Raw genomic sequence first — 72,089 nt, 5'->3', positions numbered from 1 at the left:
TTGCTTGAACCCAGGAGACAGAGGTTGCAGTGAGCCGAGATCGCGCCACTGCACTCCAGCCTGAGCGACAGAGCGAGACTCTGTCTCAAAATAAAAAATAAAAATAAAAAAAATCAGAGAAATGAAAAGTATATAGGGAAGTACAAATTTACCTGAAAGTTTAGAAAAAATAAAAAACCTGGATTTCCTAAAGTGCCTATGAGAATTTGGAGAGGCAGAAACCCCATACATCACTAAAGAGACCATTCTGGAGAGCAATTAGCAATATTTAGTGGATTTGCCTAGATGCACAGCCTATGATCTCACAAATCCTCTTCTATGTGTAGGCCCCACACAAACTCCCACACTCTCACCCTACCTGGCCTATGAATCAAACTGATCTTCAGGTAATCTTACCATATTTCTCAAGTCCATCACTGTCCTTCTCAACTTCTTTCTTCTCATATCTTCTCTTTCTTCCTCACATTCAGCTGATGAGCTCACTTCTTATTGAATTGAGAATACGGAAGCAAACAGAAAAATATTTCCCCACGTTCCCATTGCCAAATCTACCGATCTATCAGTAAGTGTGCCTATATTCTCTGCCTTCCTCCCTTCCTGATACTAACTCTTTCCATCTGTCTCATCTCCTCACGAATCATGTTCCTAGACCGTCACCACTGTCTCCTGATCATCAATTTCTCCCACTCTGTTGGGTCATTCACACCAGTATGCTGGAGCAGTCCCCACATAGGAGGAGGTGGAGAATGAGGGAGAGGGGCAGGAAGGGAAAGCAGAGAAGGGAGAGGAGGAAAAGGGAAGAAAAAAGGAAAGAAAACATTCCTCTTTTATACATTCCCCTTTATGTTTTGCTTCATACTTATGCTTCCCTTTACAGTAAAATATCTCCAAAGAATTGTCTGTAATTCTCAGTCTTCCCCTTTTTGAGCCCATCAACACCGCTGGACATAATAGATAGCTTCCTCTGTCTTGAGGCCCTTTCTTCACTGCCCCAGGGATGCTTCTCTCTTGCTTGAGTCTTCTGTCTCATGGCGTCTACTTCTCACTTTCCTTTGCTGTCTCCTCATCCCCTTTCTGAACTCCATGTGTTGCCTTGCTCCAGGCCTCAGTCCCTTACTTGTTCTCTTCTCAATCTACACTCACTCCCTGCATAAGCTTGGCTTTAAGTATCATGTATACCAGGACAACTTTCTAGTTTTATTTCCAGCACAGACCTTAATCCCAAATTCCAGAACTGCCCTCTTGACTGCTCCACTTGGATGTCTGATAAGCATTTCAAACATGTTAAAACCAAACCATTGGTTTTTCCCTGAAACCTGTTCTACCTGTTGTCTTCCTCTTAATAAATGGTACAACTTTATCTTCCCAGCTGCTCAAGTCAGAACTATTGGGGTCGCCCCTGATGCTTCTCTTCCTCCTGTTCCCCATACCAAATCCATTAACAAATCTCATTAGCTCTACTTTCAAAATATGCTGCAGTATTCCTACCCTTGTCCCACCTCCACCACCACCACTCAGCACCACCATCTCTGCTCAGGACAACTGCAGTGGTCTCCTAACTGGATTCTCCCTCTCATCCTTACTCTCCTGTCATCTATTCTCCACTCAGCTGCCAGAAGGATCTTTTCAAAAAGTCAGGTCTTGTCATTCTTTTCCTCAAAATCCTTCCTACTTCACTCAGAATGGACGTGTCAGTCTTTACATGGCCTGGGGATGCTATCTGATTTGGCTCCACCCTATTCCTGTGGTCTCATCTCTTCCGTGCTCCCTTCCAGCCTCCCCTCACTCACTGTGCTTTAGCCTCACCCACTGCTAGTTCTGGAACAAGTCTTGCACTTGCCGTTCCCTCTGCCTGGAATGCTCCTTTTCCAGATATTAGCATGGCCCGCTCTCTAACTTCATTCACGTCTCTATTCAAATGTTACCACATTCTCAGAGAGACTTTTCCTGACCACTGTATTTGAAACAGCATCCTCCATTGCTTAGATGAAGTATGCTTAGATGAAACAGCATCCTCTTATCTTGATTTATTTTCTTCCTTGCACTTATTATAACCTAGCATTGTATGTTTATTGTCTATTTATTTTCTTTCCATACTAAAATAAGGGAAGGGATTTTGTCTGTTCCCAATCATGCTGTACTCCCAGTAGCTACTTGTATTTAGCACAGACTGGCACCAGATAAATATATTTTGAATAAAAGAATGAACAGGCACACAAATTGAGAGCTAAGCAAAGATTTTCATCCCAGCATTTTACATGAAAAAAAACTTGAAACAAGCTTCATGCCCTTCAATGAGAGAATGAAGAAATAAAATGCAGTCCAAGCAAAAAGAATGAAATGCTGTTCAGCTGTTCCAAGGAACAAACTAGAGTCATATATCCAGCTATCAAAATGGGTAGGTCTTAAAAACATAAAGTTGAGAGGAAAAAGTTATAAGGAAGATGAAATAAAGAGTATAATACTGAAGAATACTAGGATTGAGAAATGGGGAATAAAAGGAAGACATTTTTAAATAAAATAGATAATACAATACAAGAAAATAAAATAAGGGCTCTTCCATAACCAACAATGATAGAGTGTTATGAATTAAGTTGAACTGTATGTTTAAGGTTTAAAAACAATGTATGTGGGAAAAAATAAGAGTTGCCTTGGGAAGTACTTACTTAACTGGAAAATATGGGATGGGATTCCTAAGAGCTGTAGGTGAGAGCAGTGGGGTCTGATCCCATCAGGGAAGGCTTTGTGGAAGCAAGGAGACTTGAGATGTTCCTTGAAGGATGAAAATGGTTTAAACAACGTAAGCAAAGAGCAGTAGCAAGACATTCTAGTGGGCCCCAAAAGTCTGGAAGTAGGAAAGCTGGATATAGACCTATCAGCCTCAGGAGATGGCTCACAATGTAGGGGAAGGGGTAGAAGACAAAAAGATAAAATTGAACACACTCACTAAGATCAGATGGTAGAATGCCTTGGCTAACACTAAGGAATTTGGACTTGATTCTAACATTGGTGATACTACTTTTGTGTAACACTTGCCCAGTGTCACACAACTATTAAAGTGGAAGCCAACATTTGACTTCCAGCAGTCTGATTCCAGAATTCTCACTTTTAACTGCCATGCTTAACTTCTTTCAGTGAGCAACAGGAATCCAGTCAAGGGTTTTGAGAATTGCAAGGTAATGGACAAGGGATTTTAGCATGTGGGTTCACCAGAAGTGTGCAGAATGGCTTGCATGAGGCAAAGACTGGAGGCAAGCAGTCTGTGAGGAGGAAGGTATGACAATGTCCATGTGAGCTGATAAGACACTGACTAGCATGCTGCCAGGGAGATGGGACAGGGAGGGGCCTATGAGGTAGAACCAATAGGGTTGACTAATCAGACAGCTCACAGATTTGTTTTGTGGCCCTCCTGTGTGCTAGGCATTGGTCTGGGCTCTGAGGACAGTGTAGTGAAAGAGAAGAACACAGATAATTAACTACTAGTAAGCATGCACACTACTGCCAGGTAAAAGGAATGCAAAGGTCCAACCTAAAGCAGAAGGAGGGTGGTCTTTGTATTTAATTAGAGCTCTTCTTATTAAAATAACAAATGTTAAGCATGAAGTAGTCTTAATGTTTCATACCCTTGAAAAAAATAATTCTGAAAAAAAATCACTGGTTTAGAATTTCTTTCTATAACCAAAAAGGTAGAATATTTGCCTTTTAAAAATGGATTCACTTTTCAAGTTAATTATCTTTATCTGAAAATGCAAAGAAGATGGCTTAATGGTCATCGAATTGACAGATGTAACTGGAACTCTAATCTGGTTCTGTGATGTACAATTATACAGAAATGTAAGATCTGAGTTTGTGGATATGAATGTGTTATCTTCAAGCAGGTTTTAGAAGCCAGAATGAGCAGAAATTTTAACTGGAAGGTCAAAAGTACAAATCAACAAAATTCATCCCCAGGCAGAGGTTGCACAAGACGTAGCAATTTTTTATGGATATTTATATATTCACATGAATCATACTTTACTTGCCTTATTTAGTAAGTTATTTGACCCTCTTAGGCATTCTTTTATTCATGAAATGTAATTGCACTGCCATCAAAATGACTATAATATCTGGTACCTATGCAGACATTTATCTTCAGTTTTTGTTTTTAACTTTTGTTTTAAGTTTAGGGGTGTTTTAAGTGTACACGGTGTATATGTACTGCATTTTCTTTATCCAGTCTATCATTGATGGGCATTTGGGTTGGTTCCAAGTGTTTGCTATTGTAAATAGTGCTGCAATAAACATATGTACAAAACCTGTAACATGTGCAGGTATGTTACATAGGTAAACTTGTGTCATGGGGGTTTGTTGTACAGATTATTTCATCACCCAGGTATAAAGCTTAGTACCCAATAGTTATTTTTCCTGATCCTCTCCCTTCTCCCACCCTCCACCCTTCAGTATGCCCCAGTGTGTGTTGTTCCCTTCTATGTGTCCGTGTGTTTTCATCATTTAGTTCCCATTTATAAGTAAGAACATGTGGTATTTGGTTGTCTGTTCCTGTGTTAGTTTGCTAAGGATCATGGCCTCCAGCTCCATCCATGTTCCTGCAAAGAACATGATCTTGTTCTTTTTTACTGCTGCATAGTTTTCCATGGTGTATATGTACCACATTTTCTTTATCCAGTCTATCATTCATGGGCATTTAGGTTGATTTCATGTCTTTGCTATTGTGAAGAATGCTGCAATGAACATATGCATACAGGTGTCTTTTTAAATTTTATTTTACTTTAAGTCTGGGATACATGTGCTGAACGTGCAGGTTTGTTACATAGGTATACATGTGCCCATCATCTAGGTTTTAGCCCTGCGTGCATTAGATATTTGTCCTAATGCTCTCCCTCCCTTTGCCCCCCACCCCAACAGGCCCCAGTGTGTGATGTTCCCCTCCCTGTGTCCATGTCTTCTCATTGTTCAACTCCCACTTATGAATGAGAACATGCAGTGTTTGCTTTTCTGTTCCTGTGTTAGTTTGCGGAGGACGATGGTTTCCAGCTTCATCCATGTCCCTGCAAAGGTCATGAACTCATTCTTTTTTATGGTTGCATAGTATTCCACGGTGTATATGTACTGCATTTTCTTTATCCAGTCTATCATTGATGGGCATTTGGGTTGGTTCCAAGTCTTTGCTATTGTAAATAGTGCTGCAATAAACATATGTACAAAAACCCTAGAAGAAAACCTAGGCAATACCATTCAGGACACAGACTTCATAGGCATAGACTTCATGACTAAAACACCAAAAGCAATCGCAACAAAAGGCAAAATTGATAAATGAGATCTAATTAAACTAAAGAGCTTCTGCTCAGCAAAAGAAACTATCATCAGAGTGAACAGGCAACCTACAGAATGGGAGAAAATTTTTGCAATCTATCCATCTGACAAAGGTCAAGTATCCAGAATCTACAAGGAACTTAAACAAATTTACAAGAAAAAAACAAACAACCCCATCAAAAAGTGGGCAAAGGATATGAACAGACACTTCTCAAAAGAAGACATTTATGTGGCCAACAAACATATGAAAAAAAGCTCATCATCACTGGTCATTATAGAAATGCAAATCAAAACCACAGTAAGATGCCATCTCATGCCAGTTAAAATGGCATGTGTCTTTATAATAGAATGATTTATATTTCTTTGAGTATATACCCAGTAATGGGATTATTGAGTTGAATGGTATTTCTGTCTTTAGGTCTTTGAGGAATCACCACACTGTCTTCCACAATGGTTGAACTAATTTACACCCCCACCAACAGTGTATAAGCATTCCTTTTTCTCCACAATGTTGCCAAAATCTGTTATATTTGACTTTTTGTTAATAGCCATTTTGGCTGGTGTGAGATGGTATCTCATTGTGGTTTTGATTTGCATTTCTCTAGTGATCAGTGATGTTTTGACCTTTTTGTCATCTGATTGTTGGCCACGTGTATGTCTTCTTTTGAAAAGTGTCTGATCATGTCCTTTGCCCGCTTTTTAATGGGGTTGTTTTTTTCTTGTAAATTTGTTTAAGTTCCTTATAGATGGTGGATATTAGGCCCTTTGTCATATACATAGTTTGCAAAAATTTTCTTCCGTCCCATAGGTTATCTATTTACTTTGTTGATAGTTACTTTTGCTGTGCAGAAGCTCTTTAGTTTAATTAGATCTCATTTGTCAATTTTTGCTTTTGTTGCAATTGCTTTTGGTGTCTTTGTCATGAAATTTTTGCTCGTGCCTATGCCCTGAATGGTATTGCCTAGGTTGTCTTCCAGGGTTTTTATAATTTTGGGTTTTACATTTAAGTCTTTAATCCATCTTAAGTTAATTTTTGTATAGGGTGTAAGGAGGGGGTCCAGTTTCAATCTTCTGCATGGCTAGCTGGTTATTCCAGCACCATTTATTGAATAGGTAATCCTTTCCCCATTGCTTGTTTTTGTCAGGTTTGTCGAAGATCAGATAGTTGTAGGTTTATGGTCTTATTTCTGGGTTCTCTTTTCTGTTCCATTAGTTTAGATGTCTGTTTTTGTACAAGTACTATGCTGTTTTGGTTACTATAACCTGGTAGTATAGTTTGAAGTTGGGTAGTATGATGCCTCCAGCTTTGTTCTTTTTGCTTAGGATTGCCTTGGCTATTTGGGCTTTTTTTGCTTACATATGAATTTTAAATAGCTTTTTCTAGTTCTGTGAAGAATCTCAATGGTAGTTTAAAGGAATAGTATTGAATTTATAAATTGCTTTGGGCAGTATGGCCATCTTAACAATATTGTTTCTATCCATGAGCATGGAATGTTTCTCCATTTGTTTGTATCATCTCTTTTTCTTTGTGCAGTGGTTTGCAGTTCTCTTTGTAGAGATCTTTCACTCCTCTAGTTAGCTGTATTGCTAGATATTTTATTCTTTTGTGGCAGTTTTAAATGGGTGTTAGTTCCTGATTTGGCTCTTGACTTGACCATTGTTGGTGAATAAGAATGCTAGTGATTTTGGCGATTTTAGCACGTTGGTTTTGTATCCTGAGATTTTGCTGAAGGTGTTTATCAGCTTAAGAAGCTTTTGGGTGGAGACTATGAGGTTTTCTAGATATAGGAACATGCTGTCTGCTGAGATAATTTGACTCCCTCTCCTCCTATTTGGATGCCCTTTATTTCTTTCTCTTGCCTGACTGCCCTGGCCAATACTTCCAATACTATATTGCATGGGAGTGTTGAGAGAGGGCATTCTTGCCTTGCACTGGTTTTCAAAGGGAATGCCTCTAGCTTTTGCCCACTCAGTATGATGTTGACTGTGGGTTTTTCATATATGACTTTTATTATTTTGAGGTATGCTCCTTCAATACTTAGTTTATTGAGAGCTTTTAACATGAATGAATGTTGAATGTTGAATTTTGTTGAAAGCCTTTTCTGCATCTATTGAGATAATTATTTGGTTTTTGTCTTTAGGTCTGTTTATGTGATGAATCACATTTATTGATTTGCATATGCTGAGTCACCTTGCATCCTGGGGATAAAGCCTACTTGATCGTGGTGGATAAGCTTTTTGATGTACTGCTGAATTTAGTTTGCCAGTATTTTGTTGAGGATTTTTGCATTGATATTCATCAAGGATATTGGCCTGAAGTTTTCTTTTTTTGTTGTATCTCTGCCAGGGTTTTATATCAGGATGATGTGGGCCTTATAGAATGAGTTAGGGAGGAGTTCCTCCTCCTCAATTTTTGGGAATAGTTTCAGTAGGAATGGTACTAGCTCTTCTTTGTACACCTGTAGAGTTCAGCTGTGAATCTGTCTAGTCTTGGGCTTTTTTTGGTTGGTAGGCTATTTACTGCCTCAATTTGAGAGCTCATTACTGGTCTGTTCAGGGACTGAATTTCTTCCTGGTTCAGTGTTGGGAGGGTATACATGTCCAGGAAGGTAACAATTTCTTCCATATTTTCTAGTTTATATGCAAAAAGGTGTTCATAATATTTTCTGATGGTTGTTTGTATTGCTGTGGGATCAGTGCTAATATCTCCCTTGTTGTTTCTGATTGTGTTTATTTGGATCTTCTCTCTCTTCTTCTTTATTAGTCTAGCTAGTAGTATATTTTATTATTTTTTTTTAAAAAAACCTAGCTCCTGGATTCATTGATCTTTTTAATGGCTTTTCATGCTTCAATCTTCTTCAGTTCAGTTCTGATTTTGGTTATTTCTTGTCTTCTGTTAGCTTTGGAATTTGTTTGCTCTGGGTCCTCTAGTTATTTTAGTTGTGATGTTAAGTTCTTAACTTGAGATCTTTCTAACTTTTTGATATGGGCATTTAGTGCCATAAATTTCCCTCTTAACACTACCTTAGCTGTGTCCCAGAGATTCTGATATGTAGTATCTTTGTTCTCATTAGTTTCAAGAAACTTCTTGATTTCTACCTTAACTTCATTATTCAAAAGTCATTCAGGAGCAGGTTATTCAATTTCCGTGTAATTGCATAGTTTTGGGTGAATTTCTTAGTCTTGATTTCTAATTTGATTCTGCTGTGGTCCAAGAAACTGTTATAATTTTAGTTCTTTTGCATTGCTGAGGAGTGTTTTACTTCCAATTATGTGATTGATTTTAGAGCATGTGGCATGTGGTAATTAGAAGAATGTATATTCTGTTGTTTTTGAGTGGAGAGCTCTGTAGATACCTATCAGGTCCATTTGATCCGGTGCTGAGTTTAGGTCCTGCATATCTATGTTAATTTTCTGTCTTGATGATCGATCATCAGTGAGGTTTTAAAATCTCCCACTATTATTGTGTGGGAATCTAAGTCTCTTTGAGGTCTTTAAGAACTTGCTTTATGAATCTGGGTGCTCCTGTGTTGGGTGTATATATATCTAGGACAGTTAGGTCTTCTTGTTGAATTGAACCCTTTACCATTATGTAATGCCCTTCTTTGTCTCTTTTGATCTTTGCTGGTTTAAAGTTTGTTTTGTCAAAAACTAGGATTGCAACTCCTACTTTTTTTCTGTTTACTATTTGCTTGGTAGATTTTTCTTCTTATTTTGAACCTATGTATTTCATTGCATGTAAGATGGATCTCTTGAAGACAGCATACCAGTGGGTCTTGGTTCTTTATCCAACTTGTCACTCTGTGTCTTTTAATTGGGGCCTTAAGCCCATTCACATTTAAGGTTAATATTGATATGTGTGGATTTGATCCTGTCATCATGATGCTAGCTGGTTATTTTGCACACTTGTTTATGGGGTTGCTTTGTAGTCTCACTGGTCTGTGTACCTCAGTGTGTTTTTGTAGTGGCTGATAACAGTCTTTCCTCTTCATATTTAGTGTTTCCTTCAGAAGCTCTTGTAAGGCAGGTCTGGTAGTAACAAATTCCAGCATTTGCTTGTCTGAAAAGATCTTATTTCTCCTTTGCTTATGAAGCTTAGTTTGGCCAGATATGAAATTCTGGCTTGGAAGTTCTTTAAAGAATGTTACTATTGATCACTGATCTCTTCTGGCTTGTGGGGTTTTAGCTGAGTGGTCTGTTGTTAGACTAATGGGCTTCACCTTGTAGGTGTCCTGGCCTTTCTCTCTAGCTTCTTTTAACATTTTTTCTTTCTTTTCAACCTTGGATATTCTGAGGATTATGAGTCTTGGAGATAATCTTCTCGTGAAGTATCTTACTGGGGTTCTCTGCATTTCCTGAATTTGCATGTTGCCCTCTCTAGCTAGGATGGGGAAATTCTCATGGATGATATTCTAACATGTTTTCCAAGTTGGTTCCATTCTTCCCATGTCTTTCAGGTACACCTCTAAGTCATAGATTCAGTCTATTAACATAATCCCATATTTCTCAGAGGTTTTGTTCATTCCTTTGCATTATTTTTTCTCTACTCTTGTCTGCCTGTCTTAGAAAGCCAGTCTTCAAGCTCTGAGATTCTTTCCTCCACTTGGTCTATTCTGCTATTAATACTTGCATTATGAAATTCTTATAGTGTGTTTTTCAGCTCTATCAGGTCAGTTACATTCTTCTCTATACTAGCTATTTTGTTTGTCAGCTTCTGCAATGTTTCATCATGATTTTTAGCTTCCTTGCATTGGGTTTCAATGTACTCCTGTAGCTCAATGAACTTATAACTCTTTATATTCTGGATTCTACTTCTGTCATTTCAGCCATCTCAGCCTCAGCCCAGTTCCAAACCCTTGCTGAAGAGGTGATGAGGTCATTTGGAGGAAAGAAGGCACTCTGGCTCTTTCAGTTTTCAGCATTCTTGTGCTGATTCTTTCTCATCTGTGAGGGCTTATCTACCCTTAATCTTTGAGGTTGCTGACCTGTGGATGGGTTTTTTTTTTCTTTTATCCTATTTGATGACCTTGAGGGTTTGATTGTTGTGTATGGTGTATTCAGCCAACTGGCTTCATTTCTGGGAGATTTTAGGGGGCCAATGCTCAGTCCCCAACTCCTGGACTGTGAGCTCTAACTCTGAGGGACTTGTATTGGGTCCTAACTTTTTCCTCTGGCTCCTCAAGGTTTGGAGTCCACTGTGCTTGGGGGTGGGCTGACGTGCAGCAGCTTTAACAGAGTGCCAGTGGATGTGGGGGTGCCTGTCTCCCTGGGTGAATTTACCACAGTGGAGGAGGCAAGGCAGCTGGGGACTGTGTGTGCTGTTGCACTGGAGGTGGTGCTGGCTTGGGTCAAGGTGCTGGCTGGCACAGGTCTGGGTGCCTTCTCTGCCCTGCAAACAGGAGTAATAGCTCAGGGAGTGGGAGAATCCCCTGTTCTCTGCACAGTGTTAGCACAAGGGCAGGGTACTGGCAGTGGTGGTGTTTCCTGGCTTGGTGCCCACCAAGGCTCTGTCTACAATGGTGGTCAGTGGAGGGTTGGGGACGCTGCACACCTGTGTGCTGGTTGGGCAAGTAAAGCAAAACCTGGCCATGCAGACGTGCATGAACGAAGTGATCTGGGGAGTAGCCATGGGCTCAGGGAAGTTCCAGTATGGGGAGGGAACATGTGGACTGGTGCACGGCTGTAGGAGCTGCCTTTCTGGAGCTCTCCAGCAAACTCTCTGTGGTCTGCCAGCATAGAAGCTATGTTGTGGGCCCCCAGGCATCCAAGACTTCCCTGTAAGCATATGTGGTCAGGCTGGGCCCTGGGAGTGGCCAACAGACCAAGGAGTGCTCAGGTCAGACCAGTCCCATCTGATGTGCAAGACCATTCTGCAGAGATCAGGTCAAATAGTTCCCCTAGGGCTAAAGTCTCTTATGGGAGCAATTTGAGCCTAGCGGTATGGCTGTTCCTGGCTATGCTCCACTACAGACACTCCTGCACCAAACCACCTGTGCTCCACATCAGCTGGCTAGCTGCTCCACCACTTTGCTTGTCTCCTGGGGGCTCTACCCCAGAGAGATGTGGGCCAGCAATTGCTCAGTGCAATCAGCCCAGGTTGGAGGATCTGTGCCATGGACCTAAGCTAGGGGTTCCCTGTCTGGTGATGAGCAGTGGGGTTGTGTGGGACATGGGGGAGATGGACCAGCCTCCTTTCCTTGGGTCGACTGCAACTTGTTGGACGTGTGGATGATGCACTGATGCACTGAGGGTCTTTGATTCTTTGTTAGTCCAAGGGTAGCAAGGACAGTTCCACCACAGAGGCAGTGTCAGAGAAGCTTTCAGTTGTCCCTGGAAGCTCTGTCTGGGGAATTGCTGAGTTGCTGCTGGCTTGATAGCTCTGGTGGCGGGTGGCTAGATGCCCAGGACAAGGCCTGGAGGACCTACCTATTGAGGAGATACGGGAACAGGCACCCACATAACAGTCTGGCCACTTTTCTGTAGGGCTACTGTATGTAGTATGCTGGGAGTCCTCCCCAGTTCCTAGTCCTCTTGGAATTTCCAGTACCTGGAGGCATCACCAGTGAAGGCTATGAAACAGCAAAGATGGCAGCCTGTCCTTCCCTCTGGGAGCTCCAACCTAAGGACGTACAGACCTTTTGCCAGTCTGAACACACCTGTAGGATATGGCTGAAGACCCAGTTGGGAGGTCTCACCCAGTGAGGAGAAATGGGGTTGGGGATCTGCTTAAAAAAAGAAGTCTGGCCACATTTTCACAGAGCAGCTGTGCTGTGCTCGGGGTCTGCTTCAGGCCTCAGTCACCTTAGACATTCCAAAGCCCAAAGACTGGAATGGCCAAATTGCCCAAACAGCAAAGAAGGCAGCCCACCCCTCCCTCTGGGAGCTTTGTGCCAGGGAGGTTTGAAACCTCTGTCAGCTGGAGAACACTGGCTGGGGTGCCAGGAGGCCCCAGTCTTGAGGTCTTGTCAAGTGAGGAGGAACAGGATGGAGGACCCACTTAAAGAAGCAGTCTGGTCACGTTTTTGTAGAGCAGCTGTGCTGTGCTGGGGTACCACTTCCTCTCCTGGTTGGCTTGGACTCTCCAAAGCCCGAAGGCTGGAATGGCTAAGTCACCCAAACAGCAAAGATGGCGGCTTGCCCCTCTGCCTCTGGGAGCTCCACCCCAGGAGGTTTTCAAAACTCTGTTGGCTGGAGAACACTGGAGAGGGTGGCTGGAGATCACAAGTTGGGAAGTCTTATGTAGTGAGGAGGAACAGGATCAGGGAACCACTTTAAAAAGCAGTCTGGCCATGTTTTCATAGAGCAGCTGTTCTGTGCTGGGGGATCCCTTCTGCCTCTGGACAGCTTGGACTCTCTGAAGGCTGGAATGGCTGAGTCACCCAAAGAGCAAAGATGGCAGCCCACCCCTCCTCCAGGAAGCCCCTTCTTAGGGAGGTGCAGTGCCACTACTGGTGGCTGGCTGGAACTCCAAGCCAGTGGGACTTATCATGAGAGGAGTAGTGGAAGTGGAGCCTGCAGACTGTTGCTGCTCGGCCCACTCTTTCCTAGGAGTACAGAGGTATAACCTCCTGCTTTGCCAGAGTTGCAGCTGCTCTTGCCAGGAAGCCCAGAGAGTGCAAGTATCTAAAGCTCCCAGGTCTCCATGCATGCCCCTGACTAGAGCAGCTGCATTGCTGAGACTCCACATAGCTCTATGTGTCAGACTAAAGGCTCTGGTGGAGTGGGTTCACAATGGGATCTCCTGACCTGAGGGTTGCAAAGATCAGTGGGAGAAGCATGGGTTCCTGAGGTTGCATATTCAGTCACTGCTTCCCTGGGGAGGCGGGGTTCCCTTGGCTCCATGTTGCTCCTGGCGTGGGGCATCATCTTGTCTTGCTTTTCTCCATGGCCCTGTATGGCATGAGAAATGGTTGGCCCTGTAAGGCATGGCCCTGTATGGCATGGGATGGTTCCCTATGCACCCAAGAAGTTCCTGGAACTCACTGAAAGGGCCAGGCTCAAAGAATCCCTTAGTCACAAATGAGGGACCCAGACAGAATAAATGTCTCCACAGATATTAGTGTGGGAGGATAATGGCTGAGACCAGATGCCTGCTTCCACCAGTATCTTGACCCAATGAAGCCTACCTTCCCCCAATGCCCCTTAGACACAGGAGGATACCCATCTGGATTGAGGAAATTAAGTTTCCACTGCCTGGCAAAATAAGGTCTCAATTAAAAATTTAAGTGAATTATAGAGAATATGGAGAAATAAACTTCGATTTGTAAATGGAAATATAATTCTAATACAGATCTATCTATATCTAAATGCTAGATACAGAGATCTATATCTCTGTATGCTGTATGCTCTGATCTATATGCTATACATAATTAATTTCTCTTTGTCCAGATGAATAGTAAGTGCCATCGGAGTAGGTATATCAGTAAAGGAATGTTTTGGCTAGAATAAAAGAAAACATAGGCTGGGTGTGGTGGCTCACACCTGTAATCCCAACACTTTGGAAGGCTGAGGTGGGCTGATTAGTTGAGTCCAGGAGTTCGAGACCAGCCTGGGCAACATGAGGAAATCCCGTCTCTACAAAAAATACAAAAATTAGCTGGGTGTTGTGGTGCATGCCTGTGGTCCCAGCTACTCAGGAGGCTGAGGCAGGAGAATCACTAAGCCCAGGAGATTGAGGCTGCAGTGAGCCAAGATCACACCACTGCACTCCAACCAGGGCGACAGAGTGAGACCCCATCTAAAAAACAAAAAACAAAAACATGACCCCTAAAACTTAAAGAATTGGAGGTTTTTATTTTTCACATGACAATAAGTTTGGTAGTGGGCAGTTGCTGACTGCTCAATGATGTCAGGGACAACGTCTTTATTGTTTTCTTCACGTCTGTATTATTTTCCCTTGTGGTTGCTCCAATGCTCCATCCATCATACCTGCATTCAAGGCAGAAAGAGAAAGGTCTGGCTGAAGCTGTACTTGTCTCCCTTTATGAGGAAAGTCATGGCTTTTCCAGAAGTCCCCCAGCAGACTTTTCTTTATATCTCATTGGCAAGTACTCAGCACCGTGCACATCTCAAATGGTAATTGAGGATTTAAGGTGAAAATTGAATATAGTTAAAATTGCCCTTGAATAGTTCCTTAGGATTTTGCCATGTTGGAGAGCAGCCTGCTGGAAGCCTACACTTCTTTTAGAAGCCCACACTGTCATTTCTACCACAACGCTGGAACAGATCTTTATTTCAGCAGGTGAACTAGCTAGTATTAGGTGTTGTAGTATTTAAACAGTAGGATTTTTAAACAAAGGGATTACACTCAATGCAGCAAGATACTCTGACTCTGAGAGAAATATGGAACCCCCACCCCAAGCTCATTAAATAAACTGGCAGATAGAAATGACCTCACTATTTAAATTGTTGTCCACATGCTATAAAGCACATGGTGTAGAGGAGTGGTTAAGAGTCTGTCCACTGGAAACAGACTGAAAGCCTGCTCCATCACTGACTAGGTTGTGCTGTGACCTTAGGCAACTTATTTAACCTCTCTGTGGCTCAGTTTCCCATCTGTGAAATGAGGAAAATAATGCAACCAACCTCATAGAGGTTATTGTGAGAAATAAATGAGTTAATAAAGGTAAAGCCCATGTGTCTGACTCATGCTAAATGCTATAGAACGTTTAGGTATTATTATTATTATTGTTCTTGTTATTCCACAGTTGCATATACTCCTGTTAAATATGCACAAGATGCTACTCTAGAGAGGAAAGCATTCAATCAAGATTTGTTGAATTAATAAATAAACTATAATATTTAAAGTATTTCACCCAATATCTGATTAATATTCAACCAACAGTTGTTACTAACACTGCCACTTCAGTGCCTTTGAACCTTAATGATCATGTCTCACGCGAAGGAATGCAGAAATGCACCACAGCTAGGGAGGAAGTACTAGATATTTAAAGGAAAATGAAATTCAATCCTTAATAATGCAAAAATTCATCACAAGGTGACCTGTGTAAATATTAAGGGTTTAAATAATTTGATCCCTCCATGCCTTGGTCAGATGAAAAAGTTGGATTAAGAGAGTTTTAAAAGTGGGTTCCCTAAGGGGTTAATAGGGTCCTTAAATAAATTTGGGAAACCTAGAGGTCAAGTTAAATGAATTACTGTTGTCTCTTTTTTTTTTCTGCTGCATTTATCAGAACCTTGAGGTAAATTTGCCTTATAAATCTCTGAAAGTGTACACAGAATGAAGTACTATACAAACTTGTTTGATGACAGAATCTTTTTTTTTTCCAATTGCTGTGAACATCCTGCAGGTCTCCTGTTCTATCAAATGCTAGATGCCTCTGAGGTACCCCATTCATTCAATTCTAAAATCTTCTGTATGACTAGTGAAGGTCAGTAGGTGGAGGATGCTTTTAACGTATAGTTATATAGTTCAAAAATCCTGAATGGTGCTTTGTAAATATCCACTCTGGGGCTGGAGCTGTTGTTTTCATCTTTGCCTGCGCCTTGTAATCACCTAGGGAGATTTAAAAAATACTGATGCTCAGGGTGCATCCTCAGAGATTCTAATTTAATTGGTCTGGGTGTCACCTGGGCATTAGATTTTTCAAAAGATCCTCAAGTGATTTCTAATGTGCAGCCAGGGTTGAGAACCACTGGGCTAGGAGAAAGAATCTTTGGCTGGGACAGGTGATAACCAGGGTCAGAAATGCAAAAGACCATAGAGTTTGGGATGGGAAATAAAAGGGAAAGACAGAAAGAGGAGACATGAGGTGATGATGATGATTAAAATCTAGTGATGGTGTGGGTGTAAGCTGTGTGAGAGAAGAGATGAGACTGTCTGAGGGGATGGAGGATAGAGTGACCATGGAGAATGGAAGCTATATATAGAGGAGTACTTAGAACACCAACTGGGAAAGATCATACTCCCCTAAAGACAAACACACACAAAAATAATCTCAAAAACGAAAGCAAGCAGCCTGGTCTGAATGGATGGAAGCAGACCATATGAGCCAGAAGATCCACAGCTTCAGGATTGGAGTCACTCCAAGGAGACTTCCCTTAGGCAGAACCCCTAGTGTTAGAAGAAAGTCTTTGATTTACAGCTGAATTGACTGTCTCATGAGAGATCTTCCTTTAGATTTGCCTCAACTGAAGCCAGTGTATAACCTGTTTCCTTCCACCATAGTGAGGTTTATGGGCTGTGACAAAATTTTTCATAATTTATGTGAGTGCTTCCTGCTGGGCCTCCATTGGACCCAGTAAGAAAGGGGAGGAAGCTAGGAGGAAGTGAATGGGGACTGCATTTGCAGCACTCACTCAGCTGTAGGATAGGCTCAACAGGAAACGACCAGATATCCAAATCAGTGTCCAGAAGAGAACAGCAGCTGAAATCCCATCTAGACTGGCCTTGCTGTAAGTGAGTACATCTGATGGGGAACAACATGGCCCCAGATATTTCTAAGCCAAGAAAGGCAAATCTATGCATGCTGTCCCACGTTGCCCACTCTGGCATGCGTGGCAGACATGAAGAATTGATCATGGTGCAATTTTATGATGAGGTTAAGCACAATCTCAGTGCGTTTCTCAACATGGAGCACCAAACAGCTATCACCAAGTGATCAGAGTTAGGACTCAACTCCCCTCCCCATCCTAGGCTGTATGTATGCACAGAGTGCTGTGGGTGGCAGGACTATGGTAGGCAACAAGGTACCATTTATTTATTATTTATTTATTTATTCAATCATCCCCATATAAAAAAGATAAAACCTATGCCTAGCACTGTAGTAGACATTCGGGGATGCAACAGTAAGTAAAACAGGCATGGTCCCTACACATTAAATAAACCGCTAAACAAACATAAATAAACATATTGTAGTGAAAGCTACTGAGAGTTTAGGAAGTTAATAATTAACATGTTCCTCTTCCCCTTATCTTGACTTAGAAACAGCTGAGACAGGCATAGGAGTTAAGGGGATGGAGGTACAATATCACTTTCATTACTAATAAGAAGAATATGGCTTAGGTCTGGCCAACTGGGCTTGTTAATGTGCTACAGCTGAATTGTACTTATCACCCTTCTCTGCATAATCCCAGGCCACAGGAACTGATCTGTCCTGTCAGTCTGCTTGCAGGTGTAGAAGAGTACCGACCAGCAATTTCTTCAAGTGGGAAGGGCCAGGCCACGCATGGTCAGTTCCTTTCCCCAAACCCACCAATAAGAGACGTGGTTGCTCCTCCGCTAGGGGCAAGGCAAGAGGTGAGGAGTGTTACATCAGTGGAAGGCCCCCTATTTGGAAACACAGGGAAAGGGGAATAAGTGATCCATCCTCCTCAACAAGGGTCTTGCCAGGAAAGTAAAGGGCACAATGAGGGATTATAGGAGGGTACTTTTTTTAGGATCTAGATGTCAGGAAGGCTCCTTTGAGTGAGATATATAAAATGAGCCCTAAGCAATTTGGCTCCAGAATCCAACTTATTTGAGGGGGCTAGGTCATGCAGCGTTTGATGTTAAGAAGTTGAGTTTTTTCCTAAGAGCAATGGCACAATTTTGAAGAATTTAAGCAGGGGAGTGAAGTAATCAGCTTTGCATTTTCAAACAGCTATTAACTAGAGGAAGAATTGCCAGAATTAGAAAAAATACATATATAATATGTATTTACACACACACACACACACACACACACATATATATGGTGCCCATACTAAAAAAAAACCTGTCCATTGTTTATCTCTAATTAAAGTTTAACTGAGTGTCCAGTATTTTATTTGGCAACCCTAGAGGAGAAGAAACAGAAAAACCAACTAAGATGTTGTCACAGGTGTTGGTGATAGAGAAGACGACATGCAGTGGGTTCCAGTTCTATATGGAAGTAGACTCTTAGAAATAGATTGATGTGGTAGGAGAGAGAGCCTGGGGTCAAGGGCCATGCAGACTCTGGAGAGCCTCTGGATGGACAGAGCTGCCGGTGCATCCAATGCCACTAAATGAAAATAAAATTAGTTTTAACATCTCAGTCTGTTGCTCTCCTCTTATAAAGTCATGCACCCTATATAGCCATCCTCATGACAACAGCTGTTTATTAACTGATTTCTATATAATGCAGCATTGAAACTAATACTGAGGGAAAGGGCCTTGTGTGCTGCCAAAAGAAGTAGCAAATAAACCATAGTTCTAGCAGTGTTGTGCCTAATATGACATTGCTTGTGACTGAGAAAATTATCGAAAGCCTCTGGGATCAGAAGACAATATAAATTAGTCCACAGATGGGAGGAATGCTGTTCTGGTCTTCTGACTGTGTCCCTTAACTTTTCGGTTATGTAAAATTTTATCAATATAACCTATCTTATCACATCACTGTTGTGAATATCGTGAATTACAAATATAAAACATCTTTTATTAATATTCAGGTATTGTTGTGGACTGAATGTTTGTGTACCCCCACCCCAAATTTATATGCTAAAGCCCTAATGCCCAATGTGATATTATTTAGAGATGGGGACTTTGGGAGGTAATTAGGGTTACATAAATTCATGAGGGTGGGGCCCTCATGGTGGGATTAGTGACCTTGTAAGAAGGGGAGGAAAGATCCTTTGACTGTGCACCCTCTGTTCCCTGCACACACGGGAGAAAGGTGATATGAGGGCATAGTGAGAAGGTGGTCATCTGCAAGCCAGGAATAAACACTCCACCAGAAACCAAATTGACTAGAACCTTGATCTCGGACTTCTCGGCTCCAGAACTGTGCATAAAGAAATTTCTGTGGTTTAAGCCACTTAATCTATAGTATTTTGTTGTGGTAGCCCTAACTGAATAATATACGTACTAATTTTTTTTACAAAAATAATTAGGTATAAAGCAAGCAAGAATGTTAACACCAAAGCAAAAATCTCTTGCTTTACTTAACTGATTATTTATTTAGAGACAGATCTCTGTCTGTCACCCAGGCTGAAGTGCAATAGTGCAAGCATGGCTTACTGCACCCTGGAACTCCTGGGCCCAAGTGATCCTCCCACCTCAACCTCCTAAGTAGCTGGGGCTACAGGCACACGCTACGATGACCAGCTTTTTTTTTTTTTTTAAATTTTTTAAATTTTAGAGGCAGGGTCTTGCTATGTTTCTTAGGCTGGACTTAAACTTTTAACCTCAAGCAATCCTCCCACCTTGGCCTGTGAGTAGCTGGGATTACAGACCCAAGCTAGTGTGCCTGGCTTCTTGCTATTTTCAGTCTGCCAGTGAATTTTCTGAATCTGTAAGCTAGGCCACCTCTAGCATATGTTCTCAAGTCTCCAGTCCTGGAGCAAATTATATTGTGTATATTTCCTTGCCTTTTCCTTTTCTACCTCCCAAACATTTACATTAAGGGCAGCCTTGAGAAGCCAATGTCACAAAAGGTGTGAGTGTGTGAGGAAGAAAGGAGCTTGGTTGCTAGGAAACCGGGGAGCCAGTACAGCCAAACAGCCACTAGGTGCTTAGGGATTATGTGGTTTGTGCTGACTGCATGTATGTGAGTAGCTGCGGCCTTTCTCTTTTAGCACCAACTAGAAATCTGCCACATCCAGACTTCTAGTCTGACTTCAGATATAAAAAGATGCTGAATAATGTAATGACTAGTGAGGCTTTCCATTGCGGTGGTCCCCCCTTATTCACAAGGAATACATTCCAAGACTCCCAATGGATGCATGTAACTGAAGGTAGTATCGAATTTAATATATACTGTTTTTTTCCTATACGTATGTGTCTATGATAAAGTTTAATTTATAAATTAGACACAGTAAGAGGTTAACAACAATAACTAGTAATAAAATGGACCAATTAAAACAATATACTGTAATAAAAGTTATCTGAACATGCTTTCTCTCTCTCTCAAAATATCTTATTGCAGTGTACTCATCTATTTGCAGACCGCTATTGAACGTGGGTAACTGAAACCGTGGAAAGCAAAACCACACAGATAAGGGAGGACTATTGTACAAAAGACAGAAACCCAACTACAGAAAAGAGAATTTGTTATATATAGCAACTGGGAAGTCTGGGAGTGGATACTGCTTCGGTTAGGACTGAATTCAGTAACGTGAATGTCATTAGCTCATTCTTTATCGTACCTGTTTTCCTCTGTGCAATAGTTTCATTCTTACCTATTTTATTTTTCTGACTCTAAGTGGGATCCCTTCAGGCAGTATGGAAGGGATAGTCTGGCTACAGAGCTGTAGGCTCCTATGTTTCCAGGAACCATCTCCAAGTAAAGAAAGAGCTTTTCTTTGCTAGGATTCGTATGTTAAATCCCAGAGAAGGGATCTGATTACTCGGTTGGGTCACAGGCTCTCCTATTGCACTAATTACTATGGCCAGAGTAGCTGGGTACTCTGATTTGCAGCCCCATTAAGAACTGCATGGAATACGGGAGGCAATTCTCCAAAGGAAAATGGGATGTGTTATAGGAAGATGAGAGAATTAACTGGGCAGGTCAAAACAGCAGATATCCACCGAAGTACTTGAAAAGACATCTACACAGTTAGCTCTGACTTTTATTCATATGTAACTTTAATCAAAATTACATATGAAGGATGCCCACTGATGCAGTTTTTAATAAAGAAAAAAATGGAAACAACCCCAGTGTGTATTCATAGAGAAGCAGTAAATTACTGTAAATTCATATAGTATAATACTAAATAGGAATTTAATGACTGACACAGAATGTGGCTTTGATATAAATTAAGGGAAAAAAAAAAGTTGTAAAGCAGTGTTTAAAGTTTAAATTTTTTGTAAAAATGTTATTTCTCTGAATATTGCCCCAAATTGTTAAGAGTAGCTTTCTTGTAGGAAGTTACTATTGGATTCCCTTTTGGTGGGTTATAAACTCCTAAAATGTGATATTTTAGAATGAGCAATATTAATTTTGTAGTTAAACCAATAAAGATTAAATTTTAAAAATTCATTATAAATACTAAAAAAAAGCACAAATATTATCTCCCATTTTGTAGGTTTTCACTTTCTTGATAGTGTCCTTTAAGACACAAATATTTTACATTTCAGTGAAGTCCCATTTATCTATTTTTGCCTTTGTCACTTGTACTTTTGGTGATGTATCTAAGAAACCTCTGCCTACTGGGAGGTCATGAAAATTTCCGCCTTTGTTTTATTCTGAATTTTATAGTTTTAGCTCTTAAATTTAGGTATTCGGCCTATTTTGAGTCAATATTTATATATGGTGTGAGGTACAGGTCTGTGTAGCAAAAAATTTGGCCTCACCCAGAGAGAGGACTAGCCTTTGCCCTCAGCTTCTGAGAGTTGATCTATGTAATACTCAATGGGAGTGTTTTGTTTAGGGTGGCAGCTGGCCACACCAGATCTTAGGGTGAGGCTAGCTACACAAGAAAGACCAAATATGTGATTTAGGGTGGGGACTGGTCATGCTAGAAAGATCAACATGTGATTCAGAGTGTGAGCTTTGGGTCACATGGTGTAAGTCAACTTAGAGACTGAATTCAATCATGTTGGCAGTCTGTCAATCATGTGTACATAATGAAACCCCAATATAAACTCTGGATACTGAAGTTCAGGTGAGCTTCTCTCACTGGCAATATTCTGCATATTGCCACACATTGATGCTGGGAAAGTATACATGCTGACTCCACAGGAAACGGGAAACAGAAGCTTCAGGTTTGGCACCTTCCCAAACTCTGCCCTGTACTTCTTCCTTTTACTAATTTGAATATGCATCCTTTCCCTATAATAAACTGTAACAATCAGTATAACAACTTTCAGTGAAATCCTGTGAGTCCTTATGGAAAATTATGAAAACTGAAAGTGGCTTTGGGAACCTACCAGAATTTGCAGTTGCTGTCAGAAGTGAGGGCCATTTTGTGGATATTGTGCTCTCTAAACTTGTAGTTGGCTCCAAATTATGACAGTTGGTGTCAGAAGAGGGATTCATGGGAACAAACCTGACTCACTGGAGCATGTGGTTTGGGAAGAAAAAGGATGAAAGGGTGGATGTTAATGAACTTTTCATTTCTGGATGGCTACAGAGTCAGCCATGATATGTAACTATAGCTGTGCTATAATCAGTTACTGAAGGTAAAAGTTACCAATGGAATTTTAAAATGATGGACCCAACTCCAAGAAGTTGTCTCACTGGATGCATAAGGAAATGCAGAGTAACAAGAAAAAGAAAAAGAAAAATATACGATCTTTGGTTACTGTTATCTGTCATATCTAAAATGTGAGTAAGAGGTAATGCAAAAATTTTGGGGTAAATCCTAATGCTGGGCAAAGCTTGGATTCCATCTGGTTCAAGTTGCAGCTATTAGCCTGTAGAGCCCCTACCAATGAATATAGTTAAAATAAAAATAAAAGAAAGTGTTTGTGTGGACCCTCATCCTGGGCCTAACTTGGATTCCTTCTGTTCCAAGCTACAGCTGCTAGCCTCAGAACCCCTATGAAAGGAAAAATTATGCTGAAATAACAGATAGGGAAATAGGTTAGAATGATTTATAAGAGAATAGGTACAACAAAGGGGAAAGAAAGGGGCAAATTGGACACAAATTTGGCTAAGCAAAGTGGAAATCTTTAAATGGTCGTTAAGAAATGAGGTGAACAAAGCAAATATTAATGTAGCCAAAACTAAGGCCTTAATGTGGTATTCTCAGAGCTTGGGTGGAGAATGGCAGCCCTGCTGCTCTCCCAATATTGAAAGGCCTAAACAAATCAGATATAGCAGGTGGTGGGGGTGGGCTGGGGTTTCTGGGGGAGGTGGTCAGGGAAACACCTGGTTCCAGGAGTGCCAAAGAAAACAGCACAAATCATCAAGCATCGTTGATGATAGTCGTCTAGTGACCAGTAGAAACAAGGAACCAGGTGGTTTTCAGAGGACAGCACGAAAACCTGTACATAGGCCAGCGGGCTTCTCCCCTGGAGATCATGCAATTTTCCTCCCTCTAGATGCTATCTTGGAGAAGAGAGAAAATAGCCAAGTTGGATCATTTGATTTGACTATTTGACTAGATATTTACTCTTTTTTTTTGAGAGGAAGTCTCACTCTGTCGCCCAGGCTGGAGTGCAGTGGTGAGATCTCGGCTCACTGCAACCTCCGCCTCCTGGGTTCAAGTGATTCTCCTGCCTCAGCCTCCCGAGTAGCTGGGATTACAGGCATGCACCACCACACCCAGCTAATTTTTTGTATTTTTAGTAAAGGCAGGGTTTCACCATGTTGGCCAGGCTGGTCTCGAACTCCTGACCTTATGATTCACCGCCTCAGCCTCCCAAAGTGCTGGGTTTACAGGCATGAGCCACCATGCCTGGCTGATATTTACTCTTTTTACTCCATCATGTCTATACTTGTCTTCTGTATCATTTGAAGAAGGTATTCTGCTGTTTACTGAAAATTGAACAAAGAAAAAACCCCATAGGTAAAAAATTTTTGGTGTTGGTAACCTGAAAAAGGCTGTTTTAAACAGGAAAATTTTGAGATAACTTTAATCAGTGAGTTTAAGATTTTACTCCCTCCACTGGAAAGAACACCTAAGAGGACAATGAGATCAATTCTAGAAACAAAGGAACACTGCATATATATAATCTAGCACATATAAATTATACTGCTTATATTTTGACCTATTTCATGTCAAATATATAAAGCATAGGTGATTTGGTGCAGGAGGGTGAAAAGCGGGCAGGCGGATTATTTGTACCCCTCACCAGAAAATCCCTGTGGCACCTCCAGAGGCAGATAGAAGTGTTTGAAACCCAGTGATCCATCTGGGGAAACTGGTTCTTCAGTCTTTAAGTGACTTTACAATAACACTGCTTAGTTAGTGCAGGAGCCCATACTGGCACCCAGGGACTTAACTTCTAGGACTTTAACAAGGAATAGACCATGTCAACCTCATTCCTTATCAGCAGGTTGGCATTTTCTTCTGAACAAATAATGTATTACATTTTCAGCCAATTGCTTTTGAAATAAGGGCTTTCTGTTGATCTAATGTTCATTATGAGGTCTAGTTCCAAGATTCTTTTTGCTCATTTTATCATGTTGCCTCTTCTCTTTCAGCTTCTAGACAGAAATTTTTTACTATGGATATACAGATCTAACATTGTGTCTCAGGGGTTTTCAACCTTGTTACTCTTGACATTTGGACCAGATATTTCTTTGTGAGGTGAGAGGGCTGTCCTCTGCATTCTAAGATGTTTAGTAACATCCTGGCCTTTACTCACTGCATTCCAGGAGGACTATCACCCCACCTCCACCCCAGTTGAGACAAAAAAAAAATCCTCTATATATTGCCAAACGTCCCCTGGGGAGACAAAATTACCCATATTTGAGAACCACTGCTCTTTCATTATGATATAAACTGATTCCAAGATACTCCTCTGGTGTACCCACTCCTGACTGATCTCCAGCCTAATCACTGTGGATGAATACTCTCCAACGATGAGGGGTACTGGAGGAAAGGACTGTGTATTCACGATTCATTACTCCCCTCCCCAACGGTGAATTAGTAACACTCTTGGTTCAGGCTGCTTCACTTCTGTAAGGATGAGTAAATTTGTTGAGAAACAAATTATTCAATGATACTTGTTAAAGCATGGTAAGGAAGACTTCAATTCAAGACCATTACAATAGGTGTGAGGACAATTAAAATGGGGTCTTGCAGTCAGGGAGAGAGATTGGACTCAACTCTGAATATGGAAAGGAGAAATTTACAGCCAAGGAGCAGGGTGAGGGTCAGTGGATGGAAAATTACTAAGGGAGATTCTGGCTAAACCGACCCAACAGGATTCTTGCTGAAGACAGGCCAGGGAGATCAGACATCACCTGGGGGATGATGGAGGATGTGTAACATAATCAGATATCAAGGATAATCAGATATTGAAGATGGAGGGTTCTGGCTAAACTCACTTAGCAGGGCCCTTTGCTAAAGCTGGATTTTACAAGTAAGTGCACAGATGGGCCCTGGGAGAAGGTCCAGAATCCTGAGTAAAGTTTGGCCAAGAGAAGACTCTTTATCACATTTCAGATGAATCTATCATGAAACAATTAGTGTCTCTGCTGATATTATACAAAATATAAAGAAAGAATATATAGAAAGAGCTGGACATCAGCCTGAGGATATTGTTGAATCTTATTGTTCAAGTCATGTTGATGTGGGTTTGTTTTTTTTTTTAAACTTGGAGTTAAAAGAATTCTTACTAATGAAATTAGGCAGCTTAAATGAATTCATTTTGAATAATTAAGGTTTTCACTACTCAATCAGGTCTAATAGCATGATTTTCCAAAGAGTGAATCATACTTAAAGATAATCAGATATGTTCTCACCAGTTCAAGACAGTCTGAGAGGTAAACTTAGCCCAGAGAAGAAGAGATGGGGTTAGAGTCCATAGGGCAAAGTCTTCTTATTCTCAGTCTGTTTGTTTGTTCCCTAGATCATATTGTTAAGCTTGGAGTTCTGGAAAACACTTAGTCTGAACTTACCCATCTCAAATAATTCTTCTACTGTGTCTCCCTCCTTTAATATACATTAGCTTTTATTCATTCCTTAATTAAGAAAATATTAATTGAGTGTGTGCAATGGGTCAGCCTCTGCCCTGGGGCCACAGATGCAGAGGTGAGAAAGAAACACATGGCCCCAGCTCTCACAAAGTGTGTGGATGAGAACCAAGAAGATGAAGGTGGAATGGAGGAATGACATTAACAAATTTTTTTAATTGTGGTAAAATATACATAACATAAAATTTACAATTTTAACAATTTTTTCTTTTTTTAAATTATACTTTAAGTTCTGGGATACATGTGCAGAATGTGCAGGTTTGTTACATAGGTATACATGTGCCATGGTGGTTTGCTGCACCCATCAACCCATCATCTACATTAGGTATTTCTCCTAATGCTATCCTTCCCCTATTCCCCCACCTCACAACAGGCCCCGGTGTGTGATGTTCCCCTCCCTGTGCCCATGTGTTCTTGTTCAACTCCCATTTATGAGTGAGAACATGTGGTGTTTGGTTTCCTGTTCTTGTGTTAGTTTGCTGAGGATGATGGTTTCTAGCTTCATCCATGTCCCTGCAAAGGACACGAACTCATTCTTTTTTATGGCTGCATAGTATTCCATGGTGTATATGTACCACATTTTCTTTATCCAGTCTATCACTGATGGGCACTTGGATTGGTTCCAAGTCTTTGCTATTGTGAACAGTGCTGCAATAAACATATGTGTGCATGTGTCTTTATAGTAGAATGATTTATAATCCTTTGGGTATATACCGAGTAATGGGCTTGCTGGGTCAAATGGTATTTCTGGTTCTAAATCCTTGAGGAATTGCCACATTGTCTTCCACAATGGTTGAACTAATTTACACTCCCACCACTCCCTTTTTCTCTAGATTCCTCCTCTCTGGGAAGGGCATCTCTGAAAGAAAGGCAGCAGTCCCAGTCAGGGGCTTATGGATAAAACTCCCATCTCCCTGGGACAGAGCACCTGGGGGAAGGGGCGGCTGTGGGCACAGCTTCAGCTGACTTAAATGTTCCTGCCTGCCAGCTCTGAAGAGAGCAGCGGAACTCCTAGCACAGCGCTTGAGCTCTGTGAAGGGACAGATTGCCTCCTCAAGTGGGTCCCTGACCCCTGTGCCTCCTGACTGGGAGACACCTCCCAGGAGGGGTCGAAAGATACCTCATACAGGAGAGCTCCAGCTGGCATCTGGCAGGTGCCCCTCTGGAACAAAGCTTCCAGAGGAAGGGATAGGCAGCAATCTTTGCTGTTTTGCAGCCTCCACTGGTGATACCCAGGCAAACAGGGTCTGGAATGGACCTCCAGCAAACTCCAGCAGACCGGCAGCAGAGGGGCCTGACTGTTAGAAGGAAAACTAACAAACAGAAAGGAATAGCATCAACATCAACAAAAAGGATGTTCACACAGAAACCCCATCTGAAGGTCACCAACATCAAAGACCAAAGGTAGATAAATCCACGGAGATGAGAAAAAAACGTGTAAAAAGGCTGAAAATTCCAAAAACCAGAACACCTCTTCTCCTCCAAAGGATCACAACTCCTTGCCAGCAAGGGAACAAAACTGGACAGAGAATGAGATTGACAAATTGACAGAAGTAGGCTTCAGATGGTGGGTAATAACAAATTCTTCTGAGCTAAAGGAGCATGTTCTAACCCAATGCAAGGAAGCTAAGAACCTTGAAAAAAGGTTAGAGGAATTGCTAACTAGAATAACCAGTTTAGAGAAGAACAAAAATGACCTGATGGAGCTGAAAAACACAGCACAAGAACTTTGTGAAGCGTACACAAGTATCAATAGCTGAAATGATGAAGCAGAAGAAGGATATCAGAGATTGAAGATCAACTTAATGAAATAAAGTGTGAAGAAAAGATTAGAGAAAAAAGAATGAAAAGTAACGAACAAAGCCTCTAAGAAATATGGGACCATGTGAAAAGACCAAACCTAAATTTGATTGGTATAACTGAAAGTGAAAGAGAGAATGGAGCCAAGTTGGAAAACACTCTTCAGGATATTATCCAGAACTTCCCCAACCTAGCAAGGCAGGCGAACATTCAAATTCAGGGAATACAGAGAACACCACAAAGATACTCCTTAAGAAGACCAACCTCGAGACACATAATCGTCAGATTCACCAAGGTTGAAATGAAGGAAAACATGTTAAGGGCAGACAGAGAGAAAGGTCAGGTTACTCACAAAGGGAAACCCATCAGACTAACAGTGGATCTCTCTGCAGAAACCCTACAAGTCAGAAGAGAGTGGGGGCCAATATTCAACATTCTTAAAGCAAAAAATTTTCAACCCAGAATTTCATATCCAGCCAAATTAAGCTTCATAAGTGAAGGAGAAATAAAATCCTTTACAGACAACCAAATCCTGAGAAATTTTGTCACCACCAGGCCTGCCTTCAAAGAGCTCCTGAAGGAAGCACTAAATATGGAAAGGAAAAACTGGTACCAAATTGTAAAGACCATCAACACTATGAAGAAACTGCATCAACTAACGGGCAAAATAACCAGCTAGCATCATAATGACAGAATCAGATTCACACATAACAATATTAACCTTAAATGTAAATGGGCTAAATGCCCCAATTAAAAGATAAAGACTGGCAAATTTGATAAAGAGTCAAGACCCATTGGTGTGCTGTATTCAGGAGACTCATCTCACATGCAAAGACACACATAGGCTCAAAATAAAGGGATGGAGGAATATTTACCAAGCAAATGGAAAGCAAAAAAAAAAAAAAAAAGCAGGGATTGCAATCGTAGTCCCTGGTAAAATAGACTTTAAACTAACAAAGATCAAAAATGACAAAGAAGGGCATTATATAACGGTAAAGGAATCAATGCAACAAGAAGAGCTAACTATCCTAAATATATATGCACCCAATGCAGGAGCACCCAGATTCACAAAGCAAGTTCTTACAGACCTACAAAGAGCCTTAGACTCCCACACAATAGTAGTGGGAGACTTTAACACCCCATTGTCAATATTAGACAGATCAATGAGACAGAAAATTAACAAGGATATTCAGGAGTTGAACTCAGCTCTGGACCAAGTGGACCTAACAGACGTCTACAGAACTCTTCACCCCAGATCAACAGAATATACATTCTTCTCAGCACCACATGGCACTTATTCTAAAATTGACCACATAATTGGAAGTAAAACACTCCTCAGCAAATGCAAAAGAATGGAAACCATAACAAACAGTCCCTTGGACCATAGTGCAATCAAATTAGAACTCAGGGTTAAGAAACTCACTCAAAATCACACAACTACATGAAAACCGAACAACCTGCTTCTGAATGACAGCTGGGTAAATAATGAAATTAGGGAGGAAATAAAGAAGTTCTTTGAAGCCAATGAAAACAAAGAGACAATGTACCAGAATCTCTGACACACAGCTAAAGCAGTATTAAGAGGGAAATTTATAACACTAAATGCCCACATCAGACAGTGGGAAAGATCTAAAATTGACACCTTAACATGACAATTAAAAGAACTAGAGAAGCAAGAGCAAACAAATTCAAAAACTAGCAGAAGACAAGAAATAAGATCAGAATACAACTGAAGGAGACAGAGACACAAAAAACCCTTCAAAAAATCAATGAACCCAAGAGCTGGTTTTTTGGAAAGATTAACAAAATAGATAGACCACTAGCCAGACTAATAAAGAAGAAAAGAGAGAAGAATCAAATAGACACAATAAAAAAATGATAAAGGGGATATCACCACTGATCCCACAGAAATACAAACTACCATCAGAGAATACTATAAAAACCTCTCTGCAAATAAACTAGAAAATCTAGAAGAAATGGATAAATTCCTGGACACATACACCCTCCCAAGACTAAACAAGGAAGAAGTCAAATTCCTGAATGGACCAATAACAAGTTCTGAAATTGAGGCAGTAATTAAAAGCCTACCAACCAAAACAAAAAACAAAACAAACAAACGAACAAAAAAACAAAAAACAAACCAACAAAAAAACAACCCAGGAACAGGTGGATTCACAGCCAAATTCTACTAGAGGTACAAAGAGGATATGATACCATTCCTTCTGAAACTATTCCAAACAATAGAAAAAGAGGGACTTCTCCCTAACTCATTTTAAGAGGCCAGTATCATCCTGATACCAAAACCTGGCAGAGACACAATGAAAAAAGAAAATTTCAGGCCAATAGCCCTGATGAACATTGATGCAAAAATCTTCAATAAAATACTGGCAAACTGAATCCAGCAGCACATCAAAAAGCTTGTCTACCATGATCAAGTCGACTTCATCCTTGGGTTGCAAGGCTGGTTCAACAAATGCAAATCAATAAATGTAATCCCTCACATAAACAGAACCAACGACAAAAACCACATGATTATCTCAATAGATGCAGAAAAGACCTTTGATAAAATTCAACACCCCTTCATGATAAAGACACTCAATAAACTAGGTATTGATAGACCATTTCTCAAAATAATAAGAGCTATTTGTGACAAACCCACAGCCAATATACTGAATGGGCAAAAACTAGAAGCATTCTCTTTGAAAACCAGCACAAGACAAGGATGCCATCTCTCACCATTCCTATTCAACGTAGCATTCGAAGTTCTGGCCAGGGTAATCAGGCAAGAGAAAGAAATAAAGGATATTCAAATAGGAATTGAGAAAGTCAAATTGTCTCTGTTTGCAGATGACATGATTGCATATTTAGAAAACCCCATCTTCTCAGCCCCAAAACTCTTTAAGCTGATAAGCAACTTCAACAAAGTCTCAGGATACAAAGTCAGTGTGCAAAAATCACAAGCATTCCTATACACCAGTAATAGACAACCATAGAGCCAAATCATGAGTGAACTCCCATTCACCACTGCTACAAAGTAAATAAAATACCTAGGACTACAACTTACAAGGGACGTGTAGAACCTCTTCGAGGAGAACTACAAACCACTACTCAAGGAAATAAGAGAGGACACAAACAAATGGAAAAACATTCCATGCTCATGGATAGGAAGAATCAATATAGTGCAAATGGCCATACTACCCAAAGTAATTTATAGATTCAATGTTATTCTCATCAAGCTATCATTGACTTTCTTTGCAGAATTAGAAAAAACTATAAATTTCATATGGAACTAAAAAAGAACCCATAGAGCCAAGACAATCCTAAGCAAAAAGAACAAAGCTGGAAGCATCATGCTACCTGACTTCAAACTATACTACAAGGCTACAGTAACCAAAACAGCATGGTACTGGTACCAAAACATATATAGAGCAGTGGAACAGAAGAGAGACCTCAGAAATAACACCACACATCTACAACCATCTGATCTTTGACAAACCTGACAAAAACAAGCAATAGGGAAAGGATTCTCTATGTAATAAATTGTGCTGGGAAAACTGGCTAGCCATATGCAGAAAATAGAAACTGGACACCTTCCTTACACCTTATATAAAAATTAACTCAAGATTGATTAAAGACTTAAACATAAAACCTAAAACCATAAAAACCCTAGAAGAAAACCTACGGAATACCATTCAGGACATAGGCATGGGCAAAGACTTCATGACTAAAACACCAAAAGCAATTGCAACAAAAGCCAAAATTGACAAATGGGATCTAATTAAACTAAAGAGATTCTGCACAGCAAAAGAAACTATCATCAGAGTGAACAGGCAACCTACAGAGTGGGAGAAAATTTTTGCAATCTATTCATCTGACAAAGTCTAATATTCAGAATCTACAAGGAACTTAAATAAATTTACAGGAAAAAAACAACCCCACCAAAAGTGGGCAAAGGATATGAACAGACACTTCTCAAAAAAAGACATTTATACAGCCAACAAACATATGGAAAAAAGCTCATCATCACTGGTCATTAGAGAAATGCAAATCAAAACCACAATGAGATACCATCTCACACCAGTTAGAATGGCGATCATTAAGAAGTCAGGAAACAACGGATGCTGGCAAGGATGTGGAGAAATAGAAACTCTTTTACACTGTTGGTGGGAGTGTAAATTAGTTCAACCATTGTGGAATACAGTGTGGCAATTCCTCAAGGATCTAGAACCAGAAATACCATTTGACCCAGCAAGCCCATTACTGGGTATATACCCAAAGGATTATAAATCATTCCACTATAAAGACACATGCACACATATGTTTATTGCAACATTATTTACAATAGCAAAGACTTGGAACCAACCCAAATGCCCATCAATGATGGAGTGGATAAAGAAAATGTGGTACATATACACCATGGAATACTATGCAGCCATAAAAAAGAATGAGTTCATGTCCTTTGCAGGGACATGGATGAAGCTGGAAACCATCATTTTCAGCAAACTAACACAGGAACAGAAAATCAAGCGCTACTGTGTTCTCACTCATAAGTGGGAGTTGAACAATGAGAACACATGGACATAGGGAGGGGAACATCACACACTGGGGCCTGTCGTGGGGTAGGGGGCAAGGGGAGAGATAGCATTAGGATAAATACCTAATGCATGTGGGGCTTAAAACCTAGAAGATGGGTTGATAGGTGCAGCAAACCACCATGGCACATGTATAACTATGTAACAAATCTGGACATTCTACACATGTATCCCAGAACTTAAAATAAAATTAAAAAAAAAAAAAGAAATGGAATTTCTGGATTATATGGCAATTCTTTCATTTTTTGAGGAACTACCACACTGTTTTCCATAGCCACTGCACAATGGTTTTACATTCCCACCAGCAATGCACAAGGGCTCTAATTTCTCCACATTCTTTTCAACACTTATTTTCTGTTTTTTACATAATAGCCATCCTGGTGGAAGTGAAGTGATATTTTATTGTGGTTTTGGTTTGCATTTCCCTGGTGAGTAGTGATATTGAGAATCTTTTTGTGTGCTTATTGGCCATTTGTATAATTTCTTTGGAGAAATGTCTATTCACATCTTTGGGAGGATCAACGTTTTAACTCATGCTTACTTTTTTTTTTTCTTTTTATTATTATTATTATTATTATACTTTAGGCTCTATGGTACATGTGTGCAACGTGCAGGTAAGTTACATATGTATACATGTGCCATGCTGGTGCGCTGCACCCACCAACTCGTCATATAGCATTAGGTATATCTCCCAGTGCTATCCCTCCCCCCTCCCCCCACCCCACAACAGTCCCCGAAGTGTGATGTTCTCCTTCCTGGTCCATGTGTTCTCATTGTTCAATTCCCACCTATGAGTGAGAATATGCGGTGTTTGGTTTTTTGTTCTTGCGATAGTTTACTGAGAATGATGATTTCCAATTTCATCCATGTCCCTACAAAGGACATGAACTCATCATTTTTTATGGCTGCATAGTATTCCATGGTGTTTGCAGATGACATGATAGTATATCTAGAAAACCCCATTGTCTCAGCCCAAAATCTCCTTAAGCTGATAAGCAACTTCAGCAAAGTCTCAGGATACAAAATCAATGTACAAAAATCACAAGCATTCTTACACATCAATAACAGACAAACAGAGAGCCAAATCATGAGTGAACTCCCATTCACAATTGCTTCAAAGAGAATAAAATACCTAGGAATCCAACTTACAAGGGATGTGAAGGACCTCCTCAAGGAGAACTACAAACCACTGCTCAAGGAAATAAAAGAGGATACAAACAAATGGAAGAACATTCCATGCTCATGGGTAGGAAGAATCAATATCATGAAAATGGCCATCCTTCCCAAGGTAATTTACAGATTCAATGCCATCCCCATCAAGTTACCAATGACTTTCTTCACAGAATTGGAAAAAACTACTTTAAAGTTCATATGGAACCAAAAAAGAGCCCGCATCGCCAAGTCAATCCTAAGCCAAAAGAACAAAGCTGGAGGCATCACACTACCTGACTTCAAACTATACTACAAGGCTACAGTAACCAAAACAGCATGGTACTTGTACCAAAACAGAGATATAGATCAATGGAACAGAACAGAGCCGTCAGAAATAATGCCACATATCTACAACTATCTGATCTTTGACAAACCTGACAAAAACAAGAAATGGGGAAAGGATTCCCTATTTAATAAATGGTGCTGGGAAAACTGGCTAGCCATATGCAGAAAGCTGAAACTGGATCCCTTCCTTACACCTTATACAAAAATCAATTCAAGATGGATTAAAGACTTAAATGTTAGACCTAAAACCATAAAAACCCTAGAAGAAAACCTAGGCATTACCATTCAGGACATAGGCATGGGCAAGGACTTCATGTCTAAAACACCAAAAGCAATGGCAACAAAAGCCAAAACTGACAAATGGGATCTAATTAAACTAAAGAGCTTCTGCACAGCAAAGGAAACTACCATCAGAGTGAACAGGCAACCTACAAAATGGGAGAAAATTTTCACAACCTACTCATCTGACAAAGGGCTAATATCCAGAATCTACAATGAACTCCAACAAATTTACAAGAAAAAAACAAACAACCCCATCAAAAAGTGGGTGAAGGACATGAACAGACACTTCTCAAAAGAAGACATTTATGCAGCCAAAAAACACATGAAAAAATGCTCACCATCACTGGCCATCAGAGAAATGCAAATCAAAACCACAATGAGATACCATCTCACACCAGTTAGAATGGCAATCATTAAAAAGTCAGGAAACAACAGGTGCTGGAGAGGATGTGGAGAAATAGGAACAGTTTTACACTGTTGGTGGGACTGTAAACTAGTTCAACCCTTGTGGAAGTCAGTGTGGCAATTCCTCAGGGATCTAGAACTAGAAATTCCATTTGACCCAGCCATCCCATTACTGGGTATATACCCAAAGGACTATAAATCATGCTGCTATAAAGACACATGCACACGTATGTTTATTGCGGCATTATTCACAATAGCAAAGACTTGGAACCAACCCAAATGTCCAACAATGATAGACTGGATTAAGAAAATGTGGCACATATACATCATGCTTACTTTTAAGCTCTATAACTTTACACACCAGCACCCTGTGTGTTAATTTTAATACAGACTTAGGTTGCCTTTTAGAAAATTTTGGTATAGTAGAGAAGTTTCTCTAGCTCTGCATCCTTGATTATTACCATCTTATTCTAGGCTAAGAACAAATGTAACAAGAAATTGTCTGTGCCCACACAAGGACTCAAGTGCAATGGAAACTTTATGGGGCTGATTGTTCTTCAGTTCAGGGAGTTCTTCCAGACCAGGCCCACCTACAGCCACTCTTAACTTCCTGGACTCCTAGCTCCCCTGGGATCCTCATATGCTTGACCTTGAAGCTTACCTCCCACCTTTTGTTTGACCCATTAAGATTTATTAATCTGACTCCAAATATTTTCCTCATTTTCATTGAGGTAGAAACTCTATCAGATCCAGTTAGTGGGAAGTATTCTTGGGCTCTAAATAGCATACTGCAGCCAGGAGTTGTTGAACTCCTGTGTCCAGCATGGGGCCCTGGAAGGCCACTTGCACAGATAAAGTATGATTAAAATGGTTGGAGTGGTGGGTGGTGGATGGGACAGATTACTTAGACAGGGTTGCTGTAGACTTTTCTGTGGACTCTTACTCCATTTGGGGAGAAAGATTGAGCAGAAATGTCACATCTACTCAGACTAGTCAACTACCCAGCATTTGTGGCTCAATGTTCTTTCTCTTGCCATATCTGTTCTTATTACAGCATTATGCCCAAGTATTAAAGATATTTCCAAAGCATCTCAAATTTCTTTTAATAAATTACTCGATTTTCTAAGTGCTTTTGCAATGTTGTGTTATTTTTAGCAAATATACCCTCTTGGGTTTTTTCATACATGTTGACAATATGCTTTGAAAAGAAAGATAAAAATTCCTTGCTTAATGAGCATTACGTTTGTTTTTCCAGGATTGCCTCTTGGGAGAATTTTTACCCATATTTGCAATTTTCTTCAATAATAGGGAAACAGTACTTGAACTTTTCAGCTCATCTTAATGTGGGTACACTTTCTAAAAAAAAATATTGATGGCATAAGCCATTGGATGTTTCCTTTTTCACTTTGTGAAAGCTTGTATGGCAGTCATTTAGCTTTTCTAGCTAATAGACCCAGCTGGGGTCCCAGCCTGCAGAGCCAGCATCAACTCACAGACATGAGAAAGAGCCAGCTTTCATGTGATTCCACTCCCAGGCTTTAGGCCACCCAGGTGATGACCTGAGGCAGAATTGAGGTGTTTCCATTGAACCTAGCCTTAACTGTAGATTTAGGAGCTAAATAGTGATTGTTGTTGTTTTAAGCCACTAAGTTCTGGGTACTTTGCTACGCAACAATAAATAACCAATGAAGTGACACATATGACTTCTGCTCACTGTTCATTGCCTGTGACTAGTCACATTGCCCTGCCTAATTGCAGGAGTCTGAGAAGTACACATTTCTTAGTGCTTAGGGAGGAGAGGACAACCTGACATTGGTGAGCATTAGTAATGCGTGCAACAATGACTTTGTTTTCAATTATTTAGAACATTTTTTTCTGATTATAAAGACAATATGTGGTCACAATGGAAAATTTGGAAAATATAAAATGGTATAAAGAACAAAGTGCAAATCACCCAAATGCCACTATCTAGAATTGATGATCACTGCTTCCTGTCATTTTCCTCTGTTTACATTTAAAAAACAAAATCAGAATCATTCACTTTTAAATTTTGACTTTTTTACATTAAAAGCACTTACGTGTTCCTGACATTAAACATTTATTTTGTGCTAAAATATGTATAATAGCCAGGTGCAGTGGTGCCTGCCTGTAGTCTCAGCTATTCAGAAGGCTGAGGTGAGACAATCACTTGAGCCCAAGAATTCAAGGCCAGCCTAGGCAACATAGTGAGACCTATTTGTTTGTTTCTTTCTTTCTCTTTTTTTTTTTTTTTTTTTTTTTTTTTTCGAGACAGGGTCTTACTCTGCCACCCAGGCTGGAGTGCAGTGGCACAATTATAGCTCATTGCAACCTTGGACTCCTGGGCTCAAGTGATCCTTCCTCTTCTGCCTCCCCAGTAACTGGAATTACAGGTATACACCACCACACCTGGCTAATTTTAAAAAATTTATAGTAGAGACGAAGTCTTGCTATGTTGCCCAGGCTGGCCATCTCTTTAAAAAATAAATAAATAAATAAATAAATAAATAAATAAATAAAAAATTTTAAATGTACAACATAAGATTCACCATTTTAAAGTGTACAATTCAAAGCCATCTAACACACTCATAATGTTATACAACCATCATCTCTATCTACTTCCAAAACATTTTCATCACCCCTAAAGGAAATTCTGTGCCCATTAAACCTTATTCCCCAATTTTTTCCCTTTTCTCTAGCAACCACGAAACTTATTTATGTCTCTATGGATTTGCCTACAGGAGACATTTCATATGAATGAATCATATAATGTGTGGCCTTTTTGTGACTGGGTTATTTCACTTAGCATAATGTTTTCAAGGGATATCTATGTCATAGCCTGTATCAGTACTTCATTCCATTTTAAGGCTGAATAATATTTCATTGTATGGTTGTACCACATTTTGTTTATCCACTCATTATTTGATGGACATTTGGGTTGTTTCTGCTTTTTGACTATTGTGGATACTGCTGCTGTGAACATTCATGTGTAAGTTTTTGTCTGAACATCTGTTTTCAATTCTTTTAGGTATACGGCTAGGAGCAGAATTGCTGAATCATCTGGTAATTCTACGTTTAACTTATTGAAGAACTGCCAAATTGTTTTCTACAGTGAGTCCACCATTTTACATTTCCACTAGCAATGTGTGAGTGTTCCAATTTCTCCACATCCTTTCCACCACTTGTTATTGTCTATTTTGTTGAATATAGTTATCTTGGTAGAGATGAAATGATAACTCTTTATAGTTTTAATTTGCATTTTCCTAACCAGTAATGGCATTGAATGTCTTTCCATGTGTTTGTTGGCCATTTGTATATCTTCTTTAGAGAAATGTCAAATTCAAGTCTTGTCTTTTTTAAAATTGGGTAGTTTTGTTGTTGCTGTTGAATTTACATATTCTGGATATTAAACCCTTATCAGATATAAGATTTGTAAATATTTTCTCCTAGTCTATGGGCTGTCTTTTCACTCTCTTGACAGTGTCCTTTGATACACAAAAGCTTTTAATTTTATGAAGCCCAACTTACCTATTTTTTCTTTTGTTGCTTATCATTTGGTCTCATATCTAAGAAATCATTGCCAAATCTAAGGTCATGGAGATGTACAACTAAGTTTTCTCCTAAGAGTTTTATAGTTTTAACTGTTATATTTAGTTCTTTGATCCATTTGCAGTTGATTTTTGTATGGCATGAGGTGAGTCCAACTCCATTCCTTTGCATGTGGCAATCCCGTTGTCCCTGCATCATTTGTTGAATAATGTTAAGCGCTTTTTGAAAACATGTTTTGGGTGACTGCATATGTTACACAGTGCATCACCATTTGCTTACTTATTCCTCCTTTGTCTTGTGGTGTTCTAGAGATGGAGATAATTTACTCCTTGACCACATCTTTCTTTAGAAAACATGTTCAGCTCACAGCTTCAAAAAAGAGAACCCCTAGAGACATCATAAATATTGATTTTGGACATGGTAGACACTTGGCCAAAGCTGGGCCCATCAGATCTTTACTCTGGGAATTTAGCACTGGGATACTGATGCTATGTGATCTAGATGTGTGGGAAAGAAGTTTAAAGGTAACATAAAGTCTGGGTTCCATAATTTTTTTGTCTTTATGAACCATCTGGTTTACAAAGTCTGGTTATCATAATAACTGAGGTTATTATGATAATTTCTGTGTTAAAAGGACAGAAGAACCAGCTATAAAGCAGAAAAAAAAGGATGTAGACACATTTAAAATAGAAATTACAAAAAATGGAGAGATTTGCAGTTTGGTAAATTTCTAATTCTTATGAATTCCATAAGAATCTCTGCTTCCTTTACTTTCCCTGGTTTTCTGGAATTAGTTTGGGTGCATGTCTTTTCCTTTGCAAACAAACTTTCCCTGACTTAGACAGACCTTATACTGGTTAGGAATCTTGATTGCAAGAGACAGAAAACCCAACTTAACTGGCTTAAACCAAAGGACTCATACTGGCTTATATACCCAAAAGTCCAGGGTATAGCTTGATGTAGGGACTAAAAAATGTAATGTACACATGGTTCTCTGCATCTCCCAGTTCTACCTTCTGTGGTGTTCACTTAATTCCCAACCTTAGGAACTCTCATCTTCAATCATTCTGGCTACGAACAGTCTAAAAAGAAAGAACACTTTCCCATAACTCCTGAGCAAGTTTTGGATTCACTCTGATTGTGACCACATTGCGTGAGTCATGGCCCATCCTTGAACTAACCCCAAGGGGTCTTGTGCCAAGTCTGAGTCATATGTTCACTCCTGGGTAGGGAAAAACCTCATTGGAACCACATTGACTGAAAATGAGGAGGGAGATTTTCTTAAATTCTGGATTCTGTTACAAAATAGAATGGATGCTGAGTAGACAAAGAAACAATAGACGCCAACACAGGCATTTGGATACATTCTAATTTTTTATTATTGCCCGTAATACTTATGTGCAGCCTTGTCCATAAATGTTTGTTCACAACTCCCATCATGTCTTTAGGATATTGTTTAGCTCTGTTGTTGCATTGCAAATCATCCCAAACTTAGTGGCTTAAAACAAAGACAATGATTTATTTCTCACTATTCTGTGGGCTGGCTGGGCTCAGCTGGGAAGTTCTGCTCCTTGTAGTATAGTTGAGGTTGCTTACGGAGCTGCATTCAGCTGATGAGTGGCTGGGGCTGCCCCATCCAAGACAGTCTCTTCTCCTCCTGGGCCTCTCTCCTTGTGGCCTTTCATCATTCTGCAGTGTAGCCTGAGCTTATTTAGAGCATGGTGACTGGCTTCCAGGATGTAGAGAATGGAAATTCCCAGACAGTCCTCTTAAGGCTTAGGCCTGGAAGTCCCAGTGCATTACTTCTGCTTCACCTTGTCAGTCAAAGCAAGTCACGGGGCCTTCCCAGATTCAAAGGGAGAAGGATATAATTATACTCCCAGAAATAGAAATGCTAGGTGAAAGAGTATGCATATTTTAAGGTTCATGATACACGTTGTGAGATTTGTACCCCAGACAGCTTCTTCCAATGTCCAACACCCCCCCACCAGCAGTGTATAAGATCATGTGTTTCACCACACAAATGCAAACTTAGTAATTTCATAGGTTTAAAAATAACAATGTGATTGTTGTCTTATTAATATTTGAGGGGTTAAACTTTTTCATATGCTTCTTAGCCATTAAAATAATTTTAATTATTTAATAACATATGTCTATGTTATTAGATTATGATATAGCATACCAATGTATGCCATCATCTAGTTTAATAAAAAGCATCTTACTGTGAAATGTTCTGTGGGTTCCTCCCTAATTCTATTCCCTTCTCTGCCTCTCAAAGGTAACCATTATTATAAATTTTTGTTTATACTCCCATGCCCTTATTTTATTTTATCTTTTATAACAGCTTTTTTTGCAATATCATTCACATATCATATAATGGACCCATTTAAAGTGTACAATTAATGTTTTTTGTATATTAACAGAGTTGTACAACCATCACCACAATACATTTTAGAACATTTTCATTATCCCCTAAAGAAACCCTGTACTCCTTAGCAGTTATGTTCATTCTCCCCTTTCCCCTAACTCCCACCCTAGGCAATCACTAATCAATTTTATTTCTATTTAGATTTCCTATTTGGGGTGTTTCATAGAAATAAAATTATAGAATATGTGGTCTTTTGTGTCTGGCTCCTTCACTTGTTTTCAAGGGTCATCTATGTTGCAGACTGTATCAATATGTCATTCCTTTTTATTGCTGAGTAATATTCCATTGTGTGAATATATCACATTTTATTTGTTCATTTGTCTATTGATGGACATTTAGGTTGTTTACATTTTTGACTATTATGAATAATGCTGTTATGAACATTCATGTACAAGTTTGTGTAGTCTTATATTTTCAGTTCTTTTGGAGTATTTCAATACCTTGGAGTGGAATTGCTGGGTTATATGGTAACTCTGTATTTAAACTTTTGAGTAACTGTCTTTCAGAGTGTTTCACACTTTGCCAGACTGTTTTCCAAAGTGATGACAGAATTTTACATTTCCAATAGAAGTATGAGGGTTCCAGTTTCTCCACATCCTTATCAACCCTTGGTATTATCTGTCTTTTTGATTATAGCTATCCTAGTGGGTATGAAATGGTGACTCACTGTGGTTTTCATTTACATTTCCCTAGTGACTAATGATACTGAGCATCTTTTCCTGTGCTTAATTTCCCTTCTTTTGTGATAGTTTAATCATGTGTTTGTATTTTTAGATAATATGTTAATTAGTTTTACATGTTTTAATGTAATTTTTAAATTGATATATAATAGTTGTACATATTTTGGAGGTACATGTGATATTTTGATACCTGTATGCAATGTGTAGTGATCATGTTTTGAAATTTATATTAATGGAATTCTTTATACAAGTATAATGTATACAGTTGTACATCCTTCTGTAAGATACTTATTTAACTAAATTTAACACTTCTGGGGTTCATCCATATTGAGGCATGTGACTGTAGTTTATTTCACTTATGTATATATTCCATTATGTGAATACAGCAAAATTTATTTATTCATTCTTTTATTAATGAACATTTAGGTTAGCTCCAATTTTTCATTATTATACATGAGGCTACTGTGAATATTTCTGCATACAGACACACAGGTGCAATAATTTTTCTAGGGCATAAATGGAAGTGAAATTCCTGGGTCATAAGATATACAAAAGTTCACCTCTACTAGGTAAAGCCAAATAGTCTTCCAACATGGTTGTACAAATTCACACTCCCCCAGTAGTGTGTGAGCATTTCTGTTACTCCATCATCTCTCCAACGTTAGACATTGTCAGGCCTCTGAGCCCAAGCCAAGCCATCGCATCACCTGTGACTTGCACGTATATGCCCAGATGGCCTGAAGTAACTGAAGAATCACAAAAGAAGTGAATATGCCCTGCCCTGCCTTAATTGATGACATTCCACCACTAAAGAAGTGAAAATGGCCTGTCCTTGCCTTAACTGATGATATTCCACCACAAAAGAAGTGAAAATGGCCGGTCCTTGCCTTAAGTGATGACATTACCTTGTGAAAGTCCTTTTCCTGGCTCATCCTCACTCAAAAGTTCCCCACTGAGCACCTTGTGACCCCCACTCTGCCTGCCAGAGAACAACCCCCTTTGACTGTAATTTTCCTGTATTTACCCAAATCCTATAAAATGTCCCCACCCTTATTTCCCTTTGCTGACTCTCTTTTCGGACTCAGCCCACCTGCACCCAGGTGATTAAAAGCTTTATTGCTCACACAAAGCCTGTTTGGTGGTCTCTTTACATGGACGCGCATGAGATTTGGTGCTGTGACTCAGATCAGGGGACCTCCCTTGGGAGATCAATCCCCTGTCCTCCTGCTCTTTGCTCTGTGAGAAAGATCCACCTACAACCTCAGGTCCTCAGACCGCCCAGCCCAAGAAACATCTCACCAATTTCAAATCTGGTAAACAGCCTCTTTTTACTCTCTTCTCCAACCTCCCTCATTATCCCTCAACCTCTTTCTCCTTTCAATCTTGGCACCACACTTCAATCTCTCCCTTCTCTTAATTTCAATTCCTTTCATTTTCTGGTAGAGACAAAGGAGACACGTTTTATCCGTGGACCCAAAACTCCGGTGCCAGTCACGGACTAGGGAAGGCAGCCTTCCCTTGGTGTTTAATCATTGCAGGGACATCTTTCTGATTATTCACCCAGGTTTCAGAGGTGTCAGATCATGCAGGGATGCCTGCCTTGGTCCTTCACCCTTAGCAGCAAGTCCCACTTTTCCAGGGAAGGGGCAAGTACCCCAACCCCTTCTTTCCGTGTCTCTACCCCTTCTCTGCCTTTCTGGGGGGAAAGAAACCCCCAACCCCTTCTCCTTCACCCTTAGCGGCAAGTCTCGCTTTTCTGGGGGAGGGGCAAGTACCCCAACCTCATATCTCTGTGCCCCAATCCCTTATTTCCATGCCCAACCTCTTATCTCTGTGCCCCAATCCCTTATTTCCATGCCCCGACCTCTTATATCTCTGCGCCCTGATCCCTTATTTCCGTGCCCCAACCTCTTATATCTCTGCACCCCAATCCCTTATTTCCATGCCCTGACCTCGTATCTCTGCACCCCGACCCCTTCTCTGCTTTTCTGGAGGGCAACAACCCCCCACCCCTTCTCTGTGTCTCTACTCTTTTCTCTGGGCTTGCTTCCTTCACTATGGGCAAGCTTCCACCTTCCATTCCTCCTTCTCCCTTAGCCTGTGTTCTTAAGAACTTAAAACCTCTCCAACTCTCACCTGACGTAAAATCTATAAGCATCTTATTTTCTTCTGCAATGCCACTTGACCCCAATACAAACTCAACAGTAGTTCCAAATAGCCAGAAAATGGTACTTTCAATTTTTTCATCCTACAAGATCTAAATAATTCTTGTGGTAAAATGGGCAAATAGTCTGAGGTGCCTGACTTCCAGGCATTCTTTTACACATTGGTCCCTCTCTAGTCTCTGTTCCCAATGCAACTCATCCCAAATCTTCCTTCTTTCCCTCCTACCTGTCCCCTCAGTCCCAACCCCAAGTGTTGCTGTGTCTTTCTAATCTTCCTTTTCTACAGACCCATCTGACCTCTCCCCTCCTCCCCAGGCTGCTCCTCGCCAGGCTGAGCTAGGTCCCAATTCTTCCTCAGCCTCCGCTCCTCCACCCTAATAATCCTTTCATCACCTCCCCTCCTCACACCCGGTCCGGCTTACAGTTTCATTCCGTGATTAGCCCTCCCCCACCTGCCCAGCAATTTACTCTTAAAAAGGTGGCTGGAGCTAAAGGCATAGTCAAGGTTAATGCTCCTTTTTCTCTATCCCAGATCAGATAGCGTTTAGGCTCTTTTTCATCAAACATAAAAATCCAACCCAGTTCATGACTCGTTTGGTAGCAACCCTGAGACACTTTACAGCCCTAGACCCTAAAAGGTCAAAAGGCCGTCTTATTCTCAATATACATTTTATTACCCAATCTGCTCCTGACATTAAATAAAACTCCAAAAATTAAATTCTGGCCCTCAAACCCCACAAGAGGATTTAATTAACCTTGCCTTCAAGGTGTACAATAATAGAAAAAAGTTGCAATTCCTTGCCTCCACTGTGAGACAAACCCCAGCCACATCTCCAGCACACAAGAACTTCCAAATGCCTGAACCACAGCGGCCAGGCGTTCCTCCAGAACCTCCTCCCCCAGGAGCTTGCTACAAGTGCCAGAAATCTGACCACCAGGCCAAGGAATGCCTGCAGCCCAGGATTCCTCCTAAGCTGCATCCCATCTGTGCGGGACCCCACTGGAAATTGGACTGTCCAACTTACCTGGCAGCCACTCCCAGAGCCCCTGGAACTCTGGCCCAAGGCTCTCTGACTCCTTCCCAGATCTTCTTGGCTTAGCGGCTGAAGACTGACACTGCCCGATCGCCTCAGAATCCCCCTAGACCATCACGGACGCCGAGCTTCGGGTAACTCTCACAGTGGAAGGTAAGTCCGTCCCCTTCTTAATCAATATGGAGGCTACCCACTCCACATTACCTTATTTTCAAGGGCCTGTTTCCCTTGCCTCCATAACTGTTGTGGGTATTGACAGCCAGGCTTCTAAACCTCTTAAAACTCCCCAATTCTGGTGCCAACTTAGAAAATACTCTTTTAAGCACTCCTTTTAGTTATCCCCACCTGGCCAGTTCCCTTATTAGGCCGAGACACTTTAACTAAATTATCTGCTTCCCTGACTATTCCTGGATTACAGCTACATCTCATTGCTGCCCTTCTTCCCAATCCAAAGCCTCCTTTGCATCCTCCTCTTGTATACCCCCACCTTAACCCACAAGTATAAGATACCTCTATTCACTCCTTGGCGACCGATCATGCACCCCTTACCATCTCATTAAAACCTAATCACCCTTACTCCACTCAATGCCAACATCCCATCCTGAAGCACGCTTTGAAAGGATTAAAGCCTGTTATCACTTGCCTGCTACAGCATGGCCTTTTAAAGCCTATAAACTCTCCTTACAATTCCCCCATTTTACCTGTCATAAAACCAGACAAGCCTTACAAGTTAGTTCAGGATCTATGCCTTATCAACCAAATTGTTTTGCCTATCCACCCCATGGTGCCAAAGCCATATACTCTCCTATCCTCAATACCTCCCTCCCCAATCCAATATTCTGTTCTGGATCTCAAACATGCTTTCTTTACTATTCTTTTGCACCTGCCATCCCAGCCTCTCTTTGCTTTCATTTGGACCGATGCTGACACCCATCAGGCTCAGCAAATTACCTGGGCTGTACTGCCACAAAGCTTCACAGACAGCCCCCATTACTTCAGTCAAGCCCAAATTTCTTCCTTAGCTGTTACCTATCTCAGCATAATTCTCATAAAAACACGAGTGCTGTCCCTGCTGATCGTGTCCGATAAATCTCCCAAACCTCAATCCCTTACAAAACAACAACTCCTTTCCTTCCTAGGCATGGTTACTGTGGTCAGAATTCTTACACAAGAGCCAGGACTGCACCCTGTAGCCTTTCTTTGCAAACAACTTGACCTTACTGTTTTAGCCTAGCCCTCATGTCTGCCTGCAGCGGCTGCCACTGCTTTAATACTTTTAGAAGCCCTAAAAATCACAAACTATGCTCAACTCACTCTCTACATTTCTCATAACTTCCAAAATCTATTTTCTTCCTCATACCTGACGCATATACTTTCTGCTCCCTGGCTCCTTCAGCTGTACTCACTCTTTGTTAAGTCCCACAATTACCATAGTTCCTGGCCCAGACTTCAATCTGGCCTCCCACATTATTCCTGATACCACACCTGACCCCCATGACTGTATCTCTCTGATCCACCTGGCATTCACCCCATTTCCCCATATTTCCTTCTTTCCTGTTCCACATCCTGATCACACTTGATTTATTGATGGCGGTTCCACCAGGCCTAATCACCACACACCAGCAAAGGCAGGCTATGCTATAATACAAGCCACTAGCCCGCCTCTTAGGACCTCTCATTTCCTTTCCATCTTGGAAATCTATCCTCAAGGAAATAACTTCTCAGTGTTCCATCTGCTATTCTACTACTCCTCAGGGATTATTCAGGCCCCCTCCCTTCCCTACACATCAAGCTCAAGGATTTGCCCCCACCCAGGACTGGCAAATTAGCTTTACTCAACATGCCCTGAGTCAGGTAAGTAAAATACCTCTTAGTCTAGGTAGACACTTTCACTGGATAGGTAGAGTCCTCTCCTACAGGGTCTGAGAAGGCCACCGCAGTCATTTCTTCCCTTCTGTCAGACATAATTCCTCAGTTTAGCCTTCCCACCTCTATATAGTCTGATAACAGACCAGCCTTTATTAGTCAAATCAGCCAAGCAGTTTCTCAGGATCTTAGTATTCATTGAAACCTTTATATCCCTTATGGTCCTCCATCTTCAGGAAAAGTAGAACGGATTAAAGGTCTTTTAAAAACACACCTCACTAAGCTCAGCCACCAACTTAAAAAGGACTGGACAATACTTTTACCACTTTCCCTTCTCAGAAGTCAAACCTGTCCTCAGAATGCTACAAGGTACAGCCCATTTGAGCTCCTGTATAGACGCTACTTTTTATTAGGCCCCAGTCTCATTACAGACACCAGACCAACTTAGACTGTGCCCCCAAAAAACTTGTCATCCCTACTATCTTCTGTCTAGTCATACTCCTATTCACCATTCTCAACTACTCATACATGCCCTGCTCTTGTTTACACTGCCGGTTTACACTGTTTCTCCAAGCCATCACAGCTGATATCTCCTGGTGCTATCCCCAAACTGCCACTCATAACTCTTGAAGTAAATAAATAATCTTTGCTGGCAGGACTATGCTGAATCTCCTTAGGCACTCTCTAATTAAATGTCCTAGGTCCTCCCAATTCTTAGACCTTTTATACCTGTTTTTCTCCTTCTGTTATTCCATTTAGTTTTTTAATTCATACAAAACTGTATCCAGGCCATCACCAATAATTCTACATGACAAATGTTTCTTCTAACAACCCCACAATATCACCTCTTACCACAAAATCTCCCTTCAGCTTAATCTCTCCCACTCTAGGTTCCCATGCCGCCCCTAATCCCACTTGAAGCAGCCCTGAGAAACATCGCCCATTCTCTCTCTCCATACTACCCCCCAAAACATTTTCGCCGCCCCAACACTTCAACACTATTTTGTTTTATTTTTCTTATTAATATAAGAAGGCAGGAATGTCAGGCCTCTGATCCCAAGCCAAGCCATCACATCCTCTGTGACTTGCATGTATATGCCCAGATGGCCTGAAGTAACTGAAGAATCACAAAAGAAGTGAATATGCCCTGCCCCGCCTTAACTGATGACATTCCACCACAAAAGAAGTGAAAATGGCCAGTCCTTGCCTTAAGTGATGACATTACCTTGTGAAAGTCCTTTTCCTGGCTCATCCTGGCTCAAAAGCTCCCCCACTGAGCACCTTGTGACCCCCACTTTGCCCGCCAGAGAACAACCCCCTTTGACTGTAATTTTCCTTTATCTACACAAATCCTATAAAATGGCCCCACCCTTATCTCCCTTCGCTGAGTCTCTTTTCCGACTCAGCCCACCTGCACCCAGGTGATTAAAAGCTTTATTGCTCACACAAAGCCTGTTTGGTGGTCTCTTTACATGGATGCACATGAAAGACATTATCACATTTCTTAAATTAATCTAACTTGTGTGAATAAAATTGTATCTCAATCTGGTTTTAATGTACATGTCCCTGATTACTAATGAGATTGAGCACCTTTTCACATTTCTATGGACCATTCATATTTTTTCTTTTCTGAAGTGCCTGCGTGTTTCACCCATTCTTCTGTTGTGTTGTCTTTTAAAAATTGATTTGTAGTTCATTTTATAGTGTGAATACTGATACTTTGTCAGTCGTATATGTTACAAGATTTGCAAACACTGTCCTCTCTTTTTATTCTCTTTATTATATATTTTGGTGAGCAAAAGTTCTTAATTTTAATGGAACTAAGTCTGTAATCATGTTTTGAGATTTTGTGCTTTTTATTCTTAAATAAATTTTTTCCTTACTTCAATTTCATAAAGCTATACTCTCAAATTATCTTCTAAGTGCTTTATATCTCTGCTTTTCATATTTAAAGATGTGCTTGAACTGAAATTGATTTTAATGTATGGTGTAATCTAAAGTAACCTAAAGATGTAATTGAATTGTTTGTAACTCAAAAGATAAATGCTTGAGGGGGTGGATACTCCGTTTTCTGTGATGTGCTTATTTGACATTGTATGCCTGCATCAAAGCATTTCAGGTACCCCATAAATATACATACCTATTATGTACCCACAAAATTTTTAAAAGTAATAAAACAAAAGCCTATTACAATTTTTTAAAAAATTAATTTGACTCTATAGATTAGGGAAGAATTGACATCTCTATAAAATTGAATTTCCTGACAAATCAACATAGCATATTAAGTACTCCTTTATTTTTGTCTTTTTGAATATATTTCACAGATGTATCATTCTCCCCATTCGGCTTTGTACATCTTTAGTAGATTATCTCTTTTTTTTTTCTTATAGACAGAGTCTCACTATGTTGCCCAGGCTGGCCTTGAACTCCTGGGCTCAAGTGATTGCTCCACCTCTGCCTCCTGAGTAGCTGAAACTACAGGTACATACCACTGTGTCCAACTAACACCTCATGCGTTTTATGCTATTATAAGTTACGTTTCTTTAAAATTATATATTCTGATTGTGCTAATGTTTTACTTTTATATATTGCATTTTTATCTGTCAAAATTGTTCAGCTCTTTAATTGGCTTGTATTTTTGTGTAGATTCTCTGTGAATGACTACGTAGACATCATATCAACTGTGAATAATGACTATTTTGTTTTATCATATCCCATCTATATTCTTCAACTTCCTTCTATTGTATTGGTTAAAATCTCCAGTACAAGATTAAATACAAAAGTTGATAGTAAGTGCCCTGTTTTTTTTTTCTCTCCTGAATTTAAAGGGAACTTTTTCAACATTTCACCATTTAAGTATAATATAAAATTTGCAGTAGGTTTTTAGTATATGCCATTTATCAGAAAAGGAAATGTCTTTGTATTACTAGTTTGATGAGAATGTTTATCAGGATTTCATGTTGAATTTTATACAACATGTTTTTCTGTATTTTTTTAAGATGATCGTATTATATTTATTCTTTAAATTAAGATTGTAGGTGGAGCTTGCTGTGAGCTGAGATAGCACCACTGCAGTCCTGCCTGGGCGAAAGAGCGAGACTCCATCTAAAAAAAAAAATTGTAGTTAATCATAATACTTGGTTTCTATTGTTAAGCCAAGCTCTCATTCCTGAAATGAAATTAATTTGGCCATATATTATCATCTTTTCCTACTATGTTATTAAATTTAGTTTGCTAATATTTTGTTTAGGATTTTTGTATCTGTGTTTATGATTTAAATTGGGTTTTAATTTTTGTTTCTCACATTATCCTTGTCAGTTTTTACTGTGCAATTATGCTGGCCTCATCAAATGAGTTGGGAAATGCTCTCTCTTTTTTATACTTCAGGATATCTTGCATAGTTTTAAAATGTTTGTTCTTTAATGTTTGCTATAAATCACTAAAAAAACCCACATAGGCCTGATGTGTTTTGTGGGAAGATTTTTTTGGGGTAAATTTTTAGAGACAGAGTCTTGCTATGTTGCCCAGGCTGGAATGCAGTGGCTATGTACAGACACAGTCATAGCACAATACAGCCTCAAACTCCTGGTCTCAAGGGAATCTCCTGCCTCAGCCTCCAAAGTAACTGAGGCTACAGGAGTATACCATCACACCCAGCCTATGGGAAGATTTAAAAGTTTCTGTTCAATTTACTTCATACTTTTAAGACTATTGAAGTTCTCTGGGTTTTTTCTCTTGAGTCAGTTTTGTTGGTTTATATTTTTCTAGGAATTTGCACATTTCATTTAAGTTTTCAAGTGTATTGATACTCTTTATAATATTCTCTAATTTTCTTTTGGTTTCAGAAGTATCTGAAGTTACATCTTCATTTTTATTCCTTAGATTTATTTTACGTCTTCTCTTTTTTCTTCCTTGATCAGTCTAGCCAGTTTTGTTTTTGTTGATTCTTTCAATTATATTTTCATTTTATATTGACCATGAATGATATAAGTACTGTGACAATCAAGATACAGAATACTTTTATTACTGTAAAATGGCCTTATGCTGTCCTTTGTAGTCAAACCCTACCCCATCTCTAACTCCTGATATTACTACTGAGCTATTTTCTCTCCCTATAGTTTTGCCTATTTCAAAATGCTATTTATTTTTTATTATTTACTTATTTTTAAATTTTTTTCTGAGTACATAATTACTCAGTATATTTATGGGGTATTTGTGATATTTTGATACAGGCATGCAGTGCCCAATAATCACACCATGGAAAATGGGTCGTCCATCCCCTCAAGCATTATCCATTGTGTTAAAAACAATGCAACTGTACTCTTTTTGTTATTTTTAAATGTACAATTAAATTTTTATTGACTAGAGTCACCCTGATGGGCTATCAAATACTAGGCCTTATTCATTCATTCAAACTATTTTTTCTTACCCATTAATCATCTCCAAATCCTCCCCACCCTCCTACTATCCTTCCCAGCCTCTGATAACTATGCTTCTAATCTCTGTTTCCATGAGTTCAATTGTTTTAATTTTTAGCTCCCACAAATAAATGAGAACAGGTGTTATTTGTCTTTCTGTGCCTGGCATATTTCACTTGACATAATGACTTCCAGCTCTATCCATGTTGTTGCAAATGACTGAATCTCATTCTTTTTTATGGCTGAATAGTACTCCATTGTGTATAAGTATCACATTTTCTTTATCCATTAATCTGTTGATGGACCCTTAGGATGCTTCTAAATCTTGGCTATTGTGAACAGTGCTGCAACAAATATGGGAACTCAGGTATCTCTTTGATATGCTGATTTTCTTTCTTTTGAGTATATACTCAGTGGAATGCTGGATCACATGGTAGCTCTATTTTTAGTTTTTTGAGGAACCTCCAAATGGTTCTCCATAGTGGTTGTACTAATTTACATTCCCACCAAAGGTGTACAAGGGTTCCCTTTTATCCACACCCTTGCCAGCATTTGCTATTGCCTGTCTTTTGAATATAAGCCATTTAATCTGGGATGAGATGATATCTCATTGTAGTTTTGATTTGCACTTCTCTGATGATCAATGATGGTGAGCACTTTTTATATGTCTGTTGCCATCTGTATGCCTTCTTGTGAGAAATGTATATTTAAATCTTTTGCCTATTTTTAATTGGATTACTAGATTTTTTCCTATAGAGTTACTTGAACTCCTTATATGTTCTGGTTATCCCTTGTCAGTTGGTGTATTAGTCTGTTCTTGTACTGCTATAAAGAAACACCTGAGACTGGGTTATTTACAAAGAAAAGAGGTTTAATTGGCTCATGATTCTGCAGGCTGCCCAGGAAGTATGGCTGGGGAGGCCTCAGGAAACTTACAATCATGGCAGAAGGTGAAGGTGAAGCAGACACATCTTCATATGGTCATAGCTGAAGGAAGAGAGAGCGGGGAGGTGCCACACACTTTTAAGCAATCTGATCTTGTGAGAATTCCATCATGAGAACAGCAGCAAAGTGGGATATCTGCCCCCATGATCCAATAACCTCCCACTAGGCCCCACCTCCAACATTGGGGATTACAATTCAACATGAGATTTGGGCGGGGACATAAATCCAAACCACATCAGATGGGTAGTTTGCAAATGTTTTCTCCCACTGTGTGAGTTGTCTCTTCAGTTTGTTGATTGTATCCTTTGCTGTACAGGAGTTTTTTTTTTAACTTAATGTAATCCCATTTGTCCATTTTTGCTTTGGTTGCCTGTACTTGCAGCATGTTGCTCAAGAAATCTTTGTGCAGACTGATGTCCTGGAGAGTTTATCTAACATTTTCTTGTAGTAGTTTCACTGTTTGAGATCTTAGATTTAATTCCTTAATCCATTTTGATTTGATGTTTCTATATGATGAGAGATAGGGGTCTAGTTTCGTTCTTCTGCCTATGGGTATCCAGTTTTCTCAGCACTATTTATTGAAGAGACTGTCTTTTTCCCATTGCACGTACATGGTACCTGATATAGTTTGGATCTGTGTTCCTGCCCAAATCTCATGTCAAATTGTAATCCCCAGTGTTAGAGGTGGGACCTAGTATAGCAGGAGGTGATTGGAACGTGGTGGCCAAGTTCTCTTGAATGATTTAGCACCATCTCCCTTGGTACTGTATAGTGAGTGAGTTTTCACAAGATCTGGTTGTTTAAAAGCGTGTGGTACCTTCCCTCTCTCTCTCAGTCCTGCTCCTGCCATGTAAGATGCCTGCTCCCACTTTGGCCTCCACTATGAGTAGAAGTTCCCTCAGGCCTCCCCAGTAGCAGAGGCTGCCACGCTTCCTGTACAGCCTGAAGAATTGTAAGCCAATTAAACCTCTTTTCTTTATAAGATACCAGTCTCAGGTATTTCCTTATAGCAGTGCAAGAATGAACTAATACAACACCTTTATTGAAAATGAGTTCACCATAGGTGTGTGGATTTGTTTCTGGGTTCTCTATTCTGCTCCATTGGTCTGTGTGTTTGATTTTATTCCAGTACCATGCTGTTTGGCTATTAGACCTCTGTAGTGCAATTTGAAGTCAGGTAATATGATTTTTCCAGTTTTGTTCTTTTTGCTTAGGATAGCTTTGGGTCTTTTGTTGTTCCATATAAATTTTAGGATAGTTTTTTTCTATTTCTGTGAAGAATAACATTGGTATTTTAATAGGAATTGCATTGAATCTATAAATTGCTTTGGGTAGTATAGACATTTTAACAATATTGATTCTTCCAATCCATGAACATGAAATATCTTTTCATGTTCTTTGGTATTCTCTTCAATTTCTTCCATTGGTGTTTTATAGTTTTCATTATAGAGATCTTTCACTTCTTTGGTTAATTTCTAGGTATTTAATTTTATTTGTGGCTATTGTAAATGGGATTACTTTTTAAATATCTTTTTCAGATTATTCACTGTGGGTATATAGAAATGCTACTGATTTTTTTTATGTGGATTTCGTATCCTGCAACGTTACTGAATTTATCAGTTCTGATAATTTTTTGGTGGAGTCTTTAGGTTTTTCCAAATATAAGATTATATCATCTGCAAACAAGAATAATTTGACTTCTTCCTTTCCAATTTGGATGCCTTTTATATCTTTCTCTTGCCTGATTGCTGTAGATAGGACTTCCATTAGTATGTTGAATAACAGTGGTAAAAGTGGGCATGCTTATCTTTGTTGTGTTCCAGATTTTAGAGGAAAGGCTTTCAGTTATTTCCCCATTCAGTATGATACCACCTGTGGGTCTGTTAAATATGGCTTTTAATCTGTTGAGGCATGTTCCTTCTACACAAACTTTTTGAAGGCTTTTATCATGAAGCGATGTTGAACTTTATCAAATGCTTTTTCAGGATCAGTTGAAATGATCATATGGTTTTCATCCTTCTTTCTGTTGATATGATGTATCACATTGACTGATTTGCATATGTTGCATCCCAGGGATATATCCCACTTGGTCATGATGAATGATCTTTTTAAGTGTTGTTAAATTCAGTTTGCTAGTATTTTGTTGAGGATTTTTGCATTAATGTTCATCAGGGATATTGGCCTGTAGTTTTGATTTTTGGTGTGTCTTTGTCTAGTTTTGGTATCAGAGTAATACTGGCCTTATAGAATGTGTTTGGAAGTATTCTTTCCTCTTCTATTTTTCAGAATAGTTTGAGTAGGATTGGTATTAGCTCTTCTTTAGATGGTTGGCAGAATTCAGCAGTGAAGCCTTTGGGTCCTGAGCTTTTCTTTACTGGGAGACTTTTTATTATGGCTTCAATCTCATTACTTGTTCTTGGTCTGGTCAGGGTTTAGATTTATTCATGGTTCAATCTTGGTAGGCTGTATGTGTCCAGGAATTGGTCAATTTCTTCTAGATTTTCCAATTTATTGGCATATAGTCGCTCATAGTAGCCTCAATGACCCTTGGAATTTCTGTGGTGTCAATTGTAAAGTCTCCCCTTTCATCTCAGATTTTACTTACTTGGATCTTCTCTGTTTTTTTCTTAGTCCGGCTAAAGGTTTTTCTATTTAATTTTTTTTTTTTAAAAACAACTTTTTGTGTCATTGATCTTTTGTAATTTTTTTTTTGAGATGGAGTCTCACTCTGTTGCCCAGGTTGGAGTGCAGTGGTGCGATCTTGGCTCACTGCAAGCTCCGCCTCCTGGGTTCACACCATTCTCCTGCCTCAGCCCCCTGAGTGGCTAGGACTATAGGTGCCTGCCACTACACCTGGCTAATTGTTTTTGTATTTTTAGTAGAGACGAGTTTCACTGTGTTAGCCAGGATGGTCTCGATCTCCTGACCTCGTGATCCACCTGCCTCAGCCTCCCAAAGTGCTGGGATTACAGGTGTGAGCCACCACGCCTGGCCATCTTTTGTAATTTTTAAAATTTCAATTTTACTTATATCTGCTCTGATCTTTATTATTTATTTTTTTCTACTAATTTTGGTTTGGTTTACTCTTGCTTTTCTTGTGCTTTAAGATGCATTGTTAGATTATTTATTTGAAGTTTTTCTTCTTTTTTGCTGTAGGCATTTATAGCTATAAACTTCCCTCTTAGTGCTGCTGCTCTTGCTGTGTCCCATAGCTTTTGGCATGTTGTGTTTCCATTTTCACTTGTTTCAAGAAATTTTTCAATATCTATCTTAATTTCTTCACTGAACCACTGGTCTTTCATGAGCATATTGCTTAATTCCCATGTATTTGTATAGTTTCCAAAATTTCTCTGTTATTGATTTCCAGTTTTATTCCATTGTTGTAGATAAAATGCTTGATATTATTTCAATTTTTGGAATGTTTTAAGACTTGTTTAGTGGCCAGACATATGGTCTGTCCTTGAGAATGATCTGTGTGCTCAGGCAAAGAATGTGTATACTGCATCCATTGGATGAAATGCTCTGTAAATAGCGATTAGATCTATCTGGTCTATAGTGCAGATTAAGTTTGAGGTTTCTTTGTTGATTTTCTCTCTAGAAGATCTGCCCAATGCTGAAGGTGGGATGTTGAAGTCAAGCTATTATTTTAATGGGGCCTATTCCTCTCTTTAGCTCTGATAATATATGTTTTATATATCTGGGTGCTCCACTGTTAGGTGCATATACATTTACAATGGTTTTATCCTTATGCTGAATTGACCCTTTTATCATCATATGATGATCTTCTTTGTCTCTTCTTATAGTTTTTGTCTTGAAATCTATTTTGTCTGATATATGGGTAGTGACTCCTGCTCTTTTTTGATTTCCATTGGCATGGAATATATTTTTTCATCCATTTATTTTCAGTCTATGTGTGTCATTATAGGTGAAGAGTGTTTCTTGTAGGAAACAGATCTTTGAGTCCTCTTTTTTAAATCCATTCAGGCAGTGTATGTCTTTTAGTTGGAGTGTTTAGTCCATTTACATTCAATGTTGTTATTGATGAGTAAGGACTTACTCATGCCACTTTGTTATTGGTTTTGTGGTTTTCTCTTCCTTCCTTCTTTTCTTTCTGTCTTCACTTTAGTGAAGGTGATTTTCCCTGGTGATATGATTTAGTTTCTTGCTTTTAATTTTTTGTATATCCATTGTATTTTGTTTTTGGTTTGAGGTTACCATGAGGCTTGCAAATACTATCTTATAACCTATTATTTTAAGGTGATAACAACTTAACAATGTTTGCATAAACAAACAAGCAAGCAAGCAAAAAGAAAACTAATAAAGACTTGATGGCCTTAAATTAATACTATGGGCTTTTAACTTTTTGTTGCTACTATGTATATCTTATCCCTCAGCTTTTATTTGTCTGGGAAAGTATTTATTTATCTTTCATGTTTGAAGGTTAATTTTGCCAGATATACTATCCTAGAGTAAAATATATTTTTTTGTCCTTCAGTACTTTAAATATGTCATGACACTCTCTTCTGGCCTGTAAGGTTTCCACCATAAAGTCTGCTGCTGGATGTATTGGAGCTCCATTGTATGTTATTTGTTTCTTTTCTCTTGCTGCTTTTAGGATCCTCTCTTTACCCTTGATCTTTGGAAGTCTGATTTTTAAATGCCTTGAGGTAGTCTTTGGGTTAAATCTGCTTAGTGTTCAATAACCTTCTTGTCTTTGGATACTGATATTTTACTCTAGGTTTCAGAAGTTCTCTGTTATTCATTTGAATAAACTTTCTACCCCTACCCTATCTCTTTATCTTCTCTTTAAGGCCAATAATTCCTAGATTTGCCTTTTGAGACTATTTTCTATATCCTGTAGGCATGCTTTATTGTTTTTCATTCTTTTTTTGTCTCCTCTGACTGTGTATTTTCAAATAGTTTGTCTTCAAGCTCACTAATTCCTTCTTCTGCTTGATCAATTCTTCTTTTAAAATACTCTGATGCATTCTTCAGTATGCCAATTGCACTTTTTCAGCTCCAGAATTTCTGATTGATTTTTAAAAATTATTTCAATCTCTTTGTTAAATTTATCTGATAGGATTCTGAATTCCTTTGTTGTATTATCTTGAATTTATTTTAGTGTCCTTAAAACAACTATTTTGAATTCTCTGTCTGAAAGGTTGCATATCTCTGTCTCTCCAGGATTGGTCCCTGGTGCCTTACTTAGTTTGTTTGGTGAGGTCATGTTTTCCTGGATAGTATTGATGCTTATAGATGTTTGTCTGTGTCTGGGTATTGAAAAGTTAGGTATTATTTAGGTCTTTGCAGTTGGATTTATTTGTACCCATCTTCCTTGGAAGGCTTTCCAGATATTTGAAAGGACCTGAGTGTTGTGATCTAAGCTGTAACTGCCTTAGGAAGAACCTCAAGACCAGTAGCACTGTAGTTCTTGCAGATTTGCAGAAGTATTGCCCTTATGGTCTTGGGCAAGATCCTGAAGAATTCCCTGGATTACTAGACAGAGACTCTTGTTCTCTTCACTTACTTTCTACCAAACAAATCAATTTTCTCCCTCTGTTACAAGCCTCCTGGAGCCGGGAGTGGAGTGACACAAACACATCTATAGCCACCACCCTTAGGACTGCACTGGGTTTCTCCCAAAACCTGTTGCAACCACTCCCTGACTACTGCCTATGTTTGCTCAAAGCCCTGAGGCTCTACAATCATCAAGTGGCAAAGCCAGCCAGGCTTATGTCCTTCCCTAGGGCCTGGGCAGTCCAGAGGTGCCAACTGGGAGCCAGGAACTAGGGTCAAAAACCTTAGATGTGTACCTGATGTTCCATTGTACCGCAGCTGAGCTGACTTTTAACCACTCTTCCCTCTTCTTTTCAATGGCAGAGAAGCCTCACCTTGTGGCCGCCACCACCTCAGGCCCACAAGGAGTACTACCAGACTATTGCTTATGTTCCCTTAAGGCTAAGGACTCTTCAGTCAGCTTGTGGTGAATGCTGCCTGATCTGAGACTCACCCTTCAGAGGAATGGGCTCCCGTATGGCCCAGGGCAGGTCTGGAAATGCTGAACCAGAGCCAAGTCTTAGAATTGTGGACCCCAAGAGCCCACTTTTTGCTCTACCCACCTCTGACCAAGGTGCTACCTAAGGTGCAAGACAAAGTCCCTTAACTTTTTTCTCCACTTTTCTCAAGCAGAAAGTGTCTCACCCCACAGCCACCACAGCTGGAAATTTGCTGTGTCTCATCTGAAGCTAGCAAGTCTGAGTCTCATTCAAAGCCCTTGACATAGTACTTGGGTATTGCTGCTGGGTATTCAGGGGCCAAGCGCTCTTCAGTTAGCAGGTGATGAATTTTGCCATGACTGGGTCCTTCCATTCAAGGCAGTGGAGAGCCTCGTGGCCCAGAGTGTGTCTAGAAATGTCTGGGAGCTGGGGCCTGGAAAGGGGATTTCATGACTCTGACTGGTACCCTATCCTGCTGTGGCTCAGCTGGTATCCAAGATGCAAGACAAAGTCCTCCCCACTCTTCCATCTCTCCTCCTCAAGTGGAAGGAAGAAGTCTCCTTTGAAGCCATGAGCTGCGCAGCCTGGCATTAGGGGAGGGTTGATGCCAGCACTCCCTTAGTTGCCCTGGCTGGTGTCTTAGTAGGTCATGTAGATCCCTAGTCCACTGTCTCTGGACCCAGTTCAGCACTAGAGCTCACCTAGGTATTACAGTCCTTATGGCCTAGACTGCCTTTCAAGTTTAGTTGTAGCCCTAGAGCACTTTAGCCTGTGGCGGTGAAGCTTATGGTTCCAACTGCTGGGATTGGTGATTCCAATCCCAATTCCAACTGCTGGGATTGGTGATTCCACCCCTGGCTAGGGCTGATTTAAATGCTCCCTCCATGTGCAGGTGTCAGCTGAGTTTGGTCCAGTTTTGCTTTCTGCTGTAACAAGGGCAGCACTGAGTTCATTGCTGGCTCGCTTTCTCCCCAGGACACAGAAACACTCTCAGCATTAAGCCACTGCTGCTGGGTGATGGGGATGATGTGGTGTTGGTGATTCAAGACTGTTTTTCCTACCTCTTCAATGCCTCTTTCAGTGCTATGAAGTAAAACCAGGTACTGTAAGTGCTCACCTGATTTTCTGGTTCTTATGAAGGTGCTTGGCTGTGTATAGATAATTGTTACATTGGTGTCATTGTGGGGAAGACAATTGGTGGAGACTTCTATTCTGCCATCTTGCTCCACTCCTCTCACCAGAATGCTATTTAATTTAAATTATACAGTATATAGCCTTTTGAGTTTGGCTTCTTTCACTAACAAATCTTATCCTGAATTTTACTCCATTTTAATTCTTCTTGACTTCTGAAATCATACTTGTATTTAGAAACAAATCATTACAGAAGAAATATAAGAATAATTGGTAATTTGCTGGTGTACACTCTCAAGTACAATTTTAAAAATATTTCACTACATTTCTACCTAATTTTTTGATCCACTTTTTTCTTTTCTTTTTCTTTCTTTTTTTTTTTTTTTTTTGAGATGGAGTCTGTCTCTGTTGCCTAGGCTGGAGTGCAATGGTGCCATCTCACCTCACTGCAACCTCCACCTCCTGTCCTGGGTTCAAGCGATTCTCCTGCCTCAGCCTCCTGAGTAGCTGGGATTACAGGCACCCACCACCATGTCCAGCTAATTTTTGTATTTTAGTAGAGACAAGGTTTCACCATGTTGGCCAGGTGAGTCTCAAACTCCTGACCTCAGGTCATCTGCCCACCTGGGCTTCCCAAAGTACTGAGATTACAGGTGTGAGCCACTGTGCCTGGCCTTGATCCACTTTTTAAGTTAATTGTATAAATTTTCAAATTCTAATTTTGAAATCATAAAATCAATATGTGCTCATGTTGACAATTTAATTTGAAGAATTTTATGGCCAAAAACTGCTAATAATTATCTGAGCCTTCAGCTAGTTGTAATCTCTTTGCTAGTGGAAGATCTTGTGTTAGCAGGCAGGAAAACAACATTAATATCCTTGTACATCTCCATTAAAACTCTTGGGTAACAAGGTACATTGTCAATAAACAATAATATTTTGTAAGGAATCTTTTTTTTTAAGCTGTAGGTCTCAACAGTAGGCTTAAAATATTCAATCATGTGCAAAGATATATGCTGTCATCCAGCCTTTTTTGTCCATTTATAGAGCATAGGCAGAGTATATTTAGCATGATTCTTAAGGGTCATAGGATTTTCAAACTGGCAAATGAGCATTGGCTTCTACTTAAAATCACCAGCTGCCTTAGCCACTACCAAGAGAGTCAGCCTGACCTTTGAAGTTTTGAAGCCTGGCATTGACTTCTCCTCTTGAGCTATGAAACTTCTAGATGCCATATTCTTCCAAAAGAAGGCTGTTTCAGCTACACTGAAAATCTGTTGTTTAGTATAGCCACCTTCATCAATGATTTTAGCTTGATCTTCTGAATGACTTACTGCAGCTTCTACATCAGAACTTGCTGCTTCCCCTTGCACTTTTATGTTATGGAGATAACTACTTTCCTTAAACCTCATGAACTGATTTCTGCAGCTTCTCCAACTTTTCTTCTGCAGCTTTCCCACCTCTCTCAGCCTGCATAGAATTTAAGAGAGTTTAGGGCCTTGCTTTGGATTAGGTTTTGGCTTAAGGGAATGTTGTGATTGGTTTGATCTTCTGTATAAACCACACAGACTTTCTCCAAATCAGCAGTAAGGGTATTTCAGAAAGGCCTTATTCATGTGTTCACTGGAGTAGCACTTTTAATTTCCTTCAAGAACTTTTTTTTTGCATTCACAACTTAGCTAACTTTTTGGCACCAGAGGCCTGGCTTTTGGCCTGTCTCAGCTTTCAATATGCCTTCCTCACTAAGCTTCATCATTCTAGTTTTTTATTTCAAGCGGGAGACTTGTGACTCTTCCTTTCACTTGAGCACTTAGAGGCCATTGCAGGGTTATTAACTGGGCTAATTTCAATGTTGTCTCAGGGAATAGAGAGGCCTAAGGAGGGAGAAAGAGAGACACACACACAGGGGAAATGGCCCGTGGGTGTGTGGCAGGCCAGGTCTTCATTAGCAACCAGAACAGTCAGTTTCCACTAATCCTTTACTATAATTCTGATGAATGTATAAGTTAAATATTAGGAACTAGGGAAACTGCTGCCTTAGTACAAGGGCTGAAATGTAAAAACAAACCCATCAAGACCCCATCTGGGCTTTCTCAGACCTTAATGACTGATAAAATGGTGAAGGCATTTGTCTTGTTTTTGTTTTTGTTTTTGTTTTTGTTTTTGAGATAGAGTTTCGCTCTTGTTGTTCAGGCTGGAGTGCAATGGCGTGATCTCAGCTCACTGCAAACTATGTCTCCTGGATTCAAGCGATTCTCCTGTCTCAGCTTCCTGAGTAGCTTGGATTACAGGCATGCATCACCATGCCCAGCTAATTTTGTATTTTTAGTAGAGACGGGGTTTCTCCATGTTAGGCTGGTCTCGAACTCCCGACCTCAGGTGACCCGCCCGCCTTGGCATCCCAAAGTGCTGGGATTACAGGCGTGAGCCTCCACTCCTGGCTGATGAAGGTATTCTTACACACACCTTGTACCACGGCCCACTTAAGATTAAGTAAGTTTTCCAGGGCTCTAAAGAAAGTTTCCAGTCACTAGAACATAGTTAAAGATTAGATTGAATGAAACACTCTTGCTGGTAGGTGCACACCCACACATAGACATATAACTTGAATGTATATAAGCACTGAAAAAAAAACTTGTAACTCTGAGTTGATCTGATGAACTTCTCTGAACTTCTCCCTGTGGCTGCTTACAGAAATAAACTCTCTTATTTCCAGGTCATCTGTATCACATTAATTGGACCATAAGACCAAGCAGCCAGACCTCAGTTTTATCTGGGTACAAAATCTGGCGGCTCCACTGAAACAGAGCTGCCCTCAGGAGCTAGAGGCTTGTGACCTGACGGTCTTTAGGAGACTCCCAGCAGCTGCTAGGTACAGTTTGCCCTGAGGACCCTTCTGAGAACTTTCCCCGGGCAAAAGGACCACCCATCCCTTTGTTACTGGGGTAGAACAGGGGCTAGGACACTGAAGGGGTGAGTAAAACTGAATCATAAGCAGGGAGTCTATTGTCTTCCTTATCGGGGCTTGCAAAGCCATTCATTTTGGTACCATTAAGGAGACAATAGGGCTAATTTATACATCTACTTTGCATTTGTTTGAAATATATTTACATCTGGCTGTGAGAATCTGTTTTTGTGTGTCTGTTATGTGTTAAGTTTTGAGCACTCAGGATGGGATACACTGTCTCTGTTCCTGCCCATCGCCCCCTAGGGAGAATTCCGGCAGGTTGGAAACAATATGGTTATCCACCCATGACTAAAAAGAAATTAATCTTTTACTGTAACATAGCTTGGCCAATGTATGTTTTAGAGTCTGAAGAAAGGTGGCCAGTTTGTGGGACCTCGAACTTTCACACCATCTCTCAGTTAGAACTATTCTGCCAAAGGTCGGGAAAATGGGGGGAAATGCCATATGTCCTGGCATTCATGTTACTGTATGATTAGGATGTTAAGAAAGAAGGGAATAAGTTAATGGTACAATACACTGCTAAGGTTTGTCCTGACTCCCAAGGGGAGGAAGAAAGGACTCAGAAACCCAACAGTTAATAAATGCTCTTAACCCCTATAGTAGCTACTGCTCCAGTGCTAAGGCAAGGAAAAGAAGAGTTACTGCCCCCAGAATATAAGGAAGCCGCAGAGTTAGTGTCTCCCTCTTGAACTAGGCAAGGTACTAATTTGGGGAGGTCACCGACCCTGGAGCAGGGCAATTTCCACTATGACAATACCCAGTAGGGGTTAATCAGCAAGGAGCTCTGGCTGGATATTATTGGGCCTACAATCCTTTTTCCACATCCAACTTGTTAAATTGGAAAAACATCCTTCATATAGATAGGATCCCCAGAAAATGACTGAATTATTTACTACTATATTTGCTACTCATTGTAGCACATGGGCAGGTGTGTAAGCCTTCCTGAATATTATGCTCACGGCAGATGAGTGGCAGCTAGTTTTAGACAAAGCAAAGGAGGAAGTGCAACACCTTTATGATGAGGACCTAGATGATACTCCGGATTCTGATAGGGCAATCCTCTCTGTGGACCCAAATTGGTACCCTAATGAGGCCAACGCTGCTGGCATGGTTCACTTGGAACACTACAGGAGATACATACTAAAAGGCATGAAATCAGCTGGGCATGGTGGCTCATGCCTGTAACCCCAGCACTTTGGGAGGCCAAGGTGGGTGGATCACCTGAGGTCAGGAGTTTGAGATCAGCCTAACCAACATGGAGAAACCTTGTTTCTACTAAAAACACAAAATTAGCTGGGCATGGTGGTGCATGCCTATAATCCCAGCTATTCAGGAGGCTGAGGCAGGAGAATCACTTGAACCTGGGATGCGGAGGTTGCAGTGAGCCGAGATCGTGCCATTGCACTCCAGCCTGGGCAACAAGAGCAAAACTCCATCTCAAACAAAAAAAAAGGCATGATATCCGGGATGCCTAAACCTAAGAGCTTGAATAATGTACAGCAGCTCCAACAAAAACCTAATGAGGAACCCTCTGAGTTCATGGAACATATTTGTCAGATGTTCAGAAAATATAGAGACCCCTACAAGATCCTGAAAACGTCAATATGGTTAATATGACTTTCACAGGGCAAAGTGCCCCTGATATCAGGAAAAAGTTCCAAAAGATAGAAGGGGCTTTGGGATGAATGCCTCCCAATTGATTGATATTGCATTAAAGGTTTATAACAGCAGAGAAACCAGGGAAGTTAAAAACCTGAGACAGGCAACAATACTTCTAGCCACAGCAGGAGAAAATCCAAAAGGAAAGGGACTCCAAAAATGGAGAGGAAAAATAGAAAAGGATCAATGTGCTTGCTGAAACAGGACATTGGAACAAGGTTGTCCAAAATTAAGCCAGAGTGAACCAAAATCACTGATGGCAGTTAAGCCTGGAAATGAATTTGAGGAAGATTGAAAGTGCCAAAGGCCCCTAGAAGCTCCAACCCTAACTGATATTAAAATCTCCCCACAGGAGCCTGGGGTAAAATTGACAGTACAGAAACAAAAAGTGGATTTCTTAATCAACGTTGGCACTACTTATTCAGTGGTTAACACCCCAATAACTGGACTTTCTAATACTTCTGTTAATGTGGTTGGGATAAGCAGAGAACTAAGATCGGAGTGGTTCCTGTGTCCCCTCTCTTGTAAAGTGGGCAATGAATTAATACTCATAAATTCCTTTGTGTGCCAGAGTTCCCAGTCCCTTTACTTGGCAGAGACCTGCTATGTAAGCTGCAAGCTCAGATTGTCTGTAATCCCGAGAAACACCAGATGTGTCTCCCAAGTGCCTCTGGAACATGGGTTTCAGCTGCAGGTGCTCCTAACAGACTCAGAAGCTTCCAACTCTAGAACAGGGACTATTCCACAGGAAATCCTTGACAAGGTAAGCTCAGAGATTTGGGCTTCACATCGGCCCAGGAAGGCCATCAGTGTGGACCCAGTGAAAATTAAACTTAAGGAAGGAGCCTAGCCAGTCCAGAAGAAACAATACACTTTAAAAAGAGAAGCATTAGAAGGCATTCAACCAGTCTTGGTCCAGTTCTTGTAGTGTGGCCTAATAGTACCCCATCAGTCTCCTAACAACACTCCAATTTTGCTGGTGAAAAAGCCTCACTCACACAAATTTTAATTTGTACAAGATTTAAGGGCAATTAATGACATTGTAGAAGATGTACAGCCCACTGTAGCTAACCCATGTATTGTGTTTATTTCTCTTCCTGGAAATCATGAATGGTTTACAGTATTGGATTTAAAGGATGCTTTCTTTTGCATAAAAAGCAATAGAAAGTCAATTGACATAGAAAGTCAATTGCAGTATGTCTTTGAATGGACAGATCCTGAAGCCACAACTCAGTTTCAGTGTTATTGGATTGTGTTCCCACTTGGGTTTAAAAACTCTCCAACTAAATTCAGAGAAGGCTTGGCTCAAGACTGAAGAAGTTCACAATTGGAAAATGAGGTGTTGTTACAATACATGGATGATTTACTGATATCTAGCCCCTGTGAATGGGGATGTCAAAATAATACCATTAAAACTCCAAATCACCTAGCAACCCGTGGGTACAAGGTTTCAAGTAAAAAGGCTCAAGTATGCAGAAAAACTTTGGGGTACTTAGGGTTTCTCTTGCAGAAGGGAACCAGAGCCTTGATGGTGGAAACATGAAACGCAATTGCTTCCATCACCACACCCTCTACTAGAAGACAGCTGAGAGGAATTCTGGGTATGGCAGGGTTTTGTTGCATTTGGATTCCTAACTATGGACTGCCAGCAAAGCCACTATATGAGCTGTTGAATGGGGCTGACAATGATCCCTTCAACTGGGAAGTGAAACACCAGCACGCATTCAAACAACTGAATGTAAGTTAATTTCTGCACCAGTCTTGGGGCTTCCAAATCCTCACAAGCTCTTTCAACTGTATAATCATGAGAGACTGGGTCTGGCACTCAGGGTCCTCTCCCAAAAGTTAGGAGAAATATTACAGCCAGTAGCTTACTTTTCTAAGCAGCTGGTGACTGTGGCCAAAGGCTCCGCACCCCCTTGTTTAAGGGCAGTCTCTGCCACCTGCCTGCTGTTAAAGGAAGCTGAGAAGCTAACTTTGGGACAGCCTGTCATAGTCTGTGTGTCTTGCTAAGTGCTGGTGCTACTGGAACAAAAGGGATACTATTGGCTGACAGTGGCAGGTTAGGCAAATGCCAGGCCATTTTTAAATGACCCCACGTGAAATTACAAACCACCAGAGCCCTGAACCCAGCTACTTTACTTCCTCCTACCAAAGAACCAAAATAACCTATGCATAATTATTTAGAAGTTATTGTTCAAGTATTTTCCAGCCATCCTGATTTAAAGAATATAGCCACGCTGCATGTAGATTGAACATTGTTCATAGATGGGAGCAGCCTGGTAATCAATGGAAGGAAGAATGCTGTATATGCTATGGTGACCTCTTAAGAGGTAGTAGAGGCAAGGACTTTACATAGGAACCTCTGCACAGAAGGCAGAGCAAATCACCCTTATAAGAGCCCTGCAGTTGTCCCAAGGTAAAAACACCAACATCTATGCTGACTCTAACTCTAAATATGCATTCATGATAGTCCATGCTCATGGGGACATTTGGAAGGAGAGGGGACTACTGAAGGCTGTCAATACTGAAATTGAATATGCCACACAAGTACTGGAATTACTAGAAGCAATAAAGTCTCCACAGGTGGTTGCCGTAATGCATTGTCTTGGCCATCAACACAGCAATTCCAAAATAGCAAAGGGAATGCCTTTGCAGACCACACTGCCTGGCACTTAGCCAGCATTGAATTCCAGACACCTCTAATTCCTCAAATAGATTTAACAGCCTTTAGGCCCCAATATAGTCCTCGAATGAGAAAAGTGCAGAAAGCAAAGGAGTTGCTTTAAATAAGGAAGGCTGGAAAGTAAATAACAAGGGCCTAATTTGGATACCGGCTCATCTTGTCCACCCAATGTTAAAGTATATCCATGATAGCACACACTATGGGCGAGAGTGTTCATTAGCCTTCATTCAGTGGTATTAGAGAGGGAAAGGGCTAAAAGCTAATTTGGAAAATACAGTCCAGCGCTGTTATCTGTGTGCTAGAAATGAACCTAACAATCACAGTTGAAGACAACCCAGACATCAAAACAGAGGAAAATACCCACTGGAAAACTGGCAAATAGATTTTCCTCAAATGCCACCCTCCCGTGGAGGATACAAATACCTCTTAGTTCTAGTAGACACCTTCTCTGGCTGGATAGAGGCTCACAGAATGAGCAACTGAAGTAATTAAAGTTTTCTTAAAGGAAATCATACCTCAGTACGGGCTTCTGGACATAATTCAAAGCGATAATGGGCCCTTATTCACATCTGACATAACTCAATAAGTAAATAAGGCACTTGGAATAAAATGGAAACTACATTCAGTGTGGAGACCTCAATCTTCCGGACAGACAGAAAGAATGAATCTAACACTGAAAACAATCATTGCCAAACTGTGCTGGGAAATCCAGTTAAAGTGAATTCAGGTACTCGGCATTGCACTGCTCTGGGTAAGGGTAACTCCCAAAGCGGGATTAAGTTAAGTCTCTACAAAATTATATTTGGGTTACTGAGGCACCCCTTAACAGGGAGTTAACTATTAAAAACTGTGTTACTCACTTGGGACAAACTCTTAACCTTTTGCATAAATTTGCTTTCAACAGGAGCATTGTGAACTCTGCAGAACTGTGCCACACATTCCAGCCCAGTGATCAAGTGCTATTAAAAGAATGGAAAGAAACAGACCCTGCTCCCCAGCTGCAGGAGAAATACAAAGGGCCCTACGATGTGCTGCTAAGCACCAATTCGGCACTGAAACTGGTGGACATCAAGCCATGTATCTACTACACATGAGTGAAAAAGTTCCTGCAAGAAGAAACATCCCTGACAGAGGACACCAAGGCCACCTAATGGGAGATGGAACCCCTGGAAGGCCTAAGATTTCTGTTCAGCAAATGACAAGATTTTCCCTTGTAATATTTTTCCTTTCTGCTCCTTTTGTTGTTAATGCCTCTACCTCTAACATTTTCCTACAACGGGCACACAGTTATTCAGATGGATTACAACAAGGAGACCCTTGCTGGGTCTGTGGTTTGTTACCCGTTGCTAAAACCATGGAGCTACCTTGGTGGGTCTCCCCGCTACAAGGGAAAGACTGAGTATTTTTACAAAGCTTTATAGGGGATCTTAAACAATGGACAGGGGCACAGATGACTGAGGTAACTAGAAAAAACATTTCAGAATGGCCTATAAATAAAACTTTAAATGAGCCGGGGCATGATAAACCATTCTCAGTAAATGAGACAAGGGATAAAGTAATAGCCTTTGCCACCCCCTTGTTGGATACCAAGGTCTTTGTCCAGACTTTCAGACCTCAGAACACTCGATATAGAAATGGGTTTCCCCAGATATGGGATGGGTTCATTTGGCTGACAGCCACTAAGGGACACTTAAGCCAGATAGCTCCCTTATGCTGGGAGCAAAGAAATCACTCCCTTGATAACTGGCCAAACACAACTCGTGTTATGGGATGGATTCCACCTGGACAGTGCTGACATACTATACTGTTACAACAAAGGGACCTATTTGCCACAGACTGGTCTCAGCGACCTGGCTTGAATTGGTATGCTCCCAACGGAACCCAGTGGCTCTGTGGCCCAAACTTATGGCCTTGGCTTCCCTCAGGTTAGTTAGGACGCTGCACTCTAGGTATTCCCTGGGCACAAGGACGCTGGGTAAAAACCATGGAAGTCTATCCTTATCTTCCACATATGGTTAACCAAGGGACTAGGGCCATTGTTCACAGGAATGGTCACCTACCCACAATCTTTATGCCCTCAGTAGGTTTAGGAACTGTAATACAGCACATAGAGGCTCTAGCCAATTTTACCCAACAGGCCCTAAATGACAGCCTCCAAAGTATTTCTCTCATGAATGCTGAAGTGTATTATATGCACAAGGCCATCTTACAAAACCGAATGGCCCTAGATATTTTAACTGTGGCTGAAGGAGGAATCTGTGCCCTCGTCAAAACTGAATGTTGTGTGTATATTCCCAATAACTCTGGAAACATTTCCTTGGCCTTAGAGGATATGTGTTGGCAAATCCAAGCCATCTCCAGCTCTGCCCTGTCACTCCATGACTGGATAGCATCTCAGTTTAGTGGGAGACCTTCCTGGTGGCAGAAAATCTTCATTGTCCTTGCCATCCTCTGGGGCATAGGCATAGCACTGTGTTGTGGACTGTATTTTTGTCGCATGTTTTTCCAACACATTCCCCAAACTCATTTGATTATATTTCAACAGGAACTGCCCTTGAGCCCCCCAAGTCAGGAGCATTACCAGCGCCAAAGAGACATCTTCCACTCTAATGCCCCCTGACAACGACCCTATTCAGCAGGAAGTAGCCAGAGAGACTACGTCGCCCATTTCTCTTTAGTCTATGTTATAGTTTACACTTTTGTACTAATCTTTAATGAATTAAAGCTTAAAAAAAGTAACTGACATGATCAGAATCATGCACAAATTGTGGGCACAAATTGCAGGCCAGGTCTCCGTTAGCAACCAAAACAGTCAGTTTCCACTAACCCTTTACTATAATTCTGATGAATGTGTAAATTAAACATTAGTAGTTGGAGAAACTTGTGCCTTAATACAAGGGCTGAAATGTGAAGACAAACCCATTAAGACCCCACCTGGGTTTTCTCAGAACTTAAACCCTGATAAAATAATGAAGGCATTTTTACACACACCTTGTACAAGGCCCACTTAAGATTAAGTAATCTTTTCAAGTCTCTAAAGAAACTTTCCAGACCCCAGACCCTACTTAAAGATTAGATTGAGTGAAACACGCCTAATGGCAGGTGCACATCCACATGTAGGCATATAGCTTGAATGTATATAAGGCCTGAAGAAAAACTTGTAATTTTGAGGGATTTGGTGAACTTCCCTGACCTTCTCCCTGTGGCCGGTTACAGAAGTAAACCCTCTTCTTTGCCAGTCTGTCCACATCTCATTAATTAGACCATGAGACCAAGCAGCCGGACCCGTTTTGTCCAGGTACAGGTGGAGCAGTCGGAACATACACATTTATCGATTAAGTTCACCATCCTGTATAGACACGATTCGTGGTGTCCCAAAACAATTATGATAGTAACATGAAAGATCACTGATTACAGATCATCATAATAGGTGTAACAATAATGAAAGCTTGGAATAGTAGGAAGCACCAAAACATGACAGAGACAGGAAGTGAGCACATGCTGTTAGAAAAATGGTGCCGAATGCAGGGTTGCCACAAACCACCCATTTTTTTTTTTAAATGCAGTGTCTGTGAAGTGCAATATAGCAAAGTGCAATAAAAAAGGCATGCCTGCATATATATCCTCTTCTTCACATGTAACATGATAGTATACAAACTTCACTGTCCCTTTTTTACTTACTGGCAGAGACTGCTGGTTATTACCAGTATCTATTCTCTACTTCTTCCTTCATAATAAAGCCTCAGACTTATAGCAGAGTATATGGCTGCCCAGAATAAAGAATATATTTCATAGTTTGTGTTGCAGGAACACTTGGTCCTGTGACTAAATTCTGGCCAATGAGATGTAAACACCAGTACAATGTGGCTGCTGGTACACGTTCTTTTCCTCTTCTTTTCTGTCATCCTCATGCCTGGGATGCAGATATTGTTTGTGAAGTTCTATTCCCTATGTTTGCCTGTGAAGACAAGGGCCACATCACAGGGAAGATAGAGCACTGACCTAGGTGGGTCTGAGGCCCTCAAGAGCTTCATGGAGCAGAGCTGCTACACTAACTCCCTACATCCACAGTTATAAACGAGAGAAATGACTCATCATCAAATAAAACCACGGAATCAAAAATTGTAAGTGTTGATCTTGTAATTTTTTCATTTTGTTCTTTTTCATAAAGTGTGCAACATTGTGTTTGAGAGTCTCAGTTTCCATATATCTTAAGGTGTTTTCAAATCACATGAAGAATAGCTATAAAGACAGTTGGTTTATTATACTAAATTTGTAAATTTAGTACAAAGGAAAGAGTGTACTATTACTGGGACTGGAAGTTTCCCCCAAGACATACACAGCAACGGGTTTGTTGGCTGTCAGATAGGGACCCATAGCTTGGCTTTTATGAGGGAAATACTCTTGGAGACCATCGGCTAACACCCCTCACCTCCAATTTACAGATGAAGACACCGTCTCCCACAGAGTTTCAGGTAGCCTGCCTTAAAAGGCAGAACCTGTTTTACAGTCTAGCTGCGGCTTCCTTTCATGATTGGGTCAAATCATGTCTTCTTTAGCCTCAGTTTCTTTACCTGTGATAGGAGATAGGTGAGAATCTTACAGAGATGTTATAAATATTAAATAGGCATTTTTATATCCCTACACAATCCCTAGCACAGAGGTGCTCAAAAATAGCCCTTTCCTCTCTTGACTGCTGCTGCCCCAAGATTTTGTGGCACCCAAACTTCCACATGCCTCCTCCTTCAGCTGTTATGTCCTCCTAAACGGTCTCAAAGGATTGTTTGCTGAGGCATTTGGCTCTTCAACTGTACTTCTAGACACAGGATCAAATTCCTCCTATGTAAATCTTCAGCATTAATTCTTAAGTAAGATCTCCACAAATGTGATAAACTCATGATTAAGGACTAGCTTCGGCAACAACAGAGGTAAAGCTGATTTCATCAGCAGGTGTTTGAAGCCCAGTGCTTGGCTGAGTGTTCTTCGTTAATCCCTGATTTCAAAGAAAGAAATGATCTTTGCCTATTTACTTTGCCCGAGTGGGTTGCTCAGGTCAGCAGAATCCTATTAATTATAGAATTGGACAAATATTAGCGCTCTCTAAAGTTTCTTGCTGTGCTGAAACTTTATGTCTTAGAGTGTTAGTTTAGATAGTTTCTGAATTGGATTGGAGGCATTATACAGGCTTAGGCTATATGGTAGTTTTATACGCTCTCTTAAACTCAATGTATTATGGTTTATTACCTCCATAAATTTTCCTGACATCAGCTTTTCCTTAACCATCTTCTTTGGCCATTTGCATCTTCCTAATGACTACTTTCTTTGTTTCTAAATAGTGAATCCGTTTAGGGCAGGCCTCAAATTGTGAGCTTTGTCCTCTGCGATACTTAAAACAAATGCTTTACTTATAGTAGGTGCTGAATGAATAAGTGATTGGACAAAGGAACAAATTAACAACACATGGACACAGGGAGGGGAACAACACACACTGGGGCCTGTCAGGGGAGGGTGGGGGAAGAGAGAAGAGGATTAGGGAAAAGAGCTAATGCATGCTGGGCTTAATACCTAGGTGATGGGTGATAGGTGCAGCAAACCACCATGGCACACGTTTACCTATGTAACAAACCCGCACATCCTGCATATGTACCCCAGAACTTAAAAAAATAAAATAAAATATAAGCACATAAATATTCAAAAAAGGAACACTGAAAATAAATATCCATTAAATCTTAAAAAGAAACAAATGAACAAGCAAATGGATTTTTCTCAGAGTTTTGTTTCATATATTAAATATATTCAGCCATGTCACAAAAGAAATTTGTGGATTTAAGAGATCATAATCCCATCATGAAAGACCTTTCTTTAAACTCTATTTTTAAGAACTGAGTTCAATATTAATTAAGAATAAGCTTAGCAGAGACTGAGAGGAAGCTTAAAATAATAGTGACGAACAAAAGTGTAATTCAGTATAATTTTTTCTCATATTGAGGAAGCCCAGAGGTCTATCTCTGGGACTGGTATGGCCCCATGATGACAGGCATTGAGGCTTCTTTCACCTTCTAGCACTGCTATCCTCAAAATGTGGCTCTACCTCACGGTCTAAGGTGGTGG

The 72,089-nt window shown here is 40.3% G+C and overlaps 1 long non-coding RNA gene across 1 annotated transcript; it reads left to right on the top strand.

The window, feature by feature from the left end:
• Nucleotides 1–19,743: 19,743 nt before the first annotated feature.
• LOC129033551 (uncharacterized) lies at nt 19,744–70,094 on the top strand. Its single transcript, XR_008501612.2, has 3 exons — nt 19,744–20,007; nt 37,482–37,599; nt 66,883–70,094. It is a non-coding gene; the product is annotated as an uncharacterized LOC129033551 (long non-coding RNA).
• Nucleotides 70,095–72,089: the final 1,995 nt, after the last annotated feature.

The sequence above is a fragment of the Pongo pygmaeus genome, chromosome 2 (genome assembly GCF_028885625.2).
Source record: "Pongo pygmaeus isolate AG05252 chromosome 2, NHGRI_mPonPyg2-v2.0_pri, whole genome shotgun sequence".
In the NCBI taxonomy this organism is placed as follows: Eukaryota; Metazoa; Chordata; class Mammalia; order Primates; family Hominidae; genus Pongo; species Pongo pygmaeus.
The sequence above is the reverse complement of the archived record's forward strand: the minus strand, read 5'-3'. Positions and strand labels throughout refer to the sequence as shown.